Source organism: Haliotis asinina, chromosome 11 (genome assembly GCF_037392515.1).
Source record: "Haliotis asinina isolate JCU_RB_2024 chromosome 11, JCU_Hal_asi_v2, whole genome shotgun sequence".
Taxonomy (NCBI): domain Eukaryota; kingdom Metazoa; phylum Mollusca; class Gastropoda; order Lepetellida; family Haliotidae; genus Haliotis; species Haliotis asinina.
In genome coordinates, this window is record NC_090290.1 from 51,451,138 (window position 1) to 51,523,226 (window position 72,089).

Here is a 72,089-nt window from a genome sequence, read left to right on the forward strand (position 1 = left end):
CATCTACTGCACATTTCATCTTGACACCTGACATCAACAACTATACATACAGCTAACGTCTATCGTATGTGTCAAAAATCCATACCTGGCAGACACATGTGTCGAACACTACTCTTAATCAAATATGTCGAACATCCATGTAGAGCTGTGTCGGGTATTACCGAACAGCTAACACCACATTCCGCCTAATTCCTACCGTGTTTCGTCACATGTAACAATAATTAATGCACACAAGGAACCTCTGAATATGGATCATATTCACGTGTGAAGACGAGTTAATCCCGCCTGGTAAACCTGTTTCAGGCAAATATTTGAAGCGATCTAACTGTCAGATTTTGCAGTCTTGTCGGTTCTGCAGAACAATGACGTCGGGCTATTCCGAACACACGTGTTGGGCTATTCCGGACTATCGTTGGGCTGACGACCTCTGTGACGAGTGTTTACTCTCAAGTGCGGTCATTTCGTCCATCTTACATACTCTGATTACCATGTTTTTACTGAAATTTGTATAATTTAGTCCTTTCCAATATATAGCTGGAATAATGTTGAGTGAGGCGTTGGACACCAAACCAACCAATCAATAACTGAAATGTGAGGCTTGGTCGACCGCGATGTTTTTTCACTCGACACTTTGGGTCAAAGGAATTCATGTAGATTTGCTTGCGGTTTCAGGAAGAGTTTGTTCCTAATGAACGTCGTTACTCTGTAATTTTAGAAAAAAATAAAAAATAAAAAGACTACGTACTGTGTACAATGGTATGGTCTTACCTTAATATTCAAAAGTGTCTTTCACTTAATATTCTGATATGCCAGGAACAAGTCCTATTGTATAACGGTATGGTGTAATAGTGTTACTATAACTCATATATTATACATATGTTAGAGCATACATGTCGTTGCAAACAAGGTCAGGTATGTTATTGTTTGATGTGTTATCTCAACATCCAGTTAATGATGATAACATTCTCCCGCAACAATGAGCCATTCAAATACCTCCATGAACGCATCATATGAGTTAATTTATGCAGGTTTATTTCTACAATTTACGCATATGAGCATGAGTGAAACACACTTCACGTGGTACAAAAGGTACTCAGCAGGTGTTTTTCTGAGCGACTACATACCAGATAACAACCCTGTCATACGTGAGTACAGCGGAGGGGTTTTCGTGTCCTCCAGTGAACAACGTTGTCATGAATCTTCACACGACAGTACCATCTGCAACTCAGACACTGGTTAAAGCCACCTCAACCAAAGTTAGGCCATGACGCTGGAGATTATAGGGGCTTACGGACACCAGTTTTTGACAAATACAAAACTCCTTTCAGTATTGATCTTAACCACCTGACTGAAAATTTCTGGACTGGCATTGATCAAATACTATACTGAAACGTGAAAAATACTAGTATGTGAAAGAGCAATACGAAAGAACTACAAACTGTACATCAGACCATATCGAGTCTGCTGAAAGAAATATGGCCAGTTATGCTAGGTAAACAGGTAGCATGTTAGCAAAAAAGCACATCTGATTCATTTTACGTGTAATTTAACGATGTCATTTAAATAATTTGATATACAGTAGGTGAGCAGGAGGGGTGGTTTGGGTTGTTTATATGTATTAAGTGGTTTGTGAATGTGTAGTGGACAAGATATGTCCGAATGTATGCTAAATTTTAAGTCATACAACAGTCAGACGATATGTATACCGGACCGCATAAGAAAAGGAACCAAGTGCCATTTTTGTGTCTGCAAGGTGGTGTTGTTTTTATGATTGTACCTTTTTCTTTACTCGTGTTTCAGTCCATATTAACTGTGTGTTTTGTGATGAAATTGCATGTCGACAGAACGCACCTACATGACAGACGTCGTAAAAGGTTCCGTATGACATTCATGGAAATTAAAATTCACATGCATTCCCAACCCTGCCAATGAAAGAGAGACCCAAACTTACCTGAAATCGTTCTTGTTTTGACACAGCCGCAATGCCATGACTTACGAGAGATCAAAGGACCAAGCCTTGAGACGATTGCACGTTGGCCAGTCTGCACGGAGGGTAGCTACAGTCACTAACTTTACGTTCAGGCATTACGCCAAGCATGGACCCAAGTGATTACGGCCTTCATCAATCGGCTACTTCCTTACATGCACAGACGATGCACAGACGATGCAATGCCGTCATCGATGTCCATGGAGGTCACACACGATACTGACTTGCAGTCTTCTAATGGTACCATTCTGAGTGATTTTGTTCGTTTGATTCTAAATGTTATTCCTGAAAATGTGTTAACCATAATAGTCAAGTTTGAACTTAATCGATTGTCAATTAGAACGAATTAAAGTGTGTGCTTTAATAAGCTTCTACAGGTGGGGTGATTCTTTTGCGGTTCAGTATTTTTTCGATTTGACTTTGATCGCTGACGATAAGTAGGGTTTGTTTTTCATCATCCCCCTCAAGATATGTGGAACAGAAGGATCACTTCTTCCTGTGATGGAATAATACTCAGCGAATATGCTCTAGGGAAAATTGCTGTTCACCTTTCAAGGATTACTTCCTGTAGAACAATATTCACTGCCTTATATATTCATTACTTCCTGTCTACCGAATCTACCTTTGCTGTGGAACCACCAGATGGCGTAGTGTTTCTAAGGAAGACAGAACTTGCTTTCTCTGCATTTCACCATTTACTGAAGTGGAATTGAATGGATTATTACTCTTAAAGGCAAGCATATGTGTAAAACATCCATTACTTGACAGACACTTGTCTCGAACACTGGTGATATTGACCGACACATGTGTTGAACACTCCTGCTACTGACAGTCACATATGTCGAACATGACAGACACATGTATTAAATGCTACTGTTACCGACAGTCCCATGTGTCTGACATCCATTACCTGATAGCACATGTATCGAACGCTACTTTTAATAACATATGTTGAGCATCAATATACTTGACAGACACATGTGTCAAATGCTACTCACAATGACAGTCATATGCGTCGAACACCCATCACTTGACAAACAAACACATGTATTAAACACTACTTGACCTGAGGGTGATGGATGGAGTGATAGTGGTGGATATATATACTTGTTTATATGGGATGACTTTGTTTCACAGGCACCCAGGGATATGGCTACCAGCCGCCTAAAACACCAAACACTACCTGGATGAAAGCGTAATTACCATGCATTTCACCATTTTATACTGTATAGCATGTTAGTGAATGCACTCTACACGACATTGACAAACGAAGGAGTCTGGCGAGACGACTGTGGAGACATTTATGGGGCGCAACTTAACAATTAGTCAAGGTTTATTTGCCTATTTATTTGTGTTTGATTAACATTTCAGACGAATAATTTAACACAATATCAGTTACAATCTGTAGATCGATTCCGAAATAGGTAATTTCATGAGTACTGTTCATTACTCCCTCGCCGCATTGACATTTCACAACAGCACATACATGTTTGCAATTTGCAAACTGTTTAAACCGATGAAATATACGAATCTTGAAAACGCTAGTATTACCATCAATAAAGACGTTTCGGGAGAATGTTATTAAATTTGTAAGAATGCATGTCTGTATCTTTTTGAACAGTTGATTGTTTTGCCTTCACACAAATCACGAGAAGCAGAAAGACCCTCTGAAATGTACTAAAGTAAATCAGGAAATATGATTAGAAGATATACCGACTGTGCTTTTAAAGTAGAGGCAGTATAGCGAATTTTGCTGTAATTGCTATAAATTTGATTTAAAACAGAACGCTTTAGTGTTTAATAACTCTAAATGTGATTTAAAACCGAAAGCGAGAGATTTGTGTATTAAATTAAATTCAGGGCTATTGTAATTCCGATATACTACCTCTAATTTCAAAACGCAGAAAGTTAATATCTCCATTCTACCTTGACGATGTCATGAATAATTTGATTAGGAGCTCTTTCTTCTTCCGACGTCAAGCCGTCGGTTTCAATAGAAATCAAATTCCGACTTAATTCCCTTTCATTCTAATAACCTAGTGTGGTATCAAACCATACTTTACGGGTATATCTTCAAACTGACAGTCCCTGATTTTTGACACATACCCCTAAAAAGGGGTTCATTGTGAGATGCGTTGTCAAGGCCAGGTTGTTTCATGTTTATCAATATGCCCAGTGTTAGCTTTATGTGAGACTTGTAACTTGTTAATGTTCTGTTCAGTCGGTAAAGCACGAATGTGACGATGTATCACCCTTCTCAAACCAACAAATGACGATTCTCAATCGTACTGACTTCCTCGTACAGGTGGGGTAGACTTTCATTCACTTCTTCACAAGTCATCCGATTTGCCACTTTACTCAGCCATTTTTGAATTTGGAAGAAAATAATATGTATCTGGAAGGAGTTGTGATTGCAATTTATGCTTATTCGTTAAATTTGCAAATAAAAATAACGTAATTTTGTTCAAGCTACGTTGCTTAATCGTTGAAATACTTTTCTATTGTATGACTATGCCTAGAGGTATTACCTTATTTTGTCAAATTATTATTGACATAAGAAGGACTCTGTTAGCTCCAGGCTTTTTCTTATACTAGCAATCTGGTGCCTCACGTTCAAAGATATTAACTTCCCAATCTTAGGCGCATTTTGAGGGCTCCCTTCGAGGAATATGAATCAATATGATCGTCATAAATACATGCTGGCTGACTCGGACGTTCCCTTCCTGTTGGAAATATTTTTGCAAATATTTTGTTTGGACAATCAGTGGGATTATTACCAGACTAAATCAATTATTTTTAACGAAATGTTACTTTTCATCGTCCAAATATTTCAAAAAAACAAGAACTATGTCGACAAGCGTTATGAGACTTATTTGTTATTATTTAATCTGCATTTTAATGTTTATCACTATCGCAGTGTACGTTGTCTTGTAAACCACCCTGTTCCTCTTTGTCACTTCTATTAATTATTGTATATGACATTTATGGCCTTTATTGGTCATCCGGCTTGGCTGTGTCTGTCATAGCATCAACTCTGAGCGTGCGTGCGATGTCATGAATAATTTCATTAGGAGCTTTTTCTTCTTCCGACGTCAAGCCGTCGCTTTCAATAGAAATCAAATTCCGACGTAATTCCCTTTCATTCTAATGCGTGTGTGCGTGTGCGCGTGCGTGCGTGTGTGCTCACATCTATACTGAAAAAAGGGAAGTCCGGTATTCCGATTGTCTGGGTAGGAACGACCGCGAGCAGGATTATGTCACTCGTAGGAAACGACCTTGGCTTGAGCTGGAACTCCGTTCACCTCATTCATATATGCTTGTTTGCCATGCTTTGTGTAAGCAACTCATCTATGCCTTCGTCTTCGTCAAAGTACAGTTCGTCTTGATCATGAGCTATTTCCCCTTCCTGCCTCATCTAAATCCGAGCTAATTCCCCAGTCGACATATGAACGCGTTGTTCGCACTCTTCTCGATATGGCATGCTTTCCTTCGGCGTTCGATATTAAGGAATCCTCCGCTACTGAGTTAGGATCAGTATCTAGGATCAGTATCTAGGATCAGTATCCAGGATCAGTATCCAGGATCAGTATCTAGGATCAGTATCTAGGATCAGTATCTAGGATCAGTATCCAGGATCAGTATCTAGGATCAGTATCTAGGATCAGTATCCAGGATCAGTATCTAGGATCAGTATCCAGGATCAGTATCTAGGATCAGATCAGTATCTAGGATCAGTATCTAGGATCAGTATCTAGGATCAGTATCCAGGATCAGTATCCAGGATCAGTATCTAGGATCAGTATCCAGGATCAGTATCTAGGATCAGTATCCAGGATCAGTATCCAGGATCAGTATCTAGGATGAGATCAGTATCCAGGATCAGTATCTAGGATCAGTATCCAGGATCAGTATCCAGGATCAGTATCTAGGATCAGTATCCAGGATCAGTATCTAGGATCAGTATCCAGGATCAGTATCTAGGATCAGTATCTAGGATGAGATCAGTATCCAGGATCAGTATCTAGGATCAGTATCTAGGATCAGTATCTAGGATCAGTATCCAGGATCAGTATCCAGGATCAGTATCTAGGATCAGTATCCAGGATCAGTATCTAGGATCAGTATCCAGGATCAGTATCCAGGATCAGTATCTAGGATCAGTATCCAGGATCAGTATCTAGGATCAGTATCAACAAAATCTGATAACGGACTATACCTCAATATGGAGGTTACGTTATGGTCAAAAGCTCGATCTATCAGGGCATGACACTGGATTACGTTTTCTTTCTTCTCAAAGCAGGCGATCTTTTGGTGTTGTTCGACTGAACTTCATTTTCTATGCTTGTAAATTAATCTACATCTAACCACCCGTCTCTGTGATTTGCGTCGGTAATGAATAGAGCTGATCATCGCTAAACCCATCTTCAAAAACAGTTGTATAATTGTCAACAGAAAAAATGCCGTAATCCTTCCATGTATCGATTGTTTGTTTGACGTTGGCCATGGTGCTTGGTGGGCGAAAAAAGTGTATTACCGTAGGCTATCTGATATTAGCGCAGCGAAAATCACAGTCATACGTAATGTAATTATATACCTCTGAATGACGAATAATATTGACAACCAATCACAATCCAGTATGTGTCATGGTAAAACTGGTATTGTTCCTTGCAATCTACAGATAACTCAGTGGGGTTAAAAGCCTCTACAAAAAAACTAAAAACATTATTTGTACTTTCTCAGTGTTTTGTAAAGCTGGAGTTATTAATTTATTTTGAAGAAGATACATAATACGATTACTGTTGCTGGAATGGACAGTAATTGTAACAACTGGTAGCTAGCTGCCTAATTTGGAATTCGAGCGTTTCAGTTATATCCTTGACATAAACTTAATCAACTTGTTTTGTCACAGCTGCTTCCTGAAGATTTTAGAAGATACATGCACCATCGATTAAATACTCGACCATGAATGCATGAACTATTTCCTGGTTCCTATTACTGAAATAAAACAAAGGTTCTTTTATAGAACATCGTTTGTTTGGTATATCTCGACATGACTGCTCGTACTGCAATAGCCAGATAGTTATGTGAATTTGTTTACATGCACAGTTGTTGTAATTCGTTTACTGCAGCTCCACACACTGGAGTAATGTTGCATGAACATAGTAATTGCTACTTGAGTTGAGGAAGCTGGCTCCAGTGACTACATCCCGTTGGTGTCGTGCCAGTCTCCCTCAGTGCTAGTTTCTACGTTAACGTCCCAATTTGCCTTAGCTACATCTCGGCTTGCCTAGAAAGTTACTGTAGACATACTGTGAAAAGATTTGTTACAGATAAAATAATGGAACGGCCTATTGACTAGTCACTGAAGGGCATGTTGTTTGGTATGGGGAATGGGTAATTAACCCAATTTCACTGAAATTAAACTATGATGATACTGGTGATAATCAATGGCAGGTTAAAGTTTCAAAACTGTGATCGGTCTGTGTATATACATGTGTAGCATATGTTGAACCTTATCATCCAATAGAGATACATAAAGACCCGTTCATCGTTGTTATTTTGGTTTCTTTAATAAATAGTTAACGTATTTATTTAGTCGTGTCCATTATCATCCCAGAGTTAGGATTACCTTACTCCCTGCATCTCATCCCATGTCAGATTAGACCACTAGTCAACATGTTGACTGTGTTGTTACAACTGTGTACTACCATTACTCAACAACTGGAGACTTCATTAAATCTCCCACACGACACAACAACGCCCCATTAGAATCAGAGGATGAGATTCGACTCCTGACCAGGACACGTCAGCCTGTACAAGAGAGCGTCACACCCATTTCACAAGTGCACAACGAAGTTGTTCAGTATGCCGTTCCCAGCATCAATGCCATCCTTCACCATTGTCTCACTGTCCCGGCTCCTTGTCCTGTAGAGAAATCAGTCAAGCTGCTCATCGCAGACTCTAGAGAATTCTGCAGGAAGGTGAGCACTAATACAGGTACCTTAGCTATGTCGTGGTTGATTTATTCACTAATGTAACTAATTAACTAGCTCACCATCAAGCTCTGGGCTGGAAGAAGTCCACTCCACCCTTGACACCCACTTATCTCCCGACAGCATCACAGATCACTGCATCAATGTCTGCATCAATTCACCCTACTTCGCCTGGAAAAATAGCATATTTCCACAGACCTATGGGCTCCCAATGGGCTCTCGCACCAGAATCCCTTAGTACCGAGCTGGCCTCCTTAGACATGTCTTCGTTATCTACAATGAACACCCAGGTCCCTTCGTCAACCAGATCATCAACAAGAGACCGCTCCGACAACAAACAGTCTCATTCACCCTCAGTCCCCACTACATAGAAGCAACTAGCCATCACATCCGACGACAATCATGGCGCACATCCCCAATCCATTGTTAAAGATAAACAGACAGATTTATTACAGTATTAGGTCTCGGGCCCAAAATACAGAGTTGCAATCGATTGATAACATACGTTGCCTGCATCAAGTTAGTTTTAAAGTTTACGAGGTTACATGACGTGCGTAGAGCCCTTTACACAGGAACATAGATGTAGTTTAGGTTGTCTTTTTATCAGTCGATTGCATGAGTTGTACGAATTTACGTAATGTGAGATTTTTAAAGAAATATTACTTGATAATGCTTTCCGTAGATTGCGATACTTATAACAGCAAATGAGAACACGGCATTCATCTTCGATAAACTTTGCATCATTAGCTAGCATCATTCACATAATCTTTAACTGTGCGGTATTTTTATGACCCCCAGATTCTATTTTAATAGGTTGAAGGTTTTACAACGGAATTTAGCTACATACTTGATAAGGTAAGGTTGGGTGTCACATGTAAGGTACTTTTCAACATCAAGGAGAGACTCAAACAGATTGTAGTTGCAACATTTTCAGTTGCCTTGTGAAGATGAATGCCAGTCCTGAATTATATTATCCTTCAGTCGTTGCTTGCATTCTAATAAGAACAGAGCAATATGCTCCCTGTCGTGTTGTATCCACGCTTGTCCAAACCCCAGTTTAAAGAGAATATTTCTAAACTCAGGAGCCCAAGTATAGCAAGCTGTATCAGAGATGGATTTAAGCATGTAGTAAGCTTAGTAGGGGTTGGTTCCAGATGGATAAGCCTGCATCAGAATTTAATAGCGTTTCTCATTTAAGTAGGCTGCAAAGTAGGTTTTACCACATTCTCCAAGAGCCATATTGTTCGGTGTAGCTTTGCTCTGTCCAAGAATTCTGTATGTAAACCATCTCGATTTTTTTTCCAACGTGTGTCCCCACAATTTCAGCTCTATAGCTTAATACAGGACCTAGATGAATTTACTAAAATTACACTGCCAGTGGTAACGATAAATACTGATGATTGATTTCTTCGCTTGAGATGCAGAACAATGTAGTGCTTTAGTCCATGAAAGTTTATGCGTGAATACAATCCCCAGATATCTGTAATAGTTTACAACTTTTATTTCTTATCCTTTAAAAACCCACTTTTCATCGTACATCACTAGGCTGCCGTATCGAAACGCTGCTATAAATGTTTTATCTGGAGTCTTCATTTCATTTTCCATAGTTATAACAACCCATGTGTATATTCTCGTAATGTATCACTTGCTGGACACGTTCCCTTTCACCGAACCAAGGCGTTGTAGATCTATAAAATTACCATTCTTCAAAGTTATTGTTATTTGTGAAGCCTCCTTGATAACCAAGCTGAATGTAATAAGATATATGTATCATGTCTGGCCAAGTGATATATCAATTTGACTGATTGATCAATTAATCATGGTATCTTCCTTGTCCGTGGACTACTAGATAACTTCCATTGATGGTTTCAAACTGCAAATAAACTTGGATTTCATTTCATATCTCCTCATAATGCAGCTATTACATTTCGCAATAATAGCAACTTAAAGCGATCGTTTTTGAAATTTATCACTCTTCGATCCAGTGAACATAAACATCCAACATGTGTCATAAAATCAGGGCAAGTGGAAAACTAGTCAGAACAAGCTGCTTTCTTGAAGTCACTTGCACTGTGGCAAGTCGCTTTCTTAACCAAAAGGAACCCCTGAAATGTATTCAGAAAGGATAAAGATCACTTATACCATGAAGCACTAATTCTGGTCAACCCGACCTCCGTCGATCTTCATCCGCATCCCCAATATCTACACCTCCCGATTCCCCCGATCCCGACCTCCCTCGATCCCCGATCCCCATTCCCCAAATCTAGATCTCCAGATTAACCCCAACCTGACCTCCCTCGATCCCCGATCCCCATTCCCCAAATCTAGATCTCCAGATTAACCCCAACCCGACCTCCCTCGATCCCCGATCCCCATTCCCCAAATCTAGATCTCCCGATTAACCCCAACCCGACCTCCCTCGATCCCCGATCCCCATTCCCCAAATCTACATCTCCAGATTAACCCCAACCCGACCTCCCTCGATCCCCGATCCCCATTCCCCAAATCTAGATCTCCAGATTAACCCCAACCCGACCTCCCTCGATCCCCGATCCCCATTCCCCAAATCTAGATCTCCAGATTAACCCCAACCCGACCTCCCTCGATCCCCGATCCCCATTCCCCAAATCTAGATCTCCAGATTAACCCCAACCCGACCTCCCTCGATCCCCGATCCCCATTCCCCAAATCTAGATCTCCAGATTAACCCCAACCCGACCTCCCTCGATCCCCGATCCCCATTCCCCAAATCTAGATCTCCAGATTAACCCCAACCCGACCTCCCTCGATCCCCGATCCCCATTCCCCAAATCTAGATCTCCAGATTAACCCCAACCCGACCTCCCTCGATCCCCGATCCCCATTCCCCAAATCTAGATCTCCAGATTAACCCCAACCCGACCTCCCTCGATCCCCGATCCCCATTCCCCAAATCTAGATCTCCAGATTAACCCCAACCCGACCTCCCTCGATCCCCGATCCCCATTCCCCAAATCTAGATCTCCAGATTAACCCCAACCCGACCTCCCTCGATCCCCGATCCCCATTCCCCAAATCTAGATCTCCCGATTCCCCCGATCCCGACCTCCCTCGATCCCCGATCCCCATTCCCCAAATCTAGATCTCCAGATTAACCCCAACCCGACCTCCCTCGATCCCCGATCCCCATTCCCCAAATCTAGATCTCCCGATTCCCCCGATCCCGACCTCCCTCGATCCCCGATCCCCATTCCCCAAATCTAGATCTCCAGATTAACCCCAACCTGACCTCCCTCGATCCCCGATCCCCATTCCCCAAATCTAGATCTCCAGATTAACCCCAACCCGACCTCCCTCGATCCCCGATCCCCATTCCCCAAATCTAGATCTCCAGATTAACCCCAACCCGACCTCCCTCGATCCCCGATCCCCATTCCCCAAATCTAGATCTCCAGATTAACCCCAACCCGACCTCCCTCGATCCCCGATCCCCATTCCCCAAATCTAGATCTCCAGATTAACCCCAACCCGACCTCCCTCGATCCCCGATCCCCATTCCCCAAATATAGATCTCCAGATTAACCCCAACCCGACCTCCCTCGATCCCCGATCCCCATTCCCCAAATCTAGATCTCCCGATTCCCCCGATCCCGACCTCCCTCGATCCCCGATCCCCATTCCCCAAATCTAGATCTCCAGATTAACCCCAACCTGACCTCCCTCGATCCCCGATCCCCATTCCCCAAATCTAGATCTCCAGATTAACCCCAACCCGACCTCCCTCGATCCCCGATCCCCATTCCCCAAATCTAGATCTCCAGATTAACCCCAACCCGACCTCCCTCGATCCCCGATCCCCATTCCCCAAATCTAGATCTCCAGATTAACCCCAACCCGACCTCCCTCGATCCCCGATCCCCATTCCCCAAATCTAGATCTCCAGATTAACCCCAACCCGACCTCCCTCGATCCCCGATCCCCATTCCCCAAATCTAGATCTCTAGATTAACCCCAACCCGACCTCCCTCTATCCCCGATCCCCATTCCCCAAATCTAGATCTCCAGATTAACCCCAACCCGACCTCCCTCGATCCCCGATCCCCATTCCCCAAATCTAGATCTCCAGATTAACCCCAACCCGACCTCCCTCGATCCCCGATCCCCATTCCCCAAATCTAGATCTCCAGATTAACCCCAACCTGACCTCCCTCGATCCCCGATCCCCATTCCCCAAATCTAGATCTCCAGATTAACCCCAACCCGACCTCCCTCGATCCCCGATCCCCATTCCCCAAATCTACATCTCCAGATTAACCCCAACCCGACCTCCCTCGATCCCCGATCCCCATTCCCCAAATCTAGATCTCCAGATTAACCCCAACCCGACCTCCCTCTATCCCCGATCCCCATTCCCCAAATCTAGATCTCCAGATTAACCCCAACCCGACCTCCCTCGATCCCCGATCCCCATTCCCCAAATCTAGATCTCCAGATTAACCCCAACCCGACCTCCCTCGATCCCCGATCCCCATTCCCCAAATCTAGATCTCCAGATTCCCCCGATCCCGACCTCCCTCGATCCCCGATCCCCATTCCCCAAATCTAGATCTCCAGAATAACCCCAACCTGACCTCCCTCGATCCCCGATCCCCATTCCCCAAATCTAGATCTCCAGATTAACCCCAACCCGACCTCCCTCGATCCCCGATCCCCATTCCCCAAATCTAGATCTCCAGATTAACCCCAACCCGACCTCCCTCGATCCCCGATCCCCATTCCCCAAATCTAGATCTCCAGATTAACCCCAACCCGACCTCCCTCGATCCCCGATCCCCATTCCCCAAATCTAGATCTCCAGATTAACCCCAACCCGACCTCCCTCGATCCCCGATCCCCATTCCCCAAATCTAGATCTCCAGATTAACCCCAACCCGACCTCCCTCGATCCCCGATCCCCATTCCCCAAATCTAGATCTCCAGATTAACCCCAACCCGACCTCCCTCGATCCCCGATCCCCATTCCCCAAATCTAGATCTCCAGATTAACCCCAACCCGACCTCCCTCGATCCCCGATCCCCATTCCCCAAATCTAGATCTCCAGATTAACCCCAACCTGACCTCCCTCGATCCCCGATCCCCATTCCCCAAATCTAGATCTCCAGATTAACCCCAACCCGACCTCCCTCGATCCCCGATCCCCATTCCCCAAATCTAGATCTCCAGATTAACCCCAACCTGACCTCCCTCGATCCCCGATCCCCATTCCCCAAATCTAGATCTCCAGATTAACCCCAACCTGACCTCCCATAAAAATAAAGATATAAAAACTTTTTACATTTGTACATAATACCACCAGAGGCCTGGAATCCGTCACTGGATATAAAGTACGGTTCAAACAATGCTGATGCAATTATGTCGAGCACATTCGGAATTATTCTTCTCATACTTTGAGGATAAAAATAAAGATATAAAAACTTTTTACATTTGTACATAATACCACCAGAGGCCTGGAATCCGTCACTGGATATAAAGTACGGTTCAAACAATGCTGATGCAATTATGTCGAGCACATTCGGAATTATTCTTCTCATACTTTGAGGATAAAAATAAAGATATAAAAACTTTTTACATTTGTACATAATGACCTCCAGAGGCCTGGAATCCATCACTGGATATAAAGTACGGTTCAAACAATGCTGATGCAATTATGTCGAGCACATTCGGAATTATTCTTCTCATACTTTGAGGATAAAAATAAAGATATAAAAACTTTTTACATTTGTACATAATGACCTCCTCATCCCCCATCCCCCATCCCCCAATATCTAGACTCCCGATTTCCTCGAACCTGACCTCCTTCGATCCCTGATCCCCATCCCCGAATACCTAGTTCTCCCGATTCCCCCGGACCAGACCTCCCTCGATCCCTGATCTCCATCTCCAAAATCTAGATCTCCAGAATCCCCCGAACCTGACCTCCCTCGACCCTCATCCCCATCCCCCAATATCTAGACCTCCCGATTCCCCCGACCCCGGCCTCCCTCGAATCTCATCCCCAATATCTAGTTCTCCCGAACCCGACATCCGTTCCACATCCCTATCCCCCACTCCTCAAATCTCCCTATCAATCCGACCTCCCTCGACCCCTCGTCCCTATCCCCAGAACCCCCACATCCTCTGTCCCCACCCCCCGATCCCCCATTCTTCGGATCACGTTGTGTGTCGATTTAATCAATTATAAAGTGGCATCAGACAGAAAAGGAACAATGCACTATGCGTCCTTCAGCCTAAGTCGTTACGCCGTTGAAAGACACTGAGGTAAAGTTATTAAAGTCGTGTCGCTGTTGTGAACAATTGTCAGCCGAGTTCACAGTGGAGGGGTGAATTAAAATCATTCAGTATTAACAAGAACGTCTTCATTTGTGTATTTCATCATGGAAATATGTTGTCTTCATGTCAGTCGTCCGGAACTATTTCCCTTCACCACAATCTACGCTCGGGTGAGATTGATTCACTTTTTTGCAAGCTGGCTCGTGTCGCAGATGACGGCTTCTATTATTCACGACAGAAGCGTGTTTAAAATCATTATAGAAGCCGTCAGATGTCGCACACAATGTTTCAGATGGAGAGTGTTCACTTTTATCTCCTTGCAGGTTGTTTGAGTACGGTACAAAGCATTAAAGTATTTCTGTACACATTATCAGACTATTCCTGCACAGAGTATTAACGTATTATTGAACATAATTTATAAGTATTACTGTACAGAGTATCATACTATTACTATACACATTATTAAAGTATTACTGTACTGAATATGAACGTATTACTGCCTAAAGCATTAATGCATTACTGCACACGATTCTAAAGTATTACTGTATTATTGTACACATTATTAAAGTACTCCTGTTCAGAGTATGAACGTGTTACTGTACACATTAGTTCATAATTAATGCGACGGCACAGTATTACTGTAGACAGTATTACAGTATTACTGTACACAGTAATAAGCAATAACATAGTAATAAAGTATTTCTGTACACAATATCAACATATCACTGTACACAGTATTACAGTAATACTGAACACAGTATAAAAGTATCACTGTACATGTATTTAAGTACCACTGTACACAGCATTGAAGTATTACTGTGCACTGTAATATACAATAACTGTACATAATAATAGACTGTTACTGTACACAATATCAAAATATCACTATACACGGTATTAAAGTATTTCTGTACACAGTATTAAAGTATCTTGTACATGGTATCAAAGTATTACTGCGTAAAGTATTAAAGCATAGATGTACACAGTATTAAAGCAGTACTATACACAGTATTACTGTACACAGTATTAATGTATTACTGTACATAGTAAACGTTCTTTCTATAGCCGAAGCGGTGACGTGGATTGTGGAAACGTTCATTGCAAGATTTTACATTCTATATCCTTTAAATCTACAAAATCTGAACGGTTTCGTAAGGACGACAGTCTGCAGTTTATCAGCTTCGGTGTTGAGCCCCTGGAAACATCAAAGGACGTCCTGCTTTAACGAATGCGTTGTGTGTGATAGACAGTGATACACTGCCTGGTAGCGTGTAGAGACGATTGTCTAATGCCATTGAACGTGTATGATATCGGGTTTCCACAAAGAAAAACCGAGCGTGTTCAGCGAAAAGAGAGTCCTTGTTGTCCTCTACAAGACTTACAGTGGAGGCCCACTGCTTTGGGCGACAGTGTCCACCAAAGGCCTGGAATCCATCACTGGATATAAAGTACGGTTCAAACAATGCTGATGCAGTTATGTCGAGCACATTCTGAATTATGCTTCTCATACTTTGAGGATAAAAATAAAGATATAAAAACTTTTTACATTTGTACATAATGACCGGGAAACCCGTTTAGATCCTCAGTTTTGGCATGGGATACAGTAAGTCCGTAAAACCATATGATGGTGCTCGGACTTCACTCTCATGGACGCGTGACTTCAGCCGAGCAATATTCCAGCAACATTACGGCGGGGACCTCTCATGGACGATAACGTAGAACATATCTGTGATGTCGACCTTTATCCAAATGGAGTGACCTGTCCGATCAACAGTGCCTTGTTGATCAAAAGCCTGTTAAATTTTAACGGACCGTTAACTTGTCCTTACCGTAACGTAAACATTAAGTGTGGGAAGCCCTGTTGTGCTCTAAGGTCCATTAACTTTAATGGTCCGTGACTTAACGTCAAGAGAGGGTATACATTAGCTCACTAACGCTACCATTAACAATAGTTCAAGACCTAGCTCCATGGCGACAAAAGGTTATTGATTGTCCAGCCTAATGCGGCATTCATGAACATTAGGTCACAAAGAAACCCTAGGAGTTTTTTCAGTTGATTTTAATTAAGTAGAATTACACCAGAGATACTGATTTCGGAGACATTACATTGACGACGTAATATCTTTGGTTCGGGAAGATGCGGAGAGAGACGCAGAAATAAACCTTGCTCTCGCTGTCTTCCTAGGTTTTGGGTTATTTTCCCATATTTCGTTCACCTACTCTACATTATGTGATAATTCAGGTGTTTCTAATAGCGATGACATTTTGACAGGGATTCATAGGACAGTGTTTGTTAACGGCCGGTTAAATAGACCTTCCAGCAAACAAATTTTAACAAACTGTTAACCAAGTTTTCGTTAGCTACTTAACGGGTCGTTAGTGTTTAACGGTACGTTAAAATAACGGTGCTTTGACCAACCGGGCCAGGTCTATAGAGCCCGTGCGAACCGTGCTGCACATCGCCCTGGAGCGACACCAGTTTTCAAACTCGGCAATATAGGTAGGTTAGGTAGGTAGGTAGGTAGGTAGGTAGGTAGGTAGGTAGGTAGGTAGGTAGGTAGGTGAACAATACAGCAATATTTCTATTTCCACTAATGACATTTTTACGAAAAATGGCGAGAGCCCGTAAGGTATCCTCATTATTTGTATTTAATGTATTACGCAACAGTTTCACTGAATAGTGCTTTACATTGGATAGGCTTGGGAGATATTTTAATCTCAGATCATGATACTTTTCACAAATAAACAGGACGTGAAACTCGTCCTCCATAACGCTGAGATCACACTGTAAACAGAGTGATTTATATACCTGCTCATTTTTGTTTCTACGCATGGTGTTAATATTAAAATCATGGAGAGATATTCTACATTTACACAAGGCTCTTAGCAAAGACCTATCAGAGAGACACATTAAATATTTTTCAGGCTGCAACAAGGACTTAATGCTACTATAATTACTTAAATAGTGTGAAGATAATGTAAAACTATGCCAATTTTGGCAATCAGTATCTTTCAACCGTTGTTTGAATATATTGTAAACATGATAGAATCACCCACATCTTGTGAAAACCAAACGTGTGAAAAGCCTGTGTAAAACAGTATATTTCTGAGATTTGACACCCAGTTTTGCTTTCCAGCATCATCTAATTTTTTTAACCTTATAGCATTGGTATGGATATCTAGTACAATTCATATGAAGTATTTTTATCCAGTATCTTATAAACCTTGTCTGTGTTAAAACATTCATCTTGTGTCGCCCTGTTTCACCAAGTATAGCTTTATTGCATGCGAATTTGCCAACATGTAAGAAACGTTTTAAATACTGGGTGTGAACTTTTTCTATAACTTTAAAGTTTCTTGTTCCGCACATTTCAGACCCATACAGCAAAATTGGTGAAACTTTGCTATCAAATATTTTACAAGCCGCAGAAAAGGCATTCTCTTCCCACAGAGGTTACTTCTGTCATATCTTCCTACGTAACCTCTGTTCTAATACGGCCTTTCATGGTGCGAGTGTTCAAGACTCGCGATTGGAAGCGTTCAGATTTAGTTGTGCAATCAGAAGCGTTGTTTCAAGAGTGATCATTACAAGATCTCGGTAATTTCCGAATGCATCGGGAAAACTTGCCACTACCAGTTTTTGTTTCTACAAACACATCATGGTTAAATGTGAAATACCGAAATTTTCCTTCGCACGTTGATGAACTAACTTCATGGGGGCCGCCATATTGGAGCTAAGACTATTTAACGCGTGTTCTGATTGGATAGAAACAAGGGAGATAATTCCAGTTGCGATTTTTCGCCTCAAGGGGATTTCTCGATGACCGGGAAATATGGCCGTATTAGAACAGAGGTTACGTAGGAAGATATGATAGGAGTAACCACTATGGGAAGAGAATGCAGAAAAGGATATGCAAGTGTTTTTTCGAAATAATGTGTAAAGAGGTATCCTTGCACGTGATGCTTAAGCTGCTACCGTTTGACACGCTTTTGCCCAATTTAACGTTGATGAAAACAGAACACCTACATACTTATAATGTGGTGTAATTGTTTTAGTTATGTGGTTTAGAACCCAGCTTTCATGTTTAGCAACGACACCTCCTTTTCTGAATACAATAACATTAGTTTTATCTAAATTGACTTGGAACCCCCCATCTTTCACAGAAAGATCGGAGCACATTCAATTGCTTTTGCAACCCCAAAACAGTATAAGAGAACATTGTAACATCATCAAACAAAAGTAGCATTATATCATAAATATTTTATGTGACAAATATACCATGATTACATTTATCATACATATCAGTTACAAGCTCATTTATGAAAAAAGTGAAAAGTATAGGACTAAAACCACATCCTTGTCGAACACCTGCTGAAGTAATAAAGTTACTGGCTCTTTTTGAGTTTGATCTTATTCGACATTCGATATCGTTTTCCTTTCGACCATTAACAATATGAATACACATCTTTTTACAAAGCTCTAAAAGTTGTCTTCCGTAATTATTTACCACAGGATCAGATGATGTACGTGTAAGTGAAAACGTATCTACAACATATTGGTCATATATTGGTAGGGAGTCTGTATCATAATCGATGATATTTTCCCTCTCAGCTGCCGTGCGAGCATTAAAGTCTCCGCATAATATCAATTTACAGTTGTCACTAAAATCATGAAAAAAATGAAACAATTGATTTTCAGGGGGGCTAAATCCACTGTCATCGGAATGGTTATATACAGTAGACCTCTCTGGGTGGATGTAAACAAAACCTAGGATTATCTGAGACAACGTGGAGTTTGAATTTATCTGGAAAAATATACAGTTATTCCATTTCGCACACTCCCTCCTGAAATAAGAAGATATAGACTTCTTGATTCCTACCACTATCCCCTCCCCCCCCTCTGAGAATCTCCCTCGAAGTTCAAGGCTTCTTGCATCACTGACAAAGATATCATACCCATCAAAAATAGCATTCAAGTTATATATCTTTAAAGCATCAGGACACATTAATTATTGTTTCAATCATTGAAAATATGTCAAATGTTTTCAGAAAAGACTCAAAACCGCCACAAGCTTAAGGTACTTTAGATTTTAAGCCATGTATGGTCCAAGTGCATACTGATAAACTTTCTTGACAACATGTTACAGTCAGAATTTCTGGGGACAACTGGTGGGATACATTGGGGCCACTGCCGAGATCCTATTCCGTCGACATAGCACACTGTTCTTCCATCTGCGATGACATTGACGACGCTTGCCAATCCTACGCATGTCACCCGTTTCACTTTCAGAAACAAAAACGTCACCGTTGATAATCAGTTTATCATAACTCAGGGAAGCGGTTTTCCCTTCATCTCTGGCCTTCTGCATAAATGGGAATACATGTGTAGTTGGCATCTCACTCTGCGTACCCGTTCTGTAAAGTCCTCAGATACCCGAAATATTTTATGGCCCTTGAATATTTTCCGAGCTGTGTCAAGAAGAAAACTCTTGTACTTGAAGAAGGTGAAATTCACAATGACAGGCTTAATTTCCGACTTTGATGGGAGACAATCCGCTCTTTCAAATGATATATCAGCTGGATCAATCTTCAAAACATCCTTCGAAAAGTCCTTGACATTATTTTCACACTCCTCCCAAGTTTCACCCTGTTTACCTTTAATGCCATGAAACAGTAGGTTATTTCGCCTTGACTGTGCTTCTTGAGTGTCAAGTTTTGCATCCATAGTTTCCAATCTTCCTCGGATAGTAAATTTAACTTCTTGTTGAAATCAGATGTGAACACATAAAACCTATTGTTAAGGGAGGTAAGCTCTGATTGGATTGCTTGTAGTGTTATAGCGAGGGCATTTAGGGTTGAGTGGTTACTTTCTGGTCACTCTACCTCACCTGATACATTCTTGGTTGATAGTCGAGTTTGTACAGCACCACGAAGCACGAAGCTCTGGTCCTTGTCCTGGTCCTGGGTTGGATTCCACATGCCCTGATACAAGTAGCAGTGTCCGAATCAGTAAAGCATCCCTACAAAGCAAACGGGTACCTGTAGGTATCGCTATACCATGACGTTTACATGTCGGTCGCCTCCTGTACGGACAGAATATCCCAATTCTGCACCTCCAAAGCTCAGTTGGAATGCCAATTTCCAAATAGACGATTCTTGAGTCGTCCTTGAAGTATGATGTATGCACAAAGCTCCTTTAAAGGTGACACATACGCATTAATGAGAGTTGCCCTTTTTAACAGGGAAATGTTTTCCTGCTGTGTTCGTTACAGTTTTGGCCGGTTGACCTCCTCCTGATGATGGTCCTGGTGGTTTCTGGTCACATGTTGTTGATCGCCGTCGTATGACATGACATTTCCTTCCTTAAGAATGTCCTAATGTAATATGTTGTCTACGTCAATATTAACAGATGAACACTGTGTGACGGCTGTGTTTAACCTGTCGGCGTTAGGGGTCACGGTGTTGCCTCCCGCCCAAGCTATCTGCTCCAAAGTAATTAAGCTCTAATCTGAAGCGCCATGATAATTACGTGGTCTCCAGTAACAACGGTCCACTCTATGGCTTGTACAACACTTGTTCAAGTATAGTATACTTCTGATGTCAGTCGGTGACTAAGGATTCCTTGGTCCTGGATTACGTCAGTGTTAACTCTCAGTCTAATAGGAAAAACACTTACGCATGAGTTTGTCTCGGATGTTAGCTTTGGAAATTTGCATATTAAAATATAAGGTATGAAAGGGCTCTATTGAGGTTAAAGGACATTATAACACATTATATTTTCTGAAATTACTGAGGATGTGCTATCTCATTAGCACAGCTAATATTACTTGGGTTCCGTTCTTGCAGGAACCTAGTGGATACTGGACAATGTAGATTTCCGATAGCTTTCTGTGCCCAGAAATTGACAATGAGAGTTTCCGCATAGTTTCGAAAACTGAAACTATCAAGTCTAGGGTTCCTCACGTTTCTTCAACTGAAACTGTTTTTGAGAGTCTCTATATTGCTTCAGTTCGTTGAAACAGCGTTTCGACTGAATTGAATTGCCTCAAGCCTGCTAAAAAATAGGTCTATTAGCTTAGCTGAAATGGCAAGCATAGATTGTAGTGTTCCGTTGGGGGACCCTATTTACTTTCTGTTACATTTGCAAGATAGTGTCTTCAAAGACAAACTTGCAGTTGTGTATGTTACCATTTATTACATTATGTATGACCATAAAACAAACACGGCAAATGTTATGATTCAGCTTTTTCATTATTTTGAATATCTCACACTTCGATGGAACTCAACAACAAATCAAAACGTTATGTGTGGAGAGAGAGAGGGGGGTGAGGGGTGGGGGAGTCGTATCAAAAGAGAATCTCCAGCATTTGAGAACACAACTTTAATATGAATATGCAAATTTGCAATATGTCCCCAAAAGGTTTATGCATGTGATGAAATGAGACTAACGTGTGCAAGTGTAACATATTTTCTGTGTTTGTCAATATATTGTAAAATCTTAATGTGCTTCAAAATATACACACAATTTCTGATATAAGTTATTCCTGATGCACATTAACGATTTATTCGTTAACATTGATAGCAAAATCCATGTTATTCGTTGATGACACACCCCTTTATAATATTGTTGACCCCCTGACCCCCTACTGATAATTTTCGCAGTAATGACATTGAATAAAATCTGGGCAAGAGATTGGAATGTCCTTTCAATCCTAACAAAACTGAACGTATATTTTTTTTACCAGACAGCATCCCACGCGACATGGATGATGTCAACATTAAAGTAGTTTCTCATCATAAACATCTTGGTTTAACATTGCAAAGCAGCTGTAATTGTCATGAGTACCTTTGAGATGTAATCTAGAAAGTATACCCGATGATCTACCGCTCCCAGAAATGTACATTATGACTTAAGAGCCTAGGCACTATTTACAAATATCTTAATACTCTTCCTCTCTTTGACAACTGTTCTCATATGCGGGACAGCTGCAGTATAGAACAAGGGAACACCACGATGCTCTACGCACAGTATGTCGTGTCCTACTCGGCACCAATCATGAGAAATATTATTTTACCCTTTGAAAGAAGATTTGTTCAAAAACTTAAGCTGATGCACAAAAATTGTAAATGATGACACTCTGGCTTACATTCACAATTTAATCCCGTCTAAATCACAAAATGACCTCTGTATCCTAAGTACTCCGAGACAAATTCGCAATATCTATTGCGGATCTACTCTCTATTACAGATCTACTCTCTTTATACCCGATGTAACCAGACAGTGGAACGAGCTGTCACAATCAACAAACGTGTTTCAAATATTTGATATGTACTCGTGAAGGCATATCGTTTCTCTTCGAATTCATCAGTGCGGGTACAGACAAGGTCAAGTAACCTATACACGCCTCACGTGTGTAGCGATTCCCATAAGGCTAAATAAAAAAGAGAAATGTTTCTCGGACATCGGCGCGTCATTTTTATTTGTGCGCGTAACAATTTCTTATTGCTATTGAAACAAATATTTTTACTTGGAAAACCATCCATTTGTCTACTATAAGAGTGAATATGTGTATGAACGAGTATGACTGGGTCTACAACTCATCAACATGTGCTAAACATTCCGAGGTGTATTTCTGACAGAATAAAAAGAAAAATGTGTTCCTACCTCGTCGTCTTTTCTGTCAAGTTTAAAAGAAGAAATGTGCACGAGAAACATTTGATTTTTTTAAAATACGTTTTGATAGATACATCTCTTCAAACTTGGCCTGTCCTTGCGGTCACCCGAAAGAAGACAATACTCATTAATTCTTCGCCTGTCCGTTGTATAATGACTAACGCTTTTCAGTGTACTTTTATCAACATGGATACGATATAAATTCAATATTATATGTTCATTTTAATGCAGACTCTGACACTAAGAAAAATTTTATGTCCTCTATTCACCATTTGATCCAGTTGTCAAAAAAATTAACATGACTTAAGAAATTATTCATCAAATTCGACAATTAAATTACCATAATTTATTCAACGTGCAAATGGCGGTATCAACACATTTGGTAGCCGACATGATGGAAATAGTTTGCTTAAATATGTACATGTTCGAGATAGGCATTTATATAAGCCTAATGAGCCTGTTTGCCAGTCATTATTCTCTCTCTTGAAACAAGGTTTGTTTAAGCACACATATAGCAAAGACTTGGCAACTCGCACGACAATCACGAAGCTTCCGTTGCCTTCATACCGAATAGTTGAGGCACAATTGCACCTTGATTCTGCCATGGACCTCCGCCGTTCTATCTGTTACAAGGACACTGCGGGTGGGTTGATACGTCATGTCTACTGTGTTCAGTCAAAACTGATTTGTCCCTTGGAGGAGACCATCATGGCGTCACATAAACGCTGATTGAGTTACAGACTGGTCGAGCCAGTTGGTCGAGCAGCTGGGGGAGGAAATGACAGTGTCGAGACTGGAGACAGATTGACCGGGGACAGATTGACCGGGACCAGCTTTACAGTGTCAGGTAATTCAAGGAGAAAGAGATTATCCGGTAAAGAGGAATTTATATATATATGCCACCTGTGTGATCCAGCGAACAGCAGACAAGTTTCGTTGGCTTGGCCGCTAAATTATATTGCTTTCTTGACAATAACACTCCGGAACGGCGTCCTGTTAGTAATCGAAGTTTGATAACATAGTGATGAGCAGTACTCCAAACAACAGTAAGTATAGTGTAATACAACCACATAACCTTATTGTATACGGCACATCCAGTGATTGACATCATGAGCATTAATACATACATTTATTATACGATGGCATTTAAATCTTTAAAGTCAGTCAGCCTGACAACCCGAGGTATTCAGCAGTCCTATATTACAGGCATAGTCTGGTGGCGACCTATATTTCCATAATACAAGTGAGCATATGGTAAGGATGTGTAAGTCCCAACAATATACTAGCTATGGTTTGATACTTATTGAATTGAGTTACATGAGTATAAATCTCATGCCATGTCCTTCCAAACTCACCTGAGAATACAGCTGGACTATCATCTCACTCACTCACTCACTCACTCGAGAAATTAATCAATCACTTATTCACTTCAACAAACTCATCCACTCACTCACTCGAGAAATCAATCAATCACTTATTCACTTCAACAAACTCATCCACTCACTCACTCGAGAAATCAATCAATCACTTATCACTTCAACAAACTCATCCACTCACTCGAGAAATCAATCAATCACTTATTCACTTCAGCAAACTCATCCACTCACTCACTCACTCGAGAAATCAATCAATCACTTATCCTCTTCAATAAACTCATCCACTCACTCACTCACTCACTCGAGAAATTAATCAATCACTTATTCACTTCAACAAACTCATCCACTCACTCACTCGAGAAATCAATCAACCACTTATCACTTCAACAAACTCATCCACTCACTCGAGAAATCAATCAATCACTTATTCACTTCAACAAACTCATCCACTCACTCGAGAAATCAATCAATCACTTATTCACTTCAACAAACTCATCCACACATACAATCACTCACTCAAGCCCACACACGCAATCTTTCAATCACCGCCTAGCCATCCACTCACTAACTCACCCAAACTCAATCATTCACCCACTCACTTACTCATAGTAAGGAGACCAGAATCTGAGAGCCAGCGCAAGACCATGATTCTTTATTGTTTAACTCTGTGGTAGTCAATCAAACAATTTAAAAATATCTCGCTGCGATCAAAAAAGTGCCATTAAAACCAACCAACCCGTCTCTTCACCAATGTACAACGTATCAATATAACATTTTCCAACACGCCTTCAAAGAAAGCTATATGATATGTAAGTGTCTGCATATATCAGATGTGTGTATGAGAAGACGGGAAGTGGGTACAATTCTCGTCAAAATGTGAACCCGTACTCAAAAGCGCAGTCATTTAAGCTGATTCTTCAAGAAGACACCGATCACCAGCGTCAACAGACACCCAAGGACATGCGGACTGAGACGACTTGACCTGCTAGTGCCAGGCAACGGAGACTGGGTTGGCGTGCTAGGCCGCGAAGACTGGGTTGGAGCGCCAGGCAACGTGCACTGGCTTGGAAAGGAAAGTTCCGGTTTAAGGCACTGAGATGACTCCCTTCCGGCAGGGCACAGAAGCGTGGCATTTAGATCATTTAAACGCCTCCCGGGGAGGACAGTCGAGTTGTCGTGGCAGCGGTTTCGGCCCAGGGAAGCGGCAAAGTAACGATTAGTCTGCGCCACGTCAAACAGCCAAGCCAGCTGACAGCTACAGTTGAAGGTTAGCTGGTAGAACGAGAAGACGTTGCCCACGTCTTCCTGGAGGACGTCCAAGGTGTTGCAGTGAAGATTTGCGATGTAACTGGAGTAGATGCTGGCTGATTTGGTTCTGTTGAAATCTTCAAAAGCTGAGGTGTCCATGAAATCAATGTTTGTCTGGTACAAGGAGAAGGACCTGGCCGATATGTTGTGGAAGGCGAATGGTCTGATGATTGTAACATTGGCGCTGTAGATGCTAAAACGGGGGTCCGAGAGTGAAGAGAACGCGTACGGCTGGATATCTCCAATACTGATGCTGTACAAGGCAAACGATCCTGGATTAACGAACGACATATCAGAAAACGCTCCGGACTCAATGGTATCAATGGTTGATTGGTAGATGTTCATTGACTTAATCTGCGCCAAGTTCTTAAAGGCACAGTTTTTTATTTTCCCAATGGTGTTTTTGTACAGCGTCACCGTGTTAAGGAGAGGCAGACCCTTGAATGAATCCGGTGGAATCTCCGGTAGGGAAGATAGATAAATGGTTACTACTTCCGTTGATGTTGGGAAGGATTGTGGGAAGGAGGAGAGTCCTGTACAAGACACGTGACCAGGTATTGGACAAACACATCCCGTCGGACAGCTTTGTGCTGCACCTGTTGTGATGACCAATCCCAGAACGACATACAGACTCATCTGAAATAACAAAAATTGTCTGAATTGTTGCGATATGTATCTATGTATGTGCAGTTCATAAAAATCACAGCAGGACAGTCAACTAAACCAAGCACACAAATATCAGTCCTCGTAACAATAGACATACTGTGATGAGACGCATGAACGCCCTCTGTGTCTGACTGATCGTATCCGGTGTTTACAAGTGCTCCATGTGTGGTGCGCGTCGCTCTCGGTAACAGTCCACGGATGTCAGCGTTCGGTAATGGTCCCATCTCTGAACAGATACCATGATCCCCGAAACATGACATATACCAACAGGAATGGCGTTGCGATATATATATCTGTAGTTCCCAAATAACATTTTGGGGAAAATGTGAGGCTAATTCGAAGCTTTACATATTTGCAACCTGCATCTAGGAAGTGGTCATTTGAGGACTCGAACTGTATTAGCATGTGTAGCTTACTGATAAAGTGTAATCCCACACGTAACATGCCCGGTATTTGACAGCAGTCTGTAAATACTCCAGTTTAGGCCAGATAAACCGCTGATCGGTATATACCCGAGTTTCGTCAGACAAACCACTGATCGATATATACTCGAGGTTCCCTGACAAGCCACTGATCGATATATACTCGAGGGTGCCAGACAAGCCACTGATCGATATATACTCGAGGGTGCCAGAGGAGCCACCGATCGTTATATACTCGCGGTTTGCTAGGCAAGCCACTGATCGATATATACTCAAGGTTCGCCAGAAAAAAGCACCTCTGGTCGATATAGACTTGAGGTTCGGCCAGGCAAGTCACTTATCCATATATACTCGACGTTCGGTCAGACAAGCCACTGATCGAAATACGCTCGACTTTCGGTCACACAAGTCATTGATCGATCTTTACGAGGTTCGCCAGACAAGCTTATTTACTCGACGTTCAAGAAAACGGTTAAAGAAAATCTTTGTGAGTGAGTATCTTATGTAAAGGTATCTCTTAAATGCTGTCTTATTTTCCCATGTTGATAAGCCATATGGGAATTGCTCCAGCATTGCTATGAATGTATAGAACCGCAGAAAAGAGAGTTTGTTCGGCAACGCTTTCAGACATGTAAAGTATCGCTGTATCGGGGAATGGGCTAGCTAATGCTGTAGATATGTATGGTGTGTATAAGGGAAGGAGATACTCACATGTCCCTCCATCCTGGCTGACAGTAGTTCAATACAGCTAGTGGATAGGGAAGCTATTTAAACATACATACGCGACGCAGAACAGTCCACTCATGACGTCGGGGACAGTTCCTGTTTGTGTGTCGTCTCTTATTACTCACTACAAGTGTAGAGAAAGTGGAGCAAAACAACAAAAATTACGACACGACTGCAGACTTCGTACTCGAGTAGACAATCACACGACAAGCCCTTTCCCAGAAGTCCTAGAGTGGCATGGATGATACTAGACCCGGGGCGGCATCACCGAGACGACGATACGCCAGGAAAGAGTTTGTGTTGAGAGTTGAACTGTTGAGGAAGTGCGTCATGAAACATTCTTTACAGGAAACGTAAAGAAAGGTGTAATGATTGTGCTGACTTTATTAACATGGAGTGAATTTGTTTTTTTCCTGACTCAGCTAATAATCATATGCATGGTCTGAAGTGTCAACACTTCCCGATGTTGTTTTCAGCGTTTACAGTTTAACACATTTACAATAGAACATAGCAGCAATCGAATAAACTCGTATGATACATAGGATTAATGTATTTTCTGTTTGCGTGTAAATTGTTGAAAGAAGGTGAAATGTGTTTTTCTATATGTAATTTGACTGGGGACATGTGGTTCTAGAGGGAAGTCGCCAGATAGTTACTGATGCCCGTATCGTTTCAGTTCACCGTGACCTCGTTACTATAGTTGCTACAGGTATTTCCTAGGGATCAAGACCCGTGAACATTCGGGTTAAAACTGGTCTTCAGTAACCCTTGTCGTAAGAGGCAACTAACGAGATCGGGTGGTCAGGCTTATTGACTTGGTTGACACATGTCATCGGTTCCCAAGTGCGCAGACCGATGTTCACGCTGTTGATCACTGCAGTGTCTGGTCCAGACTCGATTATTTACAGACAGCCACCATATAGCTGGGGTATTGCTGTGTGTGGAGTAAAACTCACTCACTTACCCTATTGTAGCTCCGAACTCAAACACGGAAAATCGCTGGTTTAATGATGACAGTCTTTAACCATATTCAAGCCCAGGTATTAAATTATAAAAATGAACAATATTTTTATAAAATTGAAAAGAATGAGAATTCCATAAAACTCTTTAATGAGGAAATGGGTATATAAGTTCAAAATTGAGAATTATGAAAATGTGTTATTGAGTGACCAAATGTGGACGTGAATGATACAGCTGACAGCCTTAAAAGTTCAATACACAAACTATTATGACCGACTGACATCAAACACGATGACTTGTCTCTACAGACAGTATTTTCGGCATCAAAGTCTCTGCATTTGCCCATGGACTTAATAAGGGAAGAAATCCCTTATTTTGCCCAATGACTTAATGGTGCGTTGGCCTAAATATGGAAATTCCCAGTGGAGAGAAATATTTATCCAATAAACGAAATAGTACTCGTAATGGCAATGGGTGTCGCTTTTCTTGAACAAATCTGTCAGTGCTGCTTTGGAAATTATTTCATATATTGTAATTATCTGTGTATTTAGCCATTAAATCGAAATTTGCTAGCAAGATAAATTATTTGCGCTTCTATTCATTGTAAGAACGGTCAGTGACCCTGTCATTTTAGGCAGGGCAATTCGCTGTGCAGAGGAGTGTCTCTTAGTCGCACCTGAAAAATAGGATCACTGGTTCGAATCCCAGCACCACACACATTCGTCACTTGAACTTTGTACTGTAGCCCCAAACCACTGGTTCGACTTGTCGTCTATTTCTCTATAGTCATTGATTTTAGCTACCTATTTTAAAATATTTCCTAAAAAACAGACACAAAAATCTTATAATGAAATAAGTGTAATTTATAAGATAAGTTGAATCAAACTTGGGGAATGTCCCAATATTCTTCCAATATCAAGGTGATTGTGAAAAAGCGAAATAGTGATCAAATCGAGAAAGGTCAACAGTCACCAAGGTCAATACATCTATCGTCATCAACACCAGGGTCAGTAATATCATTAACAAGCAATGAAAATAGCCGTGGTGAAAGTTGGCAACCCTTTTTCATTCTACTCACACTGTCAAACAGTTGCGTGTTGCCATCTTGCAATAATATACATGTACATGACTGAATGTTTGTGCAGATATTTCTCATTAATCTAAAACCAATACTTTACGCTTTGGCAGTCCAAAGTTTGCACATCAGACTTGCTCCATTGATGGATACAGATAACCGGCTCGCAGTGCGAGTATATACGTGGAACGGACGTTATCAGAACTATTGTAGCATCAGGCATTTCAGTGCCTGGATGATCATGTACTTCATCGGAATTACATGTTAAACATACTGAGTTGGAAAATCAGATGCATACAATGAAAATATGTTATTACTAAATTTGTTATTCAAAAGTAAACCTCGCGCTTCTCTTTTGGTTTTGAATCGCAAAACTAATATAGCTGCGTTATATGCCTCTGGTTTTCCGGCACATCATGTTTTTCTCCATTCTACCATAATCACGTTAAGATTTTTTTTAAAAAGGATACATACTGGGATGGAAAATCAGAAGTATGTAATGTGATTAAATACCCCTGAATGACTTTGATTAATCAATCACGAATGCTAGTTTTATGTCATGATACCTGTAAACATAGTTACTTTCATTTACAACCTTTAAATCTGAAAATCCAAGAATTTAGACACATTTTCGCCCATGCATGGGCGGGTTATTTTGATACTGCTCTATATTAGTTCAATTAACTCACAATGAGTAACTTGACTTGATTGGCCATACATAGACAGATGATATCATTCATTTAGAACCTTCAAGCGTGAAAGGAAGATGAATTTTATATAAAAGTAGAAATTCTTGCCCATGGGCCAAATGCTTCTTCGCCCATAGGCGAGACATTTTTATATCGCTTTTAATTAGCCGAATTATGTTACAATGGGTTCATGTTTGAGTTATGATACTTATAAACAACCTTTGTTCAATTACAACCTTCAAACCTGAAAAACGTGAGTTTTAAAGCAAAAGAAGAAACTCTCGCCCATGGGCCCAATGCTTCTTCGCCCATGGGCGAAATGTTTTTAAAATTTCTCTAAATTAGGTAAATTAAGTCACAGCAAGTAGATTTTTGTGCCACGACAATTATAAACATGGGTTCCTTCATTTGCAACCTCCAAAACATACATTCTGAGCGAAATCGCACATTCTATCCCATGGGCCGACCCATGGGCAGGCCCATCGGTCACTGTTCGCTCATGGGCCTGCCCATGGGCGAGCATGTTTAAATTTTAAGTTTTCGAAAACAAAATTCCAATTTTTTCATCCTTACCATGTATTAGTAAGAACTGCATGTTTATTTTAGTCAGATCCCTTAACAGAAAGTGGCCAGAATGCTGAGAGTTTCTGGACTTTTGTGAGTCCAGAATTACTAAGTTCATCAAACATGATATAAATAGGCGTTGTCTCGTCGCATCGAACTGTGTCTATATATATCACTGACTATGGATTACCTCCGTATGTTTAAAATTTACGCTCGGTCTCATCTAAACAGCAATACATTGTGTATTTGTATCATCATGTCGTACCTGGACTGGTGTGTGCAGCAGGATGGGAAACTGCGACAGTCACAAACTGTTTCAATGCAGTACACTTCCTGTTTATATTCAGCAGAGGAGGCACAGGTGTAAGGATGCAGTACAGTTGTTGTTTACATTCCGCAGAGGTTTTACAGGTGTAAGGTACAGTACAGTTCTTGTTTATATTCAGCAGAGGAGGCACAGGTGTAAGGATGCAGTACAGTTGTTGTTTACATTCCGCAGAGGTTTTACAGGTGTAAGGATGCAGTACAGTTGTTGTTTACATTCCGCAGAGGTTTTACAGGTGTAAGGTACAGTACAGTTCTTGTTTACATTCCGCAGAGGTTTTACAGGTGTAAGGTACAGTACAGTTGTTGTTTACATTCCGCAGAGGTTTTACAGGTGTAAGGTACAGTACAGTTGTTGTTTACATTCCGCAGAGGTTTTACAGGTGTAAGGTACAGTACAGTTCTTGTTTACATTCCGCAGAGGTTTCACAGGTGTAAGGTACAGTACAGTTCTTGTTTACATTCCGCAGAGGTTTTACAGGTGTAAGGTACAGTACAGTTCTTGTTTACATTCCGCAGAGGTTTTACAGGTGTAAGGTACAGTACAGTTCTTGTTTACATTCCGCAGAGGTTTTACAGGTGTAAGGTACAGTACAGTTCTTGTTTACATTCCGCAGAGGTTTTACAGGTGTAAGGTACAGTACAGTTGTTGTTTACATTCCGCAGAGGTTTTACAGGTGTAAGGTACAGTACAGTTCTTGTTTACATTCCGCAGAGGTTTTACAGGTGTAAGGTACAGTACAGTTGTTGTTTACATTCCGCAGAGGTTTTACAGGTGTAAGGTACAGTACAGTTCTTGTTTACATTCCGCAGAGGTTTTACAGGTGTAAGGTACAGTACAGTTCTTGTTTACATTCCGCAGAGGTTTTACAGGTGTAAGGTACTGTTGTTCTTTACATTCAGCAGAGGACGTTCAGGTGTAAGGTTCAGTAAAGTTGCTGTTTTCAGACATAATCGAGTGAGATAATCCACTGAGAGACGCACACTGACCTACGACGTCATGGTACTATAAGCCGCTATCAGTCAACAACCCTCGCGTTCATGCTATGAAATAACCAGTTTCAAGTTTTGCAGATACAGACTCATGTTTGCACGTAATAACCAATCATATTTTATGAGTGTTTCACTGACAGGTAGCGCGGACACAGGTGTCGGCAACGATGGTAAATCATGGTGTTCCTTACCAGTAGCTTCCGTCACTGATATAGGTGTTCGCCAGCTGTTAACTTGCAATACGGGAACATTTGCTTTAAAGGACCACTAAACTCAAATTTTTGGTACTGCATGTGAAAGACTTCTGGTTAGTCATAAACGGAACACCATTGTATTTAACAAAAACAAACAAACTTGTGGTTAATTAATACCAAGGGCTTAAAAATTGCTAAAAAGCCGTCAGCTTCTCTCTCGCCCGCAAACCAAACCGCAGACTGGTTACGTAACTCTGTCGCCAGAGCCCTACAGTGACGTCATAAAAGGAACGATTTTCAGTTAGTTGAATAGAAAATGTGTAGGAAGCTCGTCATTTTGCTGAGTTCTCGACGTCACCAAAGACATGCCGAATTGTTGTGATACCGTCAATTGTCCCTTGGGGTCGGGTGATGGTGTCACTATGCACAGATCTCCACCGCACCCCGTAATTTGTGCTTAAATTGGTTGTTAGTGTGTGCGAAGCGAGCGTTGTGGAAGCATGTGGTATATACTAAATCGGATGGTTCGCCCCCTACCTCGCTTCCAGGATAGAAAATGGAGGGTTTCATCGAGTTTATAAAATCAAGACTGGTTACTACACATTGCTGACCAAAAGGATTTTGCATGAATATAACGCTTTCTTCTTCGGAAACGAGGTTGTGGTCAAAGTGACAATATTATCGTAAGTAATATTATATTGACCTCTTATACTGACCGCTTCCAAGAGTGAAATTGTTATAGTATAAGCAATGTCATGCAAAATCCTATTGTCCATCAATAAAAAACATATTTTACTACCAGTAGAAAGTAATTTTGCTTTTGTAAGTTGGTAAAAAGAAACTTAAATAGCATTCATCCTAAAACAGGGCGCCGCCATTTTTGAAAATCGTGAAGTCCATTTGAATTGATGAGATTATGGTTTGTTTTCATCAAGTTACAAAACCAAAACTACTTTCTAGTAGTAGTTAAATATGTGTTTGAATCATTAACAAAATGAGTTTGCTTGACAAAACCTGTAACATAACCTCAGCGAGGTCGGTGTCAAAGTGAAAATACTGCGTGATAAATTTCCTCACTTGCTAAATTTACTTGGTTTGTAATGTTCACTCACCAGTATGTAGACACTTGTCAGTATACGTCTTTATACTTGGTCTCATAATCCTAATTACTTTATAATCATGCTTGTATGCGTTTTGAAACTTAACAAAAAGTAGCGATGTGCGAATGTATAACAGGAATGTAATATGTAGACATTTTATGTTTGCCTATATGAATCATAATTCGCACGCACGCCCTAGTGTATGTCGTCTGTATCATTACGCTTCACGACGAAAAAAATGATTCTGTTGAAAGCTACGACAACTTAATAAAAACAAAAATGCAAATCTTAAAATTATAGTTTTAGAGAAATGTATCCATCAATATCCACAAAAACGAGTGATATATTATTTATCTGCAGATTTCCCAAGTGATGTGTCTTTTAACAGTCTAATATAAGAAAACGTGATGTATTGTTTCAGGTTTTTCACATTGCTGTATATATAGTTTCATTGGTCACCCAAGATAGCACAGCTGGCAACTAATTGCATAATGTGCGTTATTCTTTTAAAAAAGTTATTTAGTTAGCCAATAATGAGCAATCAATCAATGTATTGGCGGTTAATCCTTTGAAAGAAGGGTATTGTTTTTACATAGACACAGACACGACAGAGTGCATTGAGTACAGGTTAGTAAATGTACATACATAAACACTACCTTATGACAAATCCCCAATTTAAATCCCCATAAAACTAATTAATCAATCAGCGTGTTATCGGTTAATACTTTGATCGATCCAGACACAAGAAATGCCAAATGGGGGCTTTTGTCGGGTAATCTAAGTGGCGTTACCACTAATTATACCTGTTATAAATTCATTAACTGAGCATCAAGTGAATGATGACAAACAACGTGTAGGTATATACCACCTGACACGGATTACAACCTAGCGACAGCAAGTGATTTTAACAGAATCGTCTATGAAAACAAGGGTTGTAACTCAAAAACTAGGCAAAGCAGGAGACAAAACTAAATGATAGTAGATTGTGAGAACATATAGCTTTCATTTTTCACAACAGCTTTCGCGATTTCAGGTTTGTACAAACCTGTAAACGAAATGAAAGATGAATACTGCGCAGACCCTCATATCTATACCAACAATTACGTCACGGAGACGCACCGCTCTGATTGGTTGAAATTTCGTTTGCGGCTGAGAATTGTGCACTGTTGACGAAAAGGTCGATTTAAGCTCATTAAAGGTCGAAATGAGTAGTTTTAATGGTGGGGTTTCATTTATAGCGATGTCAACAAGTGATTTTGTATTGTACCCTACTAGAGTATATGTGGTTTTTAAGTCAAAATCTCGAGCTGGTTTTAGACATTGTTTTTGTCATCTTTAGTTCATGTTATATAACGTCTTCCAAAATGCCTCCTTCAAAAAGCACTGCTACTGAATGAAAGACTGACAGACAAATGATCAAAGTTTAACAGTGCACCTCGGTTATAATGTCAAACTGGATACAATGCCATAAGCCAATGGTCTTTGAAACAAACGCTATTTGTCCCTGGTTATAATATCAGTTACACTGGCTACACAGTGCATCATATAGCCATAGATCCAGAGGTTTGGTGCAAGATTGCAACAACCAGTGCCACCACCACCACAAGTAAAGGTTCATTACAGGAGGCATCAGCTCAGTCACCTTGCTAACTGTAGTACCTTGTTATAGTGCCACCTGGATATAATGCCGACAAACGGCGGCATTCTATTCATGACATACTGTATTTACATTCTCTTCCTGTTTTAAATTCCGAGAAACCCTGCATGTTGTACGGAGCGTGAGACGCCTCCATATGTCGGGTGTATAAACGTATATAGGTATTGGAAGGAGCATTGTATGAAGCAACAGTAAAGGATTATAACGACGTATCTGAAACCTAAAATGTTTGCGCCTTTCAGTCGAGCAAACATTTGTGGTCGTTGTCCAGAATTTCCTGCGCTCTAATTTCAGAATTTCCTGCGTTCCCTGACAGCTCCGTCTTGACGTATTACATATCGAGGTACAAAAAGGCATTCTCAGGGCTATATGGTGCATTAAGACACAGTGTCTACACACACTGCACGTCTATACCCAGATCACTTATCTGAAGGTGGAACAGTCTTGCTAGTTGTCGGCGTGAACATGTTGTCACATCAACCAGAGTAAACTGAGGATACACAAGACGTGCGAATATCGCGTCTTCCACGTCATCCGGTAACAGACCCATCATGTTACACATAAACATGTCATGCATTTCCAGCTTTGTTTAAATCCATACAATATTAATCAGAGACGGTTTGAATTCTCCCACCTGTAAACTAACGCTGTTTATGTGTTTCTTCAGACATGTCGACATCGCTCGGTATTTGGAAGGACACTTTTCCATGAGACATCACAGATCTTCATCGGTTAATGTGTTTTATTCATAAGATCATTGTATGAATAAAATCATATATACACACGAGTATTAATTAAGCACCACCCATTTTCATGCTATAAGATTGTGTTTAACACAACACACTGGTCATTCATGATATCTAAAAACACATAGGTTATAATTTCGTTAACTGAACCATCTAAAGTGTCAACCCATCAACTACCAACACTGCTGCTACTTTCGGCTGCAATTTATTGACGGTCATATGAGGGCACTAAAACGTTATCGATAATCATGTCCCAAACTATGACAGTGTCTGTGGTCTAACGTCCTTCCTCTTGGAAGTACTTCCTGTTTGTTTGAACTGAACTCTGAACATGTCCAGTGAGTCATGCAAAACGACAGCTTCTTTAGAATAGGCCTATAAGAAGAATCCCAGTCATGTGACCGCATCCTGTCCTTTCTGATAAAGCCATTGAATGTCTTCATACCATTGAATGCTCTGTCACTTTTTAGACAGCAATGTGATTGGCAAGATTCAGGAATGGCATGCCAGATGTGAATTCTCATTTGCATCCCACGACTCCCAATTGTGCTCGGTGTCTTGGGTTGGGTACCTCTTGCTCTCCTGGGGCAGATCAGGAGATCTAGACTACCTGTCTTCTAACGCTCTGGGTAATCCAGAAGGCCGTTGTGTTTTGGTGTCTACATATTCTCCGGAAATTTCTTGGTAGGTTCAGCTAGTAAGTGTTTCCTGGGAGAAGTTCCATTCGGTGTGGGAACTAATGCTTAGTCTCTTTATGTATATAATTTTGATTGTAACAAACTAACCCACATGAATTGAATAGGAGCCCCAGGGAGACATCTATACATTCTTTATTTAGGCTTTTGCATTGTTGAGAGGGCTTGACAGAAGGGAAAATTATGTGGTTCAAGAACTGTGAGGCAGACTGTGATCACCCGAACCCTCTCTATTGCATGCTGGTTTTAGTCTGTCAGCTATGATTGGCCACCTATATAGCGATTCACACCGTTGAAGGAAACAAATATGCACTCACTATCTCTTGACATGTGTGATCACTGACATGGCTTTTCACATTTGTTTGTAAACACACAAAAAAACATTCAATATAGGGTTCAGAAATAATTTAGCGTTTGCTTTTGCTAGTGCTGATCATATTTAAAATCCAGTAGGAATGTATATGGTAATAAATATTACCGTAATTCAATAATATGGCCACATCCAGAGCTGAACACCACTCCGCAGACACATGCTCTAAGCACATACATGACGGGCATTGTTACCTCGGATAACCCAGGCTGACTATGAGGCGCTGCAAGGTTCATAGCTGTGTGACTTACACCACCGGGTACCCAATTTGAAATATAGGCAAATGTTTATTTGAGAGGAATATCACAACTGCTGTCGTTAAAAAAGTCTCGTGGAAGAAACGTTAGTGCCATGAGAAAACAGTGGCTTCTTTGAACTGGTTAGCTCGCCAAAAGCCATCTGTGCGTCTTGGCTCTTCACCTGCAAGTTCAATAGTAGACGATGTCAGCACAACAGTTACTAATTGTCTACACCTAACGTGTAGTAGAGGAACACAGAAGCTTAGGACATTTTGAAATACTTGGCACTTGAACACAAACGAAAGCTACATACAAAGCATTTCTTTTCGCTCAATACGTAAGGGAACACTTTTTCGATTACACGGTGCAACATGGAAAGTTGTCAGATGCAGCATCTTGTATATTTGGGATTATACTTTCCAATAAAATGCAGATTCTGGTTCCTTTGTTGGCTAGAGTGCATGTAGGTTTCGAACCATCAGAGTCAGGCACCTAAACGCCAGCACACAATCAGCCGCCGCAACTCCCTCTACCAACTCAATCTAGACTACCTGTTGTCCGACTTCCACTGTGGAAGATGCAGTGGCTGAGCGGGGTAATCGACTGACTTTGTATGCTGGGGATTAGGCGTCTGACTCTGCAGATGTGAGTGCGAATCACGGAAGGGACACAACCCGACAAACGTAAAGCACTAGAATCTATACTATGTACTAACACAGATTTGAAATCCTTTTAAATGGCATTGTGTATTCATATCACAGTGTTACAATATCTAGTTTAACATGTCTTACCTGTTCAGAGTATTGAGAGCGTTGTCGTTTCATAGGTGGAACAATGATGCTGGTCACGCCTTCGTTGCATGCGTCGTGCCTGGGAGTGACAACATCACCATTCAGCAGGTGCTCCACGAGGATCTTGCACGAGAAGGTGTCAGGGAGAGGATCATCACAGGAATACACCCACTGTAAGTTGTCCTCACATTGGTGATGGGATTCCAACTCGGAAGGTGTTACATTGGATTGGTTGGAGCAGCTGCACTTGATCAGTTCACGCAGTCGCCGGACCTGCAACAGAAACACCGCTGCAAAATGACTTCATCTTACTTGAAATTAATATTACAACGCATACCAAAGTGTGCACATATTACTTCAATGACCCATCCCTTGTCTTCCTCATGTATATATATGTATGCATGTGTGTGTGTGTATGTGTGTGTATATATATATATATGTGTGTGTGTGTGTGTGTGTGTGTGTGTGTGTGTGTGTAGTTCTGTGTTCATCCTAGCTCAGATTAGACAAAGATTTAACAAGAAATAAGAGACGAAAAAAGGTATCTTTAATCATAAGAAATCGATTTTACGGTTCAGATTACACCAGGAGCATGCGTCAGTTGATACCAAGGAAATAGTGATGACACCAGGTGTTCGCGAACAGGTGAGCATATCCTGATCTAAATGCCACCCGGGGCAAACACACGCAGAGGCAAGGCATCTGTTACATGATTGTGTTATAATACGATTGTCACATCTACATGAGCGCATTAGCAGGGCAGAATTGTGCTGAATGGGAAAATGGTTTTTAGAAAAAAAACATTCAAAGCAAAATGACAAGAAAATGGTCTCTATTCCCATTCTCTATTCTCGTATCTAACTATCAAGAATATTATTGTGTCCAGTCAGACAGCCAGATTCCATTGGCTAGGATAGGTAGGTTGTGCTGTATGACTCATTAACGAATCCACTTGAGCACACGAACACGCGTGTACGTGCGTCTGCAGGCAGTCATCCCATACCTGTTGATGCCCCAAGTCCGTGTCAACATTCTTCCACAGCTGGGATTGACTCCGGACATGGAGTGTAAACATCAGCCGACTTTGACAGTCATACTGCTCCACCAGTCGTACCGGGCGTTCAGCCACCAGCTCGCTGCCATTCAGAGCCTTCTCTTTGTCAATAATTTTCTACAACATGCAAATATTTTCAATATAATTTATGGTATATAGAAGTCAATGCTTGAGACGACCTGCAAATAAAAGACATCCTGGGAGAAACGTGATGGAACGTAAGTTACTCAGAAACTTAGTTGATAATCCTAACACAATAATCATTATGATTAATGTGATCAGTAGCAAAACAAAACATCAAGTCCAAACTACACACTTGTATATAGCTGAGATTGTGGTAAGGGTCTATCCTGGGGGTCCTGTTGCTCTACTGCTCATGCATGTAAACAGGGTGTAACTGCATTATATCCATTGAGTAGTTGTATATTCTTAGAAACGAATAAGGAAACCCATAAAAGTACAAGTGTTTCTTATTTCCAAAATGTCACACTCGGTGCAATGCATACCTTAGGAATAAAAAATGGAAAAGAATAAAGAATCGATTCTACTTTCAAATGTGCCCTTTTTTCTTTTCATGAGTATATAAAAATGTCCTACATTACCTTAAGTAATCACATGTCAGATACAAATGTATATGAATCCGTGGATACACCCCGTAAACGTTCTTCTTTCAAATATAGCTTGCTTACAGTGGAGGTCTGTGTGACACTAATGGCAACTCGCTCCCATATATTTACCTGCCTGACTTCCGGAATGCTATTCCTGCGATCCCCTAAAACCAAAGTGATCCAGGCTTCGCTGTCATGGTGACCGTAACACCCGAACACCAGGGCCAAGAGTTCAAGTGGACAGGTGTGCCCGCACACGGAACAGAAGAAGCCAGTGAAATGTACGGTGAAGATCTCAACATGATTTTCCCTTTTGACGTAATACAGTTCCTGGTTTAATCCATCCTGCTTCACGGGAACATCGCCAAACTGAAAATAATAGGTACCAATCACTGATTGCAGAATCGCAGAATATACTGAACCAAAGGGCGATAACAGTAACTCAGTGTGGATTCCTGGACTGACAAATGAGTTTGTGAGGACTTTTTAAAACAATATTCACGCAAAATCAATGCGGGGAACATAAGAAATGAGCTTTAATACATTGGGTTCATGTGGAGAAACGAACCAAGGTCTTCGGCATGACGAGCTTTGACCACGAGGTTACCCCACCACCTCCTTAGGCAAAATTAAACGCTCATCGCGATCGCGATGTATGAACGTCAAGCGATTGATCATCATGCCCAATCTTTGTTAATCTTGGAAATAATTCCAAAATACTTTTGAATATAGTCACCCGTGAAGGTCCGGGGTAGAACAGGCCTTCAGCAACCCGTGCTTGCCATAAAAGACGACTATGCTTGTCATAAGAGACGATTAACGGCATCGGGTGTTCAGACACGCTGACTTGGTTGACACATCGGCCATCGGTTCGTTCCCGATTGCGCAGAGCGCTGCTCATGTTGTTGATCACTGGATTGTCCGGTTCAGACTCGTTTACTTACAGACCGCGGCGTAAAACTAAACTCACTCACTCTGAACACAGTTTTGTATCTGTACAAGCAGGGGGGGAAACCATAAATGTGTCCACCAGTAGGTATTGCTCTCACGAATCTGCCTAGTCCCAGGTTTCAGGAATATCCCTAATTTGTCAATTATCGTTTCAGTCAGATTGTATGAACTGACAAAGTTGACATTCGTTAGTTTACTAATAGATGCAATATTGCACACTTAAATAGGGGAGAAATTCCACTATTTGATATGGCAATCATACATTATATATCAATTATGGACGGACAGCGACTATGGACTCACAATGGCATGTCATCAAGAGCCATATCTATAGGACGCCTCAATAGACATAAACACTCGTAGTTAGGGAAATCGTCTTAACAATTAAACAACACAATGTGAATTCTCATATTAATGTCAATTACCTCCACATTGCCAGAAGTATTTTTCTGGAAGAATCTAACCCTGAAAGTTTCCTTTGGGTTCCTCTGGACGCATGGTATATATATCTTGACGTGTCTGTCCCACTTCCTTTTGCAGGACATTTGAAATTCACTAACTGGGGATACAACAACCTCGTCATCGTCCATGAAGGGTTGAAGGCTGTGAAACTCCGAGCTGACAAACGCTTGAACACACACACTTTCACCTTTGGGTACAGCGTCCCTGGGAACCTCAAGTGTTATGTCCGACTTCGGAATAGCCAGATGTCCTCCCATGGTTGTAAAGTCAGCAGATTTGTTCCATTCGTATCCGAATATTGTTCTTGTGTTTTCATGATTATGCTTTGTTTGTGTGCCTTTCGATGTGAAGAGATTTCCATAAACATTTTCGGGTCTGGTGTGAAAGGTTTTCTCACAGTTCAGGTTATTTGTGAAATTGTCGAGTCGCGTGGGAGGTGTGCTAGATGTATTGCTAGTGCTGTTATTTGGCAAGCAGCATTCAGCTGGCGGTGGTAACTGACTAGAGTCTGCACTGCTATGGTTGTCAGTATCAGCCGAGAAACCCTCGTCTTCTGTTTCAGATGAGGATTGGCTGAAGTCACTCTCCATCAAAGTGTCACCACTGGTGCATTCATCCCTGCCAGTTCCTGGTGCTAGGGACCTAACTAGCTTGTCGGGGATGGGAAACGTCTTAACCGAGCGGGCAACAACATCAGCTGGATGTGACATCTTCTGTGTGTTCTCTGGTCCAGATTTAACGTTGCATTCTCCCGTGTATTTAGACAGTGGCACGTTTGCACATGAGATCACTGAAATCCGACATTCATCTACATCTGAAATTCCATCCAATGGACTTGATAACGTTTCATTGTAACCATCATATACCGGATACTGAAGGATACCTTCGGAGAAAGACTGGTACACCTTAGCTGCATCTGGACATGGTCTGCTTATAGGTAACGAACGAGCCCAGTTTTCCCATTGCCTCGCGGGATCATATTTTTGGGATACCATGTGAGGCAAGTAGCGAGATGACGTCATCTGCTGTTCTTCATCTGAGCACTCCCGATGACTTGTGGATGTTTCTGTTCTTGACAGTGGAGGAGCCTGGCAATTATCAGTGGCAGGGATATCCACCACTGTATCGTCATTAAATGACTCAGTTGTTTGTGTTTGCAGAGTTTCCTCCCAATATGATCTTTCTGTGGAACACCTATCAACGTCCAGTGTCCCTTCCTGGTGTATGCATTTATTACTGTCGTTGAGCATCTTACGTTTAACATGGCGTCTCCTCACCAGTATTACCAATAGAAAGATTGCCAGAGAGACGACGAGATATGAAACAGCTGCCAACGCCACGTAGTTGGTCTCATCTGGAAGAAATACGAGACGTCAGCACTAAGGACAACACAGTTTCAGTCATCAAAGACAGTTTCAAAGAGGTGAAAAGGTTGAAACCTTTGACAAGTATATGAGCAGATCACTGAGGCTCGTATTGATACCATTTTTTGCACAGATAAGGTGCATCAGAAACGTTGCAGAAATGCATCTAGTTTGCACGATAGAACACTTATTTTTTTCACACGAACGGCAACAAAATAGCTGACAGTACTGCACAGACTGTTTGCCACAGATATCATACAAAACTACATGCAAATGTGAGAAAAACGTAAGTTATTTTTATGTCATACCACGTGATCTTTCTATCCAAGGTATACAATGTGATCATTGTGTCAAAGTCATAGTGTGCGATCCGTGTCGCATTGTTTTATCCCACTTTCCATGACATACTGTATGATCCCACTATCAAAGTCATATCGTTGCATTCAATCAGTGTGTAGGTTCGTCAACATTGGCCATGGAACTCTTACAAAATAGGCAAGAAAGGAAGATTCTGTATTTCAGTTATTGATAATGACTATGATATTGTGCAGATATGTAGTAAGCAGCAAGGGAGCCATTCTGAGGTCATGTGTGTTGAAGTATGAACCTGTCTGCTGCAGTCCCTTCTGTATGTAAGTTGCACCAATCAACAGGGTCAATATATTAGCATTTCATAGTAACTGTTTTTCATTCCTGTCACGATAGGACCTGTAGTCAGTAGAGCACATTAACATCTAAACTTCTTAACATACTTACCGCGCTCAGGCGGCTGTGTTCCTGATTCCTGTTCTTCGTAGTTTGCCCCGTTATAAGCTGATAGTGTCAGTGTTGAGACGGCGCTGACCACAATAGGTGTACTTCGTAACATTGCTTCTGTTGACGTTTTTGTTGCTGCTGCTGTTTCTGTTGCTGTTGTTGCTGCTTTAGCTGTTTTAGTTGCAGTGTTTGGTAGTGGTAGTGGTGGTAGTTGCAGTCGCGACATTGGTGTACTTACTAAAGTACTCCTTGCTGAATTGTACTCATGTGGAAAGAATTCCTTCATCATCTTGCGCATGCAGTGTTTCTTTTTAATGTCCTAGTAGGAAAGATACGAATTTATGCATTCTTCAAAAAATGTAGGGGATAGTAAACTTTCAATTTGGATAGGAAGTGTAAACGTTAACAAGCGTGTCGAAGACAGACATCTTATTAACGCACCACCATTTCCGTCTATTATCACCCCTAAACACAACGCATGATATACACGTGCACAACGCATGAGGTGCCATTCTTGATTTTGACGGGTTTTTTAAGAAGGTCGAGAAATCACTTAGAATATTAATTTTGACACTCATCTTGCATCACACACGTATTAATGTTTGTGTCTAGTCGGTTGTTTCAAAATGAAAATCGTATACATGCAAATTACATGCCATACACCAGTCATCTTTCAAAAGCGACTACATTCCTAATAGCTATGGTTGAAAGGAAGTGCAAATGGCAATGCACTCTCAAAACATTCAATAATATCATCTCAACATTGATTGACTCAGATAAATCTACTACATATTTTTAATCATGAATAAACAAAATGAAGATCCCCTAATTTTTAAATAGTATGTATTGGTATGTTAGGATGATACAAATCTGTGTTTGCGCCTCACTAAAACAGACTTTTAAGAAAGGCGAGGGAACACGAACGTCCAATTTGGATGGGACGTATAATCGTTCAGACATTTTTAACCGACAGACATCTATTGACGCACGCCTTTTCTCTTTTACACCACCCTGAACGCAATGCACGTGATGCCCGTGCACAAGGAATACCCCTACGCACGTGCATGGTTTGTAATTCTTGATTTTGAACTCAAGGGTTTTCAAGAAGGTCGATAAGTCACTGTAGACCACGAATTCTGACAATCTTCTTGCATCACATGATCTTTTTCTGTTCTTCGTTTAAATTAAAATCGTACACATGCAAATTTCACATCATATACCAAGCAGTGCACGCACTCTCAAAATATTCATTATCATTATATCAGCTTTGACCGACTCCGATCTATCTCCAAATAATTTCAATCGTGCATTGTAAATTAAGTTTCCTGACCCTGAATTTCAAATCATTGCATTAGCGTAATGTCCGTTACTGGTCAAGACTAAACTCGGTTGCTGTGCTAGCCCAAATACATGCCCCAACTCCATGCTGGCCTGCCCATATTTAACCCCTTCATACTAAAGTCTGGGCATGGAGGACCTTGAGGGTCTAGGGGCAGTGTCTGGGGCAACCAAGTCACTGAGCATGTTTCAGTCATATTCTAGTAAAAGCACGACAGGTCTTCTGATAGTTAAAGAAAAGGTCCGATAAAAAAAATTACAATAGTCAAACGCTAACTTAGTACAGTATGATTGTACCAACAGTCAGTATGTCCATTCAGGATATCGATACCTTTCTCTGACACTCCATTGTTAAGATTTGCTTGAACACTTCCATTTGGTCGCGACATTCCAGTCTGTCCTCCTCATATTTAAGCCGCATCCGTATGCAGTCTGCTAACGACACTGAACCAGAGTAGGGCCCTGCCATTGAACAACCGAAAGATTAACTGATCATATTAAAATACAAGGGCTTATTCCTGAAAAAGGCACTCCTCGAACAACGCCTTCCACACACACGACAAAGCAAAAACCCTCACACTTACTCACACGGTTACACACGAACACACGCTAAACATTTGGCAGTTTTTCTGTAAAAGATAGTGTTGATCATGAAATTCGTCAAAGAAGCATGTACAAGATTCAATAACCATGAAACGAAAAGATGTGTATACATTTACGGCAAACTGCGTTCTTCTTTTTGCTGCATTTCTTTCTGTATCCGTGGGTGCACGTGCGACACTCTTTGCACGCTTGTTCGTTGCCACCCTGGGAGAAGAAACCAGTTTTACATCGTTTGCATTTCCATTCTTGTTGACCGTTCTTCCTCAGCTCTTTTCCTGCTGGGCATGTTTTCAAAGACCTGTGACCCCCCTGCAGTGAATTATAGGCATGTATTAACTGACTGATTCTGAGCCTAACGTAACGATGCACAATGTACAATCAATCAGGCAAGGCACATTGTCTTGTGGATCAAAGATTAGACATGTGTACCAAGGATTATATCATATATATGTAGTCTTCACCAGATTGAAGCAGCTTCCGGTACAAACAGTTTTACAGCAAGTCACCTGTATGTCGGTCCTACTGGATCTGAATATACAAATGTCTGCTCTATATTCTCCCCGCTGCCTCAGACATCTCTATCCTTGAAATATCTTCATTTCAGATTTGTTAAATGATGATACAAAGATGTGACTGTTCACTCACCTGTACCAGGTGCGACAGGAGTACAATCAGTGCAGCTACCAAGCCTAGCTTCACCATCGTGATGCATGACATACCTGAAACATGTACTTTGTCATTAGGAAGATTGGTACTACGACTGGCACTGCAATCACTCGGGCAGTGGTAATAGTTCTACAGAGAAGGTTACAGGAATACTGCCGTAATGGGAACGGACAGCATTGTAAGAACTATGCAACTGCCTCTCTGTGTGAGTGTGTGTGTGTGTGTGTGTGTGTGTGTGTGTGTGTGTGTGTGTGTGTGTGTGTGTGTGTGTGTGTGTGTGTGATATTTACTTAGCGCACATATCCATGCAGCTAGCGCTTGTTCAAGGCGTTGGTATTTGCTACCTTTCGATCATTGGATGTCAGTCATAACGTCACATATCTCAACTCCGTGTGGAGTATACACTTATCACTTATTACAATGATTGATCAATCATTAAGGTGCTATTGCAACGACTGTTCAATCATTGTGGCAACGATTGTTCAGTAATTATGGTACTATCATTAAGGTGCTATTGCAACAATTGTTCAATCATTGTGGTACGACTGCAATAATTGTTCAGCCATTATGGTTCTATTGAAATAATTTTCAATCATTATGGTACTATTACAACAATTGTTTAATCAGTATGACGCCATTGCAATAACTCGTTAGGGTACTACTGCAATAATTGTTATGGTACGATTGCAACGATTGTTCCACAATTATTATGACATTGGGACGATCGTTTAATCATTATGATACAATAGACCGACCCAGTTCGGGCTGATATACCCCGTCCACTTCGTTTTTGACTTTAATGGGGACAGCCACTCACTAATCACAATGTCGTCAGATGCCGCCGGCGGTGTTGGTGAATTCTGCTTGTCGTACTTTGCTATCTGTCGTTTGTGAATGATATTTAAAGGGGAAATTATAGGTATTTTGTTTTTAATATATCTTAGCTGACAGACTGTAATTAGCGAGTGAAAATGAGTTACATGCCCGATGAAAAATCGTCTCGGCCAGCGACTGCGTGTAGGAAGCGTATTTTCTTTCAAAATAATTATTAATAATCTATCTGACAATTCACGTCCGTCTAAGATACTAGCAGGGAACTGAAACTGAAGTATGTTGCTTGTTTTTTTTCCTCTAAATCCCCATCGGAATTATAATGAAAACGTGAAAACAATCACATGTTAAAGTTGCAGATCGTTTCGGTATCTAAAAATAGGTTGTCTATACTACGAGGCGCCTTCAGTTCGATCTTTCATCCGATGTTCAAAGTTAGTGTTATCATTTATGTGAAATCATGGGTTTTTACCTTTGATGAACAAAGCAGAAACGCGTTTCCCGTCTACTACTTCGTGCACCTTATTTTTTCTGTATATGTTAATGTAAACAAATCAATAGCAGCATGGCACGTTTGATCTTATTTGGGTTTGTAAACAGTACAGTATGTTTTCATGCAAGTAGTTGTATCTGGACATATACAGAAGCAAATATTCACCAGCTAATCTTCGGCAGATCTCAGTAAAATGTCCCTCTGTACACCATTCTAATATGAGAATCCTAATGTACAAACTTCCACAATACTGGACTTCGTGAACTGCCCGCGTTTATGCTGAGGTATATAACACCACCATAACACACAGAGGATCCAAGATACAACCTGCACCTATACTGGCCCATCGTAAACAATGACACTATTGATCTTTGTTAAATTTATCTGAGACCATATCTCTAGAGGACATAACACGAAATCTGATCTATTTCCTTTTCTGGAATACTTACTAGTGTCATCAAAAATACATTATATATACTTTTTTTAAATAAACACTTTTTAAATAACAAAACTTTATGAAGCACACATGAAAATTTCCTAAAGCACTGACATTCTGCAAACCAATACATTCTGTCAATATGAAGCTAATTTGCTTTATATTCATAAACAAACCTTGAACAATTTGTCCAAAACGACATCTTAATGAACAACACTTTGGCTCAGTCATGAAACGTTGATAACCTACTCAAAAACTGGTGATTTCTGAAAAGTATTACAACAAATCAATATGTCTTTAGTGTTGGAATGCCTGGTTCTGCTTTCAAACCACATGAATCTAATATGTCATTCAGTTAGGTACTATAAGTATTCATTATTGATTATATTATAATTTATTTAATTACCTTACTACGTTTACTAAAGGATGCAAGGATCTTGAAAGGTATCTTGCTATCATTTTCGGTGAAGTGTTTAAAATGACAGTCTAAATGACTGTATGATTCCTAAAGTGTACCACTGTACCTCATCTGCAAATAATATTCTCTTAGTTAAGAAAAACAATTTTATCTAATTCTCTCCAATATCCCAGAAAGTCACTATTTTTCTCGCATAGTTTTCGTAGAAATTCCGAAATATTGAAGGTTTTATAGACACTCATTTGAAATGCTTTTCATATTTTGGATATTGCGTGATTGGTATCTTCTGACACTGTCCTTTTGAATCAAATATTTCGCATTGTTAACAGATACTGTACTGCACAGTAGCCCTTCACATTGTGCTTTTGAAATTATAAAATGTGTGATCGTTAAGTAGATGTATAGTCGAAGGCAACAATATCCATCACATTGTTCTTTAATGTAACAGATTTTCCTATTTCGGTCGTCCCTTACACCGAAACCAGATTGCTGCCAGATTTGTTTACATTGTGTAACGGCCATCTCGCTTGTCTCGTTTCAGCTTTATGGTCTACCAACTCAATACCCAGCACTGACTAAAACGTTAAGCAAAACCATTTTTAGTCACAAAATTTGTCTGTGTTTGTAACACTTGCAAAGTCTGAAACTGCTATGTGTTGTCGCCTAGCTAATTGGTAATGATTTTGCACATGTGAGAAAGTGTGGAAATTCCTGATGCAAATTTTCAACATCGAGCAGATTAGGTTTCGAGAATGATGGTGCCGACAATTGACTGATGGTGAGACCTATTGCATTTCTTGATCCAACTCAGTTTTTTGTCTTCAACAAAAATGTTTTGTTGTAGGTACCTATGAAAATACAGCAATGTATATTAGGTATAGCGAGTGTGAATGGCATAATTCGAAGCACATCGCTTCGGAGGTATTATTTGACCCCGGAAATATGTCTGACAAATCCACAATGCTGATTGGCCGAAATTGATGCATGCCCCAGTTTTGATTACTATTGCTATAACTGTTTGATGATTTTTTCCAAAATAGCAACAATTGTAATAATCTATCTATCTATCTATCTATCTATCTATCTATCTATCTATCTATCTATCTATCTATCTCTATCTATCTATCTATCTATCTATCTATCTATCGATAGATAGATAGATAGATAGATAGATAGATAGATAGATAGGCTCGAGGGTGTTCAGGTGATTTCACTTGACAATTTATTGTACCACGGGGCCAACATATATGCGACTTTACCTTGAGATGAGAGGAGTTTCGACTGTTTATTTATCAAGTGTTAGAATGACTTCCAAACAGCGATGATCTAGGCGATACCGAGGATTGGAAAATCAACATTTTACTGTAGCCTTAATTGTAAACAAACAACTTTTGAGACCTTTGATGCATCTGTAGAAACATAATGCCCGATTGTAAATGTAAACACCAAACAGTAAGCACCTGCAATACCGAGTCAGTTACAAACTCACTACGTAATTGTTAATAGATCGTATTCGATTAAAGACAAGACATGAAGTCCGTTGTCACATGATACTTAGTTGTAAGAACACAGAAGTCACTTAGATCAATGGCGTTGCCATGGCGCTACAGTCTGAATAGTCCACTGAATAGAACAGCGAGTTGATAACAAGTTTGATCTATTTGTAAAACTAGCTCCAATTTTCGTTTTTTGTAAGATTTGGAATAGTTGTTAAAATTCAGTTGTGAGAAGCAGACATTGAATTGACTAGGTCTTTTGAACGAATGTACCCGGTTGACAGTAATCTCTACTTTATCTGGGTCATCTCGGGGAACGCTCTCTTCGGAATGAGGAAGTTATTTATACCCGTCGTTTCTCGACAAACTGTGCGGTTTGGGTATCGACACACTCCCTACCCGCGGGGAAATATATACACTGAGATTTAATTATCCCCATTTTGTTGCACACACTGAAATTCCTGTGCACGGATGCGCTGCCGGCAGTGTGTTGAATAACGGTCTGGAAATCCGAGCTAGGATTTAACTACGTTGTAGAGGGTCGCGTTGATATGTCAGTCTTGATCACTTTGACCGAGATTGTTCAGTGTCATCACGCTGCTGGTATTCATTAGCATTCCAGTTAGCTGAGATACCTTAACATATCAACACATATTGCTAGAGAGACCACGAACATACATACCTGTGGCACACACCAACGTTAACACCTCCTCGTTGTTGTCTAACACCCTATTGCGTATCTAGGTTATCAACCGGGCAACAAGGAGCGATCCCTCATTATGTGGGTATATCAATGGATATGTCTGTTATTTATAACCTTTGCGTCATCTCGTCCGCGTTATCCACCCTCTTGAATGAGCTTTTCGCTAATATTGCGCTGCTGTGATCATATACCAGCGCTTTACCTTTGTGCATTGTTATATCAGGATATTTCGCGGTCAGTGCAAACAAACTTCGGCACGGGTGTGAATATGCAAGTTTCAAAGATTGCATTGTAACTGACGAGAGGGAAACAAAGTGAAGAGTATCTCTCCCGTCAGTAATGTTGTAGAGGCGAATGGTCGACTGAACACTGGGGCGGTGAGTATCCGCGTGTGCAAATGTCAAGCCTTTGCAACCTGTTACAGTAAATAAAACAGAATGTAGCTGTTCTATAGATTCAAAGTCACTGCTCAAAACACGATTATTGTATTGTGAAGCATTTCGAGTCGGGGGCCATCTCAAAATATCATTTTCTTTCGAATCCTTAATCCTCGGAAAGGCACGAGGGGCTGTTATACTGCCCGCTGCATTGAGGACTTACTGTTTGCGACGGAGAATTTCCAAGTGCACAGATGGAGAAACAGACATTGTGCTAATGAATTAGTTGTAGTGAAGTGTCGTGTCGTGAATAACACAGGTTTATGTCTGCTAGAGAACTGCGTGATGCCGTTCAGACTACCTTACTGTTTTTTTAGAAGTGTTATTTGAAAAAAAGCACAACGAATGTAATTATTTTCATCTTTGCATTCATTTGTTCGAGAACTAAGGTTTTGATAGCTACTTAAAGCATTACCTTTCATGAAAAAAAATATAATGCATATCTTGAAATTATGCAGTCATTTTCGTGCGTTATTCCGTGTTTGTTTCCTTGTAAGTTTAACATGTAGGTATTACTTACATATTGGTGCCGTGCGGTTAAACATTTGTTTCTTTTGACTGATACAAACCTTGGTAAATTTGTGAGCCTAGTTATTGCGAAAATCACTCACGCACCCAGCCACTCAGCCACCCAGCCACCCAGCCACCCAGCCACCCAGCCACCCAGCTATCCACCGACCTACCCACTAAACGTATTCATTGTAATACAGGTCGTATTCTCAACAGTCATCCGATCTAACTCATCTTACAGTAACTTATGAAGAAACGAAACAGGAACGGATGAAGAGGTTTGAACATTGCCCGTGTAGCGAGACCTAAGTAAGTGGGTGGATCGGTCTACATGTGCGTGTGCGTGCATGTCAGCATGCGTGCGTTAGGTGATGGGAGTGCATTGTATATGAGACTAGTAATCACATTTCATAAGAATTTCCTTCACAACACATGCAGAGACAACAGGTTAAGATCATTCAGTGTTTATTGGGGTGTCTGTTCAGTTGCAGCGGCGGTTGTCGAGTTAGTCATGGAGATACTGGACCCGACGGACCGCTGACGTGAACTTGGCCGCCGCCCTTGGTTGAAGCTCCACACAATCTCACGGGGAGAGGACAGAAAACATGAGCAACTGCAGCAAAGAAACGAAACATGCTTCACCCAGTGTCATCAAAGTAATCATGTTATGCTTAAGACGCTTATTTGCATATTAACGAAAAAAGTTTAACAGTTTCTTGGAAAATATATGTGGCTTTCTTTCAACTGACGGTCTTTTCTTCTTAAGATTGACTCTGCGTTCTTGTGATCAACCGACTATGCATACACGATGACTCTGTATCAACCGACTATAGATGTACGATGACACTTTATCAACCGACTATAGATGTATCATGCCGCTGTTTCTTCCGACTATACATGTAAGATAACACTGTATCTACCGACCATAGACGTACGATGACTATATATCTACCGACTATAAATGTACGATGACAGTGTACCTACCGATATAGATGTACGATGACTCTGTATCTACCGACTGTAGAAGTATCATGCCGCTGTATTTACCGACTATAGACGTATGATGACTCTGTATCTACCGACTATGGATGTACGATGACACTGTATCAACCGACTACAGATATACCATGACGCTGAATCTACAGACTATAGGTGTATGATGACACTGTATCAACCGACTATAGATGTATGATGACATGTATTGCGAAGAACATCCAGCAGTTGAAACAACAAGGACATATTAAGGCTCACCTGCAGATATGTAAACATATTTGCTGATGATGATTTACGGTTGAATATCAATAGGTTTGTATCCAAGGCATAAGATACAAAAGGTAAAATCGCAAAATGAATATAAAAAATCACATTTGATCAAAAAGGTGTAATTAATTTTCATCACTGTTAGGACCCGTGAAGGTCCCGGGTAGAATAGGCCTTCAGCAACCCATGCTTGCTATAAAAGGCGACTATGCTTGTCGTAAGAGGCGACTAACGGGATCGGGTGGTCAGACTCGCTGACTTGGTTGACACATGTCATCGGTTCCCAATTGCGCAGATCGATGCTCATGTTGTTGATCACTGGATTGTCTGGTCCAGACTCGATTATTTACAGACCGCCGCCATATAGCTGGAATATTGCAGAGTGCGGCGTAAAACTAAACTCACTCACTCACTCATCACTGTTAGTCGGTGATATCTGGGGATATATATCAATTCTAATTCTGTTCATCTGTCTGAAAATACACGGAAAGGCAGGTCCCCGAGAACTTGGTAACTCAGTTCCTGTAAACCATCAGTCCGACGTCTCAAGACATATTCCGTACTTTCTCGTATTACCTCCTTGTATTGCGTGCTGGTGAGACCTGGAGCAACGTTGTCAAACTATTACATCTCATGTGAATAGTAATCATACCATTAACGAGGTCCTCTGCTCTGTAGAGTGACGTCACGGTCATACTGATGTTGGCTGCAAACAAGGCATCCTCCAACGGGCTCCATGCACACAGGGCGTCAGACCTGACAACTGATAAACGAATGTGTCTCTCTGATCTCTGGGTGTACAGTACACAGTCTATACTGATCACGGACAGTCAATGTGATATTTGGTTTTGAAGACCAAAATCAGTCTAGCTTTTTGTAAGTGTGGATTGGAAATACTCTAGTTTGCACCAGACAATACAGTGATTGAGGAAGGCGATACCTGGCAACACTGTCACCCAGTCTGACCGTCCGGTTCAGCTCATCTGATGACCAGCTCCGTAGGACCATCTATACCCTGTTATGTGAATATAACAGCTTGGGTTATTACAATATACTGCAAATGATCTGTCTGGATCAAATGGGATGCCAGTCTATTGACTGAAATATTCCACCTTGGCCTGGTAGTTGCTGGCAAACCATCGATGTGACGAAGTAACCAACCACTGCAACATGACTGATAGAACACTACACTGCCAAATATCTGCCAAGTATTCACTTATTGCCTAAAACTCGGGGTTCACCAAACACCAGAAAAACAACACATTAAGAATCATGAGTGCGTCAGTCGGTAACACACGGCTATATAATACAGTATAAATAATTAATGTATAAATGTGTAGGGAAAAGAGATTCCCATAACCATCAAAATACAAAGCGAACAGATGTTTAATATATACTAACCATGATATGTCTCCGCTCAGCTTAACTTATGCAGGTCGATGTTCCAGCATCAAAATCATGTAGCTTTTGAGAAAGCAGGTACTGCCCCCCTGTGTCCCGCCTTTTAAAACGTTAAAGATCTGAACTTACTTTGAAGGCTTCGTTCACTTTAATACCTTCCACAGTGTACAGTGTATCATGTATAAATTCCACCCTTGCTCCCAAGTCTCCGCCGGAATTTGGAACTACGATGTCCACAAAGAAGGGCAGCTCCTTCTTCTGCTTGTTGTCACACATACCACCCGGGAACATAGACGTTCCTAGAAGTAGCAAGACCGACACCTTCATTGTTACGTCTCGTTCAGTGGGCATCGGAGATGAATAATTTGAATAATTCTTTGACCGCATATGTTTTTAGGAAGTATGTTTTATGTGAACAAATATTCACCTTGAACAGTCTTCATAGGTATTGAACATCTAATCGGGTTACTGGTATCACGTGCTACACATGTAACGTGCACCTACACCTATATAAGTAGCATTGTTAGTAGATTGCAATTGACCAAACTATGAGAAGGGAAACTAACAGAGCGCATACCAGCAGTATGGATATACCCACCGAGTTATAAGCTACCCACTGAAAGAAAGTCCAGGGTAAAATGGGTCGCGGTTTGGTTGTGAGAAGTGACTAAATGGAGTAGGTGGTCCAAGTAAACACTACCCACCTGAGTTAGAATGTGTCATGGTCTGATTGTGAGAAACCGGATGGTTGAGGTATACACGCTACACGCTACTCACCTGTACATTTGGGTTAGGATGGGTCTTGGACTGAGAGGCAAGACGTTTTGCTCGTTCCGAAAATTCCTAATCCTATATTGTCTGCTTTTAGATTCAGTCAACAGTATGTGATTTGTCTAATGTAAAGGTCGTGATGTACGTCGTTAGAATCCGATCATCATCGTAAGCCCATACCTTTCTAATAAAAGCAATATGCATGGCAAAGAACCAAATATTAGTATTCGTTTGTTGTGACATGTACATGAGAACATGTACATGAAGACTCACACAAGTAGTGTTCTTGCATTGTGACAGAAGACATCTCCATGCAGACTTGCGCAAGTAGTGTTCGTGTATCGTGATAGAGAATATGCACATGAAGACTCACGCAAGTAGTGTTCGTGTATCGTGATAGAGGACATGCACATGAAGACTCACGCAAGTACTATTCTTGTATTGTGATAGAGAACATGCACATGAAGACTCACGCAAGTAGTGTTCGTGTATTGTGATAGAGAACATGCACATGAAGACTCACGCAAGTAGTGTTCGTGTATTGTGATAGAGAACATGCACATGAAGACTCACGCAAGTAGTGTTCGTGTATTGTGATAGAGAACATGCACATGAAGACTCACGCAAGTACTGTTCTTGTATTGTGATAGAGGACATGCACATGAAAACTTACAAAAGTGTTTTTATTTCATTGTGATAGAGAGCACGTAAATGAAGAGTAACCTAAGTGTTCTTGTCTTGTGAGAGAGAATATACACGTGAACACTCACACAAGTAGTGTTCTTGTATCATACTGGAGAACGTGGCCATTAAGACTCACGCGAGTACTGCTCTTGTATCATGACCGAGAACATGCAGATGAAGCCTCACACAAGTACTGTTATTGTATTGAGATAGGAACATGTAGATGAAGACACACGTAGTGTTCTTTTATTGTGATAGGGAATATGCACATGGAGTAGTGTTCTTGAATTGTGATATGTGTATTATGATAAGAGCATAAAAATTAGGTCATGGTTTACTTAGAAATTCGATTTTAAGTTTGACGTTTATGCAAACGTTATCACAGCAGTCGTTAACACAGTACCACTATCAATATAGTCAACAGCTTGTAATTCATATTTTTAATATTCAGACAAATTATATTGCATGATCATGTATACGAAGACTGACACAAGTAGTATTCTTTAATTGTGACAGATCACAGGTACATAAAAACTAGCACAAGTAGTGCTCCTGCATTGTAACAGAGAACACGTACATCAAGACTCGCACAAGTAGTGCTCCTGCACTGTAACAGAGAACACGTACATCAAGACTCGCACAAGTAGTGCTCCTGCATTGTAACAGAGAACACGTACATCAAGACTCGCACAAGTAGTGCTCCTGCATTGTAACAGAGAACACGTACATCAAGACTCGCACAAGTAGTGCTCCTGCACTGTAACAGAGAACACGTACATCAAGACTCGCACAAGTAGTGCTCCTGCACTGTAACAGAGAACACGTACATCAAGACTCGCACAAGTAGTGCTCCTGCACTGTAACAGAGAACACGTACATCAAGACTCGCACAAGTATTGTAACAGAGAAAATGGGCATGGAATCTTACGAAAGTATTTTTCACAAGGAAAAAATCCAAGGTCAAGTCTTTTTAGAGATCGTCATAAGAAGGAGATCCTGGGTATTGTTTCAGGTTTTCACAAGGAAGAGATCCAAGGTCAAGTCTTCACAAGGAAGAGATCCTGCATATTGTGCCAGGTTTTCACAAGGAAAAGATCCAAGGTCAAGTCCAGTTCCACATCCGCACAAGGAGGAGATCGTACATATTCTTTCAGTGTTTCACTGGGAAAGATTCAAGGTTCCAGATCCTACTTTCTGGTCCAGGTTCACACAACAAGGAGGTCATTCATAATGCTTAGTTCTCAAAGGGGAAATATATCGCAGGTCAGGTCCTGTTCCAGATCCTCACAAGGAGGAAACAGTTTTTGTATGTTTTCTGTGCCTATTGTTACGAAAGTGTGTTTTCTGTCATTCGTATTATTATGGATTAAGTGATGGTTATTATTGTGTCACAATGTTTAGGGTTTTGAGTGATATTTATAATGGGTCACATTTCTTATCACGGTAACAGTGTTTTAGCGACTCGCCTATACGATAGCGCATTGGAGCTGCCTCCCTTTGGTGTGTTTTAACTGTTAGGAAACACGAGGCCGATCGCGAAGGTTCTATACTACCCTGTAATGCTCAAGAATCAGTGTATATAAAGTCTACTTGTTGTGTTGACGAATCACACACAAGGGCTTACCCTCGGAGTTATAGAGGAGTTTTGTGATCATTCGGCCTGTCTACATCTCGATGCGTCTTCATCAACGTTCAAGTGACATTGAGGAAAGCTCGCTGTGAAAGATTTAATAGAATTGTTCCTCACTCTCAAACTAAAGCTTTGGTGAGTTGATATTATATTTGTGAGACATTACTTTAGATTTGACTCTAGAAACTAGATTGTGAATCTTTGTATCTTGCTCTTGTCTGTTCAATACATGTTTTTTTTAATATTTTAGACTTGTCAGTGTTCTATTGAGCTGGTTCATAGAGAATATCTTATACTTTCAGTCACGGCAAATTATTAACCTTAACACTTTGCTTTCATATTGGTCACACGCACGACACAGGTAAATCATATAACTTGTGCAAAAGCATATGCTGTTGTCACTGTCTCCGTATGTAACTGTTCTAACAATTAAGCATAACATTCAACATCTCAACATCTCTAACATGATGTTATTGGTGGTTATTTGCCCGCCATTTTGAATAAAGAGCATTGAGAAAAGCCGTTAAATGTTTCGTTTTGTTTTATTGTGTTGTTGTTGTTGTTTATTTTTGTTGTTGTTGTTGTTTAGTGTCGCACTCGGCAGTATTCCAGCAATATAGAGGCTTTCTGGATCAGACAACCAAGTGATCAACAGCAGGAGCATCGATCTACGTAAATGGGAAAGGATGACACAGTCTAGAAAGTTTTCTACGATAAGAAATTATTACACAATATGTATTGATATTATATCAGGATCCACTTTGCACCTGGTTTTCGGAGAAAAAGCGCACGCAGACATCTGTCTCTGAATTGATATTAAGTGTGAAGCCATTCATATTGACCTTTATATTGCATAAATCACTCGCACACACACACACCAACCCATAGACCTATTCACTCGCTCACCCAGCCGCTCAGCCACCAAGTCACCCAGCCAAGCAGCCTCTCAAACAGCTTCCCGGTCATCCAGCCGCTAAACCACCCAGCTACTCAGTCACCCAGTCACCCAGTCACCCAGTCACCCAACCACTCATCCACAAAGCCACCCAACCACCCAGTCACTCAACCACCCAACCACCCAACCACCCAACCACCCAACCACCCAACCTCAAAGCCACTCAGGCACCCAGTCACCCAGCCGCTCAACCACCCGGCTACCCAGCCACTCAGTTACTCACCCAACCACCCTTCGATCCATTCACTTGACGCACTCATTGTACTTTTTCATGGACATTTTATACGTTGAGGTGATGAAGAATGATGATACTATTTTCAGGGACATACAACTCCTCTATTTTGTAAAAGCCGACGTTCCGACATGGAATTTAATGTGGTTGCATTAGAATCATTGTCGAAACATCGCCTTTCACAGAATACAGAAGCTGTATATCCACAAAACTGTCATCATTCTTCGCCCTCACTATAATTCACATTGTGCTCTCATCAGTCATCCATTTTAACAGATATTGCAGGAACGGTGACGTGGTTTGAACCTGGTCCCACCACCAATAGAGTGAATGAGTGAGTAAGTGATTGAGAGATTGAGTGTGTGAGTGAGACGACGTAAGCGTTAACGGTAAATCTAATGTTGCTGTCATTCAGGAGGAGAGGTAGAGTTATAAGTACTAATGCATGGTGCTTTAAAGGTAATGACTTAAAGAGAGTCAATAGCTATAAGTGTCTCGTTTTGCTATCCCCGTGTAGTGTTAGCTTCTCTCCTTACGTGACCTTAGAAAAATATTGATTTGATATCACCGAATATCATTTTCAAAAATATTTCATAGTCACATACAATCTATCCTATTATATGCTTCAAAATTGTGGGACTATAAATACCTGAATATATCCATCTGTAAATTGTACCTACTTGTTGGATCTCAGATACCTAATGCTATGGTGTATGGTGAATCCGTCCGTTTCCGTAATCTTGTAAATGCAGCTGTTCGTTGCATTAACTATCGTATTGAAATATGTATAACGGTTGGTTACCAAAGGAGGCTTATGTGCATTTGGAAGTTGGATGGTAACATGACGACCTATGGCAGAAGGGACACGAAGTAACACAGAAACATCGTGTTGTAAAATGTAATATTAAAGAGGTTATGAATCCCTACCATGATTTGTTATTTCCTATCGGTTACGACGGTCTAGAGGACGAACATGATTTTACCTTCATTTGTCATAGATACGATCATATATGTCGAAACTATTTACCAAGTGACTTCAAAACGAATATGACCAACGTTATGAACTTACAGATGAGAAATGACGTTCACAGTTTGAAAATTCTCAGCCTATACATGATGAATTATTACGAGAATGATAAAATAAAACGCCCCTTATATTTTTGCTTAATTATATCATAACTTCTATTACCATACACGTAGTAACCTGCATTGTATGTTTTGTATACGTGTATGCAGATGGGGTGTGTGTGCTTGTGTGTGTGTGTGTGTGTGTGTGTGTGTGTGTGTGTGTGTGTGTGTGTGTGTGTGTGTGCGGTGAAGAAGGTGCATTATACATGAAACTATTTACATTTCACATTTCCTTCACAACACATACAGAGACAACAGGTAAAGATCATTCAGTGTTTATTGGGGTGTCTGTTCAGTTGTAGCGGCGGTTGTCGACGTAGTCATGGAGATACTGGACCCGGCGGACCGCTGACGTGAACTCTAGCCGCCCTTGGTTGAAGCTCCACACAATCAACTCGGAATTTCGCGGGGAGAGAACAGAAAACACCAGCAACTGCAGCAATCAAGAAAAAAAACACTTCACTGAACGTCATCAAAGTATCATGGTTATGAAGTACATGCACACAAACGAAAAGCTTCGTTGTTTCGTTGTTTCGCTGTTTCTTGAAACATATCTACTTGTTTTCATTCATTTGACTGTAAGTTCCTTTATGTTGTTGTGTTGTGTTCTTCACACAAGCCTCTGTTGTGTTGCATGCGTTGCTATTCACGAAGAACATCCAGCAGTTGAAACAGCAAGGGCATATAAAGGGGAAACTGCAGATTACCACAAATAAACATATTTCCTGTTGACGATCTACGGTTCAATGAGAACAGGTTTGTATCTGAAGCAAAAGCTACTGATTGTAAACTCACAGAATGAAAATGAAATCTAAACCACATCTGATCAAGCAACTGGTGTAAATTGTGTAACTAACATACAGCCGCACGATCGGTAATATTTGGTTCCATTTAGCGTAATTATAATTAAAGGACTGTAAACAGGTGTCATGGCCCTGAACCTACACGGAAGGGCAGGTCCCCGAGGGCCTGGTAACTCAGTTCCTGTAAACCATCAATCCGACGTCTCAAGCCATGTTCAGCACTCGCTCGTATTTCCTCCTTGTATTCGGGGACAGTGAGACCTGGAGCAACGTTGTCAAAACATGTTTTACATTATATTGTTTGATAGGCAGCCTAAAAGTTAATGAGCCGAATAGTAAACATACAACTTTACTGGTGACAACTTCTTGTTTCTTGCATAGGGCAACGTTTCGATATAGATTCTTACATCTATATCACACGTCGCTCTATGACATAAAAAAGAAGTTGTTATCTATGTTTCATTTTTATTATAGACCTACCATGCTTGCAGAATGTAAACAAATTGTTATAGCATAATTGTGTAGTGTTGTGAAACTGTCATACTATGCGCGTATAGTTACAAGATGATGTTAACCAGATAGTTGGTTTTGTTTTTGCACACAAGAGTGAGCAAGCAGGGTGCGAGCATATCATGTTTTGTGCCATACACTATGTTTACACAGACAATAGAAATAGGAATGGCAAACCCAAGTCCCAAGTCGGGATCCCAAGAAACCCACTCGCAATATTGAGGTCACTATTATAAGTATAGCCGAACAATCTCACCTGAATAAAAAAGGCTATTTTAAAATGAAGGAGGCAAAGACATACAGCACATCACCTCTCATGATAAATGTCATATCCCAAAAATAGATGTAGTCCCCGGTTAAGTTGGCCGGCGCAGGAGCCCTCGCAATGAGGTTTCTGTCAATCTTCAGGTCCGCATCGAGGTCCTCTGCTCTGTAGAGTGATGTCACGGTCATACTGATGTTGGCTGCAAACAAGGCATCCTCCAACGGGCTCCACGCACACAGGGCGTCAGACCTGACAACTGATAAACGAATGTGTCTCTCTGATCTCTGGGTATACAGTACACAGTCGACACTGATCACGGACAGTCAATGTGATATTTGTTTTTGAAGACCACAATCAGCAATAGTCTAGCTTTGCAAGCGTGGATTGGAAATGTTCTAGTCTGCACCAGCCAAATCTAGTGACTGAGGAGGATGACACCTCACAACCCCTTCACACAGCCTGACCGGTTGAGGACATCTGATGACCAGGATCTAGTGACTCAACCAGGATCTGCTGGTGACTCAGTCAGCGTACTTTCCTGACCACCTAGTCATCCAGCCTTACCTTCTGGTTCAGGACATCTGATGACCAACATCTGCTAGTAACTCAACCAGCATCTGCTGACACCCCACACACTCAGCCAAACCATCTGGTTCAGGACATCTGATGACCAACATCTGCTAGTAACTCAACCAGCATCTGCTGACACCCCACACACTCAGCCAAACCTTCTGGTTCAGGACATCTGATGACCAACATCTGCTAGTAACTCAACCAGCATCTGCTGACACCCCACACACTCAGCCAAACCTTCTGGTTCAGGACATCTGATGACCAACATCTGCTAGTAACTCAACCAGCATCTGCTGACACCCCACACACTCAGCCAAACCTTCTGGTTCAGGACATCTGATGACCAACATCTGCTAGTAACTCAACCAGCATCTGCTGACACCCCACACACTCAGCCAAACCATCTGGTTCAGGACATCTGATGACCAACATCTGCTAGTAACTCAACCAGCATCTGCTGACACCCCACACACTCAGCCAAACCTTCTGGTTCAGGACATCTGATGACCAACATCTGCTAGTAACTCAACCAGCATCTGCTGACACCCCACACACTCAGCCAAACCTTCTGGTTCAGGACATCTGATGACCAACATCTGCTAGTAACTCAACCAGCATCTGCTGACAACCGGGTCACTCAGCCAAACCATCTGGTTGAGGACATCTGATGACCAGCAGTTGCTGGTGACCCACTACGACCGTCTTTACCCTGATAATATGAATATAACTGTTTTGGATATTACAGTATAATACGATGACCTGTCTGGATCGAGTGGGATGCCAGTCTATAGAGTGAAATATTCCACCTTGGCCTCGTATTTGTTGACAAACTATCGATGTTGGCAAAGTATGATGGAAGCCGGTGCAACGTGATTGATAGAACACGACACTGCCTAATATATCTGCCAAGCATTCACTTACTTCCTAAAACTCGGGGTTCTCCAACCACCTGAAACAAAACAACACGGTATGAATCATGAAGTCATGAATCTTCAGCGCAGGTCCATACATAATACGGCGTAATAATTTAATACAATGACACATCGTTATTGTAACGTGTAAATATGAGTTGAAAAGACATTCCCATAATCATACAAAACAATGAAAACCGAACACATGTTTGTATAATAAACACTAATCATAATATATGTGTGTGACAGATGGCAGATGCACTGGTGATACCATTGTATAACTGAAACGTTCATGGACACAGATCGAGCAGATCAACATCGGGGATGGCAACTGAAATAGGTTTTACACTGGCAGGATTACTTTTAAAGAACGAATAAACTTTTGTAACTCAACGAACATAAACCTAAATAGATTTGTTCGCGATTGGGTGTTGTCATTTTTAAAAAGGTCTCCATCATATTAGGCTAAAGTCAGTTCGAGTTCGTTCCGTTCTGGTAGGATGAAATGTCGTTGACGGGAGAGAATTGAACAATGTTGCCAAAAGGTCGATTTAGGGTAACTGAATCTCAAAAAGAGTACTTTTAATGATGGCATTTCATTACAACCGATGCCAATGCCTGATTTACGTATTTGTACCCCATAAAGTATATGTGGTATTGGCAACTGCCGGAGAATGCAATGATTTATTCACTTAACTTTCGCCGTTGTTTCGACCAATGGACTTTTTAATGGAGGCTGGTTAATCTCTGGCGTTGCTACTTCATGTGGAACTAGTTACTGTGACATGTCAGTCATCAGAGATAAAGGCCACTTCGTTAAAATATTGGCAAATCTTATCTAAAGTTAATGCCAAAGAATATGTGAAACGTTGGCATTCCCGGTTGAGAACATGCATGTAGCTTTCGGAACAAAACAATTCGGCATGAAACAACTACAAAGCTCACTCTACTGGTGATCTGTACGCTTATGCATTCGAATCTTGCTTCCTGTTCGGACATACAACAGGAACACGCAAGGAGGTGTACAACAAGTTTAACTTAAGTTTCAGGACGCGACTATCTGGTAAAGGTTCATCCCAGTTCGAGGTCGTTGCAAATAATGTCAATCAATGGATCCTGGGATCTTGGCTCCATTACTACACGTCGTCGTCTTAGATTTGGAATATTGCTTAGTGCGGTCTTAAACAACCAACCAACAAGAATATGTTTCGAGCAGTATTAACACTACTAAAGTCACAGTCTTCGATGCGATCTTGATCAAGGTTACAGCAGTGCAAATATACTGATTCACTAAAGACAGTTCCCCAGCTGTGGTTGTCGCGGATGCTGCCTGTAGGGAAGGATATACTCACTTGTGTCGTGAAAGGCGGGCATCGCCACTATCTATGTACTATACTGAGTAAACCTCCCTGGATTTGTTGGATTTGGCTATTGCTGTTAGGCTTCAGAGAGTGTCAAGTAAACATAGTTAATTGTATGCTGTGCATAGAGCATCCTGACATCCAGGAAAACAAAAAGTCAAAATCTCTAACAACGATGATCATGATGTCAGAGTGCCATCTAAAAGGTCAGTGTGTGGAGAACAAATCAATAGAGGTAGGAAACACACCCCGAGGAAGATGTCGCCATTGCTCAAGGGGGTGACAGTGACGATCTTGTAACGCCTGTGGTGGATTAACTTGCTGACTGTCGATCGTACATGTTCCACATATATCCAATAAGATTGAGGTGGGGCTACGCGACAGCCAATCCAAGAACTTGAATGCCCTGCATTTCGTACAACACTCTGTGTAAGAACTGCCGTATGAGGTCTAGCGTTGTCTTGTTGGAACGTCTGTCATGTCACTGTAAAAATAAAAAGCAGGTCAGGTTGCCTAGTTCCTTGAACGACATCAAGGCGGGAACGCACCCCATACCAGTACGCTTCTTCGATTAAATCACGAGGCCCTGCCGTCGGCAGATCTCAATCAGAATCGACACGCGTCGCTGAAGACAAGTGAATTCCATTCTCTTTGTTTGAACCTTATGTGTCTTGTGGCCCACACCAGTCGGTGTGACAGAGGAAGTGTTAAAGCGTTAAAATTGATCCATTATGGGAATTTTGGGCGCGAAGTCCAGCGCTACGGAAGTGATTTCAGACAGTTTGTGCAGTTCTCCCTCCAACAAACATCTCCCTACAGTAACAAATCTGTTCCGAAGATGACATTATCGTATTGTTTGATCTTCCCGTAGTGACATCACACGTGACGCTTCCGGCCCCGGGCTGTCAGCAACAGTTCCTGTATAATGCACTCTCATCCTAAGATCAAACATTGTTTGTCGTGAGCAATTTAAGGTGACCACAGACTAACCAGCATTAAGCCTCCCCATAGCACCTTGACGTTCTTTGCATTTCCAAGCAGAGATTGAAATGGAACGTTTAATTGGTTTTTACAGCTCACATTTAAAAGCTAACATACAATGAATGTGACATCATGAGTTTGCTTTTCACACTTGCATTTCGTGTTTTTCATGTTTAAAGGCTTCAAGGTCAAGGTTTACACGTGAACTTACAATTTCACGCAATTAACACTGACAGTGTTTACTACTGCTTAATATCCTTGCAAATTTTTTTGATCTAAGAGAAAAAGAAAAATGTCGAAATTTATCAGAGTTAAGATTTCAATTTTGTTGAGCATATTTAACAGCTATATAATTTAAAAACTTTACACTCGTACTAACGAATTTAGGTTCTTGTCAATGATAATCCGGTTTATGGCTTTACAACAGAAAGACGAATACCGTCTCTTAAAATGTTAAAGATCTGAACTTACTTTGAAGGCTTGTTCCACTTTACTACCTTCCACACTGTACAGTGTATCATGTACAAATTCCACCCTTGCTCCCAAGTCTCCGCCGGATTTTGGAACTACGATGTCCACAAAGAAGGGCTGCTCTTTCTTCTCCTTCTTGTCGCACAAACCACCCGGGAACATAGACGTTCCTATAGGAGTAGCAAGACAGACACCTTCATCGTTACGTCTCGTTCAGTGGGCATCGGAGATGAATAAGTGGAATAATTCTTTGACCACAAATGTTATCATGAATAATGTATAGCGACAACTATTCACCTTGAACAGTCTTCATAGGCATTGAACATCTTCTCAGGTTAGTAGTAACACGTGCTACAGGTGTAACCTACACCTTCACCCATATCGTTATCAATAGATTAACAGATAAATTAGACGGGAAACTAATACATATCTGTAACCTGAACAACGCTACACACCTGTAGCAAGGTTTAGAATGGGTCTGATTAATTAATGGACCAAGCGGTCCAGATGCACACTACCCACCGATGGACGGTCCAGTTAGAATGTGTCGTGGTCTGACTGTGAGAGGAGATATGATGGAACAGGTTGTCAAGGTGTACGCGCCTACCCATGGACAGTCCGCTTAGAATGTGGCTTGGTCAGATTGTGAGGCAAGATGAGTTCATCTTTTCAACAATTCTTCATCTCATAGTTAGTGTTATTAGATTCGGCATACAGCTTGCTCAATGCATATAACATGTTACCTACTCAGGAAAGACGAAGTTATTAGAATCTGGGCACCATCGTAAACCTGTGTCTTCCTAATTTAAACAATGTGTATGGCGAAAGAAAACAATTACAGCTTGTTCAGCTTGACCTTTGCTACTCTACACATGCATTGCCCGGGAGGTCAAATGGCATGAAGCGTGCATACATAGATTCGCGACAGAACTTGTCTCAGAAAACAACATTTTTGACAAAAACAATCATTTAATATTTTAATTGAATTGTTTATTCGGCCATATACTGTCTAGTTTGGTTTACTAACTTTACAACGTCAGTCACTTTCACAATCTGATTCACTCTTTCTATCACTCTCTTCACCCAGTTGCTCCTGCTGCTCGCGGCTTAAAAGCGTTACACCATCATAAAGAAGGTTAGGACATTGCTGGCGATTTCTTGACACAGATGTCAAAATGCAATCTTGTCTCTGCTGTTTGGACGTATTGACAATCAAGTGAGAAAGGTGAACCCCTTCATAATAACAGACCAAACTCTCGCAGTGCATAAGTATTCATTTGATTGAGTCAAGCTGAACAAACTGACGTGTTCTTGAATCATGACAGAGAAATGTACATGAAGGTACGCAATAAGTGATCACAGTACCATTATCAATATAGTTAACAGCTTGTAATTCATATTTTGAACGCTCTGAAATTAGATTGCAGTATCTTTTAAGCAAGCAAGCAAGCAAGAGGCGAGACTTACTCCGACCTAAATATTGTCTTCCTCTGTGTACTTTTATTGTATTATTTAAGGTTATTTGTACAATGCACATATCCATGCAACTACTGCTTACTCAAGGCGCTGGTTGCTCTTTACCTCGATGTCAAGCTCAACGGCATATCGTATTATCAATCTCAACTACCTTGCGAGTATACAACTCCGGACGCACCGAGTTTATTGTGGCTTTCTCATCCTAACGAGGTACCCAGTCACAGCTGGATTGACTGGGACACTTAGTCACAGTAGTTTGTCCAAGTTCACTGCACGTTGCTGTAGCTGCAACTAGGTGTTTGCTCTTGTTCATGTAGCCAATGTATGGGCATATACCAACGGATTCGTGGACTCTTAAGTGCACGGGACTGTGTACTGTACACTAGCGGTTAGGACAACACGGAATGTGTTGACTCCAAGGTTTTTACACCCAGTCACTGCACGGGAGGGTTCGGCCGCGACATTTCCACCTCACTGGATATTTAGAGTCGTCACCACAAGCAGACAAGGTGGGTGGTGGGAAACTCTTGATCAGAGAGGAGGTAAATATATCCTGGAATTATCTGATCAGGAATTCCATGTCACGGTGTGTCTGCTCAATGTGGGATAAAACCTCGGAACAGGCCCATAATATAAAATATAGCGCCTACACATTCAGATCAGGGCCCACAACCGACAACCCATAACCCATCATAAACAACCTCCTAGCATACGGCATGTAAGGGCCACGTGTAACTAGCGCACGGCATCGTAAGTCAGCGTTAAATATGGCGACACAACTGAGAATCCAAGAGATTTTGAACAGGAGAAATATGAAGCGAGAGGGAATATTTAGAAATAATGGACACGCTGACCGACACAGAACTGATTGCCAGGCATCGTTTCCCTGGGCATAGCATCTTTCAGCCGGTTGATCGGGTCAGCTCTGTCAACACTCGACAGACCAAGCGTTCGTGTACTCTGCCTGACCATGTTCAGATGTTAGTAACACTTACATATTTTTCTAAAGGGGATGGGGAGGTGGGGAAGGGCAGTTCACAGCCAACTGGAAGATATACATGATATTGCCACGTCAGTCGTTCATCGCGTGTTGGAAAACACTACGGTAGCAACTGTCAAATGCACACTATCTCATTCGATTTCCATCGCCCGAAAAACATGCTAAACCTGCGTAGTATTTCATTTCAGGTTTTCCAAAAGTTGTTGGCTGTATTCATATACTGATTCAACGACCACCATTAGATGAGGCAGTGTATGTGTGCAGGATTCCACGCTAACACTGTGCAAACCGTGTGTGATGCTCAGCTGAGTTAAATATCCTAGATGTCCTTGAACCGTGCAACGTAACAAACAATCTTGACTTGCTGGTATTTGCAGATAATAAATGCCATTGTGTCATAATTTATTATTAAATCGCTAATTTAGACTTGTTTGTCCCCATGGATGACTATTTATATGAAAACTTTGCCTTCTAATGCAAGGTCCCTTAAAAATGTGATTGGACTGTAATATCTAATATTCATTTGCTTGGTTACGTTAAAAACATTTATTTATTTGCTTGGCGGATATAAATTAGGGAAAAAATAAGGGATCACTTGAAGGCAACGATGTTCCCTGATTTTTTCCAAACTACAAAGCTTGTGAAGAAATCTTGGAAAGAATAAAGGAACACTTGTCATTTCCTGTGATCCCTTATTTTTCCCTCACTATGTAACTGTAAGGCCAGAGTCTCGCTACGTTATGTGGCAAATGTGGTGCTGTGCTAAATATTCTTATAAAGATTGATCTATTAAAACGTATAGAGCTTTATTCTTGTATTGAAGCTGCAGATTCACGAACATTATTGTCTAATGGCTCCCATATATTAAATAATTGAAATGCTGTCTCCAGGAAGGGAAATATGACATCTGTCGTCTTGGTGATTCAGGCTAGATATATCGGTGTTCAGTGTCATCCTTTTTCTTGTTTACCTAAAAAAAATATCATATTTCAATCCTTAAAATTTAAATATTTCAAAACATTCTCCAAAGGTGTGCATGCAAAACCTACCTCCAATCTCCGGTCAGCAACACAGTACTTATAGCACATAGATTGTATAACCCGAAGTCAGACGAATTGTTTAACTGTGTCATTGTAAACTGAAAAAAAATGGCAGCATTTGATTATCTTAAGTTCTGGCATGACGTCATACATGGGAATATTTCCACAACTGTTTTCTGTATCCATGGCAGTTACTGAAGTGAAGAATACTTCTCGTTGAGAATTTGAAAATGACATTAACTGGATGATAACATGATACATATGTGACTGTTAATTATTTAGTCTATAAATGTTTTAAATCCAAAATACATTATACCATATTTAAATTTATGTAACATTTATCAAGTTAGACATGAAGCAGTTAAACTTTAAAATGAAAAGTAGTAGGTTTTCGCGTGACGCAAAATCGATATTTTTCAATCTCCAACACAAGGAAATGAATTTGCACCATTATTTACCAAGGAGAAATGTTGTTTCTTCAAACTCATCGGCAAGAGTTGGAATCATGTGGAACACTGTCAACGTAAAACAAATGCGTTTCTCATTGTGGTGTTTCAAAGTAAACACTGCCGACATTTCTGACAGTAAGTTTGAAATATATTTTGAACTTGACTAATCTACACATTTCACTTAAATTAATATACATGAGTTACCTGAAGAAAGGTTCTTCATTAGCAGGTGTTTTTCATATCTTCAATAGCACAGGCAGTTAATTGTAGCATGTAAGAAAAAAAGAAAAGGTAGTTCTATTATTATTATTATTATTATTAATATATGTTTTGAGTTTCTTTGTGCATACACAATTTGATTTTCATGAATCATATCTAGAGTTCTAAAATTCAATATGTTTCAAGATCCTTTGTAAAATATTTTGTCAATTACTGACTGAAGCACTTTATTACAATAAGAAACGCATTGTATGTATTTACCCTCTCTCCTGTTGTAGTAAGATCATCAGCGGGGAGGTCCACCACCAGTTAGCATTTAACCTCCTAGAGAACTCATTTTTGGCACATGCTTTCATATCTGTTCATTTCTTTCGGACCTCCTATTCATTCCTTGTTATGTCACCAGTTGCATAAAGTCTGATATTGAAAATATGATATCATGATTAGTATTATCATGACAGTCATTAATAATTGTCTTAGTTTGGGAAGACAGTTAGATAATAATTTTGGTGTTTATGTTTTCATAAGAAATGAAGAAATATACATTTGGTATAACTCTACTATGTAGAACATAGTTGATTCACATGTTATTAGCGATTTACCATTTCATCCACAAAGTTTGAACGTTTCATTTTCAATATTATATCAGGCTAAAATAAGTCTGACAATTCTTATAAGTTTAGATAAGTACAAACCTGTTTTGGAATGTCTCACAATTTTTTGTGCGAAAAGAAATTAAAATTAGTCCGGAAAATAGATTTAATAAGAGTTTCCACTGATGTGTTGTTTGATCAGTCAAACTTACTTCCTGGTGATATTTTTCCAGATATTCTTCTTTACATTGTTGGTTTGTTGTACTTGAGTTCAGCGTTTCAAAATTACTCTCCATGCCCGATTATAGCTGTGTCCATACTAGAGAATTTTGTTTCTCTTTTTGGGGATCGAAGCGTCCACAATGTATTTTTACTTGCTGCTGCCGTTGTTTACTGCCGTTTCGAAGGGGGACAACTCTGATATATAGAATATACTAAACAACCTTCCGTGTAATACCATTTTTATTAAACGAGTTAATGATTTGGTATCAAACGAGCAAAAGCGAGTGTAATACTATAGCTTTTATTAGTTTAATGAAAATGGCATTTCACGGAAGGGAGTTTAGTATTCTGTTTATTTCTCTCCAACATAATAGTATTATAAATTTAGAAACTGCGGTGTAATGATTCTCAGCTTTCCACGAGTCAAACAAGGTTTGGTAGTATTGTGACAGCGGCATTAACATTGTGACGTCATAACTGTGAACCTCATGACATCGTCCGTCCAGCGGTATTACACTAGTGTGATATTACCGAAAAACATTGTTCTGCAGTATCTTCCATGGGCGAGTAATAATACAATCTTTCGTATCTCCACACAGGAGAGTTACAGGTCTGGCCGGAACAGATCATGCTGCTACTATGAAAATCATCAGAATGGAAAACTGATGATAAAATCATGTTTGGTTCTTCGCTGATCTTAATTCGAACAATTTCGCTTTCATTTCCGGTTCGATTAAATAGGCGTTGCTATGCAAGTTAGGGCATCTTAAAACGTAAATAAACCCTAACCTTAAGTGAAGTGTTAAAGTAGGCCGTACCGACTGGGGCGTCGTAGCGCGAATAGGCTTTCGTGAAACGGCACCCTGGGTCCTTAGCACCTGCACCTTTTCAGGGTTATACGCAAACACTTCATGAAAGCATGTATAAACATAAAATTTGGAGAGAAAAACACTGACAGAAAAAGCAGACACAAGTCACCCACTCAGCCATCGCAATTTGACGTAAGCGTTTGTTTATGAAAAAACTACAATTTATACACGTGACATTTTCACATCGAAGATGAGGCGTTAAATTCTTATTAAGGGAGGCGCTCGTAAAATCAAAATGTAAGCGCCATCTTCCACTGGTCTCCATTCTTTCCTTCAGAAGCCAGATGCTGGAATGGGTGAACCCAATACTCGAGTAATAACTGCTGGGGGGAGGGGTAAGCCCTGTGTCAACATGGTATCAAATAAATAACCCAGTGGTGGATCTCCAACACAGTACTTGCGTCATTAAAGATTTGTTCAGCCTGAAAGTTATTGGGCTCCTGAAAGAGATGTTAACATCAGGCTACAAACACTTGGTTGAGCATGTCCGGGGATCTGGTATGGTGAAGGTAATAAAGGAGCAGTGAATCGGACATGCTTGATGCGTCAAACTGGAAATGTCCCCAACATACTGACCGCAACGTTTTTGAAAGCCTTGCTCCGAACATGCATAAACAACGCAAACAATTATACTTGTATGATGAAGAGATCAAAGGCGGACTCTGGTGGAATATTGCTCGAGAAAAAGGGAAAGTTGACAGCATTAAAGTTTAATCCAAAACGACAACGATGCACCTTTAAGTACACCTGTTGCGTACGGGTACGTTAAATATATATGACAAATATCATAGATTTGGGCTGTGATGGATAGAGACGCTATACACACACACACACACACACACACACACACACACACACACACACACACACACACACACACACACACACACACACACACACACACACACACACACACACACACATATATATATATATATACATACATACACAAACACATACATACATACATACATACATACATACATACAGACACACACACACGCGCGCACACACAAACATACACACAAACATACATACATACATACATACATACATACATACATACATACATACACACAGACACACACACATACATACATACATACATACATACACACAGACATACATACATACATACATACATACATACACACATACACACACACATACATACATACATACACACATACACACATACACACATACACACACACACACACACACACACACATACATACATACATACATACATACATACATACATACATACATACATACATACATACCTGACAGTAATGTG

General features: G+C 40.8%; 4 protein-coding genes across 5 annotated transcripts; all 4 read right to left on the minus strand.

Annotated features, from left to right (window-relative positions):
* Positions 1 to 24,978: 24,978 nt before the first annotated feature.
* Positions 24,979 to 26,292, minus strand: LOC137255941 (leucine-rich repeat-containing protein 4-like). The gene has a single exon (XM_067793547.1). It carries the CDS (start codon positions 26,282 to 26,284, stop codon positions 25,241 to 25,243), a length of 1,044 nt encoding a protein of 347 aa, XP_067649648.1. The 5' UTR covers positions 26,285 to 26,292; the 3' UTR covers positions 24,979 to 25,240.
* Positions 26,293 to 35,742: 9,450 nt separating this feature from the next.
* LOC137255943 (uncharacterized) lies at positions 35,743 to 50,104 on the minus strand. 2 transcript variants are annotated; one of them, XM_067793549.1, is made up of 10 exons: positions 50,018 to 50,104; positions 45,641 to 45,714; positions 45,112 to 45,304; positions 44,724 to 44,854; positions 43,055 to 43,373; positions 40,898 to 42,288; positions 39,651 to 39,890; positions 38,863 to 39,030; positions 37,860 to 38,132; positions 35,743 to 37,249 (listed from the first exon to the last, which is right to left on the minus strand). In XM_067793549.1, the coding sequence occupies exons 2-10, from the start codon at positions 45,710 to 45,712 to the stop codon at positions 37,148 to 37,150; spliced, it is 2,889 nt and encodes a 962-aa protein (XP_067649650.1). In that variant the 5' UTR covers positions 45,713 to 45,714; positions 50,018 to 50,104; the 3' UTR covers positions 35,743 to 37,147. The 2 variants fall into 2 exon arrangements, with proteins under 2 accessions (XP_067649650.1, XP_067649649.1); XM_067793548.1 differs by having other exon boundaries at positions 45,106 to 45,304.
* A 1,464-nt stretch (positions 50,105 to 51,568) lies between these two features.
* Positions 51,569 to 53,973, minus strand: LOC137255859 (uncharacterized). The gene is made up of 4 exons (XM_067793436.1): positions 53,772 to 53,973; positions 52,898 to 53,029; positions 52,729 to 52,847; positions 51,569 to 51,598 (listed from the first exon to the last, which is right to left on the minus strand). Exons 1-4 carry the CDS (start codon positions 53,971 to 53,973, stop codon positions 51,569 to 51,571), a joined length of 483 nt encoding a protein of 160 aa, XP_067649537.1.
* Positions 53,974 to 59,338: 5,365 nt separating this feature from the next.
* Positions 59,339 to 67,369, minus strand: LOC137256397 (uncharacterized). The gene is made up of 6 exons (XM_067794242.1): positions 67,252 to 67,369; positions 64,922 to 65,091; positions 62,119 to 62,146; positions 60,671 to 60,880; positions 59,992 to 60,110; positions 59,339 to 59,479 (listed from the first exon to the last, which is right to left on the minus strand). Exons 1-6 carry the CDS (start codon positions 67,367 to 67,369, stop codon positions 59,339 to 59,341), a joined length of 786 nt encoding a protein of 261 aa, XP_067650343.1.
* Between the last annotated feature and the right edge of the window lie 4,720 nt (positions 67,370 to 72,089).

Bases quoted from the DNA above. Each gene is read 5' to 3' on its own strand.
- LOC137255941 (XM_067793547.1), bottom strand. From the start codon at position 26,284: ATGAGTCTGTATGTCGTTCTGGGATTGGTCATCACAACAGGTGCAGCA.
- LOC137256397 (XM_067794242.1), bottom strand. From the start codon at position 67,369: ATGGTCAGGCAGAGTACACGAACGCTTGGTCTGTCGAGTGTTGACAGA. The intron at 60,111-60,670 runs GTGATGTGCTGT...ACGTTGCTCCAG, and splicing joins TATGACATTTATCATGAGAG to GTCTCACTGTCCCCGAATAC. The intron at 59,480-59,991 runs GTAGGTTCAGGG...TGATTGCTGCAG, and splicing joins TCGGGGACCTGCCCTTCCGT to TTGCTGGTGTTTTCTGTTCT.
- LOC137255943 (XM_067793548.1), bottom strand. From the start codon at position 45,712: ATGTCATGCATCACGATGGTGAAGCTAGGCTTGGTAGCTGCACTGATT. The intron at 45,305-45,640 runs GTGAGTGAACAG...AATTCACTGCAG, and splicing joins TCCTGTCGCACCTGGTACAG to GGGGGTCACAGGTCTTTGAA. The intron at 37,250-37,859 runs GTAAGACATGTT...TTGAACTTGCAG, and splicing joins GCTCTCAATACTCTGAACAG to GTGAAGAGCCAAGACGCACA.
- LOC137255859 (XM_067793436.1), bottom strand. From the start codon at position 53,973: ATGAAGGTGTCGGTCTTGCTACTTCTAGGAACGTCTATGTTCCCGGGT. The intron at 53,030-53,771 runs GTTCAGATCTTT...CCCAGAGATCAG, and splicing joins GAACGAAGCCTTCAAAGTAA to AGAGACACATTCGTTTATCA. The intron at 52,848-52,897 runs GTATGATTACTA...ACGTTGCTCCAG, and splicing joins AGCAGAGGACCTCGTTAATG to GTCTCACCAGCACGCAATAC.